Genomic DNA, 60948 nt, shown 5'->3' with positions numbered 1-60948 from the left:
TAATAATGACCTACCCATAGGAATGCTCTACCCAGCCTGTTCATGTAGGGCAGTGGTTCCCAAACTTTTCCGCATCATGTCCCCCCCTTGATTTTTGAGAAACCCTCATGCCCCCCATGTCTTCTTCACCATCATCCAACCCCCGTTTAACAAAAAATTCAATTTGTAATTTAAAATAAACACAAAACCATGATATAAAAATGTTTTTTAAAATTAAAAATAAGCACAAGCAGTTTGTCTTGCACCCTTGAGTTCCTGGTGCAGCCCCAGCTGGCCAGCCACCTGAGCCCTGTGCTAGCTGCCACAGCTGCCTGCAAGCCTCAGACCCACGCTACCAGAGCTGCCCGCCTAAGCCCTGCACTGCCAGTGCCAGCCACCTGCCTGCCAGCCAGCTGCAGGGGCAAGCTGCCTGAGCCTCCCGTCCAAGCCCTACACCACCTTGGCCAGCTGCCAGCCCGAGCCACCCAAGCCCCAAGCTGCTGGGGCCAGCTGCCCACCTGCCAGCCTAAGCCATGTGAGCTTTCAGTGCCAGGGCCAGCCACGTGAGTCCTGCAAACTGGCTGATCCCGAGCCCTGCAAGCCAACTGCCTGAGCTCCTCCCCTCCCACAAAGCCAGGCACCACCAGCCCCCTGCTCTTACCCTATCCCTCTTATCTGAGCCAGGCCCCCACAGCCTCCATCTAACCCCATCCTCCTCCTCCTCCCTCCCCAAATGCACACTCATTCACCTTTGCAGTAGGTCTTCGCCAGCTGCCTGCTATTTATATTGGCTATGCCGGGTCACCCACATAAAATGGCAGAGGCTAAGAGCCAGAAACAAAGGGGTGAGGGCATGATGGGGTGAGTGCTGCATTGCCTCACAGCTCCCTGGAATTTCTTCATACCCCCCTCCCCCCAGGATGGCACACCCCCTCAATTTGGGAAACCATGATATAGGACCAAAAATGTTAACTTTTATAAATGTTCACATCTATATTTCTTTATATATATCCCTTGCAAAAGTTAGGTCGTGCAACACATCATACATGTGTATATACAAATTCATATATCTGCATCTATGGCTCTGGTACATGGAAAGGGCTGCAGAAATTTGTGAGTTGTTTCGGGGACATTGTTCAGGTCTGTCGAGTCTGTTCACTGGGCTGTGGAAGAAGACTGGAGGAGACCACTGACCAATGAAGTAGTAGGGTCAGGGACGAAAAGAAACATTGTGTGTCAAAAGAAGACCTAAATAGATTTGGAGGAGATTGTGCATGGAAGCTGGTGCTTATCTAGGCAATTCTCACACAGAGTGTAGTTGGCCCCTACAAATGCTGAGACTGGCTGTTATTCACCTAAGAAACAAGATGGGGGTAGTTTGCTAGAATGGTTCCTGTCCTCATGCATCTGTTACCTTTGACATGTGACAGAAAACTCATTTAGGCATCTGACATTTCACAACCCTACTTAGTCTTAAAATTAATTTGGAGGACTGAAGTAGTTCTCCTCTGGTTCTTACTAGTATCATTTAAGCACAAAATGCATTTCAGAACAAAAAAACAATTCACACAAGACTTCTTGGAGAGTGACTCAGCTGCTGAAAACAGAATTTCAGTTTACATCAAAAATAATACACATAAGGCTGCCATTTTCACAGAAGTCACAGATTCTGTGACTTTCCATAACCTCTGTGACTTCTTAAGCAACTAGTGCAGCTGACTTCAGGGCTGAAGTAGCTACTTCTGGAGCCATCGGCGGCCAGCTGCTTCATCAGTCTCCAGGGCTACCCAGTGCTTGGGCAGCTGGCTCCACGAACCATGTGAACGGCAGCTGATGCAAGGAACAATGTTCCCTCCCATTTTTTCCATCCAGGTGCAGAATAATTTTACTGTGTGCACTGAGGCATGTGCAGCTGTACACCACCAGTAGAAACATATGCTGCTGGTTATGGGTGCTCTGCCAATCAGCTGGGTGGCATGTGAATCTCTCCTGGGTAGCTGCTCAAGCACACAACTTACAGGGACCACTGGCAGGGAATTGCCCAAGCAGTGGCCTAGTGGTAGCCCTAGGGAACATGTTAGTAGTCCTGGTGCCAGTCCCAGGGCCACTTGCACTACCCGCTCTTCACGCAGCCGGTTCCAGGGACTGCAGAAGAGAGGTCTGTACGGCTGGCCCCAGGGAGCACATGAGCAGTAGTCCTATGGGTGCACTGGTGACAGCAACAGCGGCAGCAGCAGTCCCAGGGTGGCTAGAGCAATGGCTCCAAGGGTGCCCAGAGCCATTAGGAAAGTGATCCCTAAGATCAGCAACTGGAGATGGTCTCTCCCCACAACAAGGGGGCTCTCAGATCAGCAGGGCCCCAAACCTAGAGATTTAGTCACAGGTATTTTTGGTCAAAGTCACAGGCAAGTTATGGGCAGTAAAAATTTATGGCCTGTGACCTATTCATGACCTTCACCACAAATATCCTCGGCTAAGTCTTAACTTTGTGTCTGGAGTGGTGGCAGAAGACAAGATAACGAAGAGCGTGCTGTCCTGCTAATACAGAGCTGCCTCCAAACCAGTTTACACCTAGACTCTGGCCTCAGGGCTGGCAAGTTATTAACAAATCAGACTTCAGACAGGTTACTTGTATTACCTGAATTTCCTAACTTCCAAATGTCTGGGTTAAAGTTTAACCCGAAGACACCATTCAATTAAACTGTTATAAGTTAATTAATTCTGACAGTTTTTGATTCAACACTTTTTATAACCAGATTTTAAAAAATATTTTAAAAGTACATAAAAGTTTTTCTGTTCCCTTGTTAATGTGTAGAGGTGGGTTTGTTGCTTGGTTGCATTTCTTTTCCCTCTCTTGTGAGGCCCTGGAGTACCATCACCAAATATGCTTACTTCCCTTTCTCTATTTGTGTGCACACCCTTTTCTGCTGCTGCTTCAGGTGTAGGGCATGTCTTCACTACAGAATCAACTTAGCCTATTACTCTAGTGTTGCCATAGCCACTTATCCATCTACATACAGAACCTTCTCACCCGAGTTTGGTTGTGCTTTAAATCCAGGGTAGCAAGGGCTTGGTTAAGACATTTTATGCTATTTTATATAAGAAATAACCTGAGCGCTCTTGTGTAAAAACCCTGTCACAGCGCATCATAAATTAGCTGGCTGTCAACCAATTTTGACACTATGCAAATTAAAGTATTTTTGACTATAAGTACCATAACACTTGTCTAATCTGGGCCCAAGATAGTACAAAACGATTGAAATATAAGCCATATTGAAATAATTAATGAAAGCACCATATAAAACATATACATTTAAATGAAAATATATTGAAAATGTTCAAAAAAAACTCCCTCTGTTTTATCTTTGAATTATGCATGGAATTGTTCATAAAAACAGACCTCTGAGCCACATAGTACATATTACACATCAAAATTGTCCTCAGTAATCATGCAGATAGTGTGCAATAATCAGATATAATGCCATTTTGTTACAATTGCTGGTGCAAATATTACTGCACCCTCTAATTTATCAGCAGCGAAACTCACGTCTCAGTACAGTTATTAACATTTTCCATTTTAACTTCAGGCAAAGTATTTGGATGATAAATGCATGACATTTCAAATCAATTTCTTCCTAAATGTTCATAGTCATGTGTTTTCTTGGCGGCAGCATTGCAGAACAGTAGCAAATTTTTAAACAAAACAAAAAAGACAGGGTAGGAACACAGAGCAGCTTATACCTAACGACCACATTTTTCTAACACCAACAGTTATTATAGGCTATTGAGAGTACAGCAATGACCATTTTTCAGCACACAAGTATTGGCAAGTTAACCCAGTATTGAGCCTGGCACTTGCATCACATAAAAAGAGCAAATAATAAACTTGCAGATGTTGGGTATGACTAGTTTACACGTGTATTCAAGTAAAATCAACATGACCACACTCAAGAATGGTGATTAAGACCAGGAAATCTCTTGTCAATCATCCAAGATTTGCAAGACATCCAGTTTTATAACTGAGTTGCATTATTATATACAGCTAACCCCAACCAAGGAGTTCACTCAACCATTTACGTGTCAGGATGGATAAATATCGTGAATGTGCTCAAACATGGTTGGACTTGCATGGCGATAGTGTTTTGCTGACGCATTTCAAGAGCTGCTCTCAAAAGGATCTGATGGCAACCCCAGTGACTCAGGATTCCATCCCACCTGCAATAGGCATTTTATACACAAAAAGTGCACAATGTGCAAGAAAATGCAGTGTTCAGCAGTCAGTATTTCAGAGAAACAGGATGATGGGCAGTACCTCTTACAGTGCCAATTCCACATCTTTGCCCAACACCTGGAAGTACTTTGGTCAAAATTGGCTTCCCTGTTTGTGCCTCTGGAACAATCCTTCCTGCTAATTGCATCATATGCCCCCCCAAATAAATAAATAAATAGATAAATAAATAAATAAATGGTGGGGAGTGATACATGAATGTAAGAAAGATTAACTGGACCAGGTAAAATCCATAGCTGAAGGAAAAGCTGGAGAATCACAACACTGTCTTCTCATACAAGCACAGTATGGCAGTTGAAGTCTGGTACCATAAAATGTCTTAGAGACTATACAAGATTTGTGACAAAATCTTTAGATAAAGCAATTTGTGCTGATCAAATATACAGCAAAGCCCATAAGATTTTATATACCACTGTCATCCACCAGGAGGTACTTTGAATAACAAAACTTACCCAGATTTTCACTGAGCTTATAAAAAAGCATCAAGGTCTTGATGTCTCAAATTACAAATAAATAATACATTGTACAGTCAAATATTTTCATAATCATTTAGGCACAATCATGGCAGAAACAAATGGAAATTAGACATCAGGTTTTTTTTAACCTTAAATTTGCAGTACATATTGAATACTGTTGTAAAACAGAGTGATAGAATCATAACTTACAGCTACAATAAATGTTCCCATAGAGAAAGCCATTTTTAGAAACCATACATATTCTTGTATTGCAAAGTTGACAGACTGAAATATTGTCTAAATCCAACTTCCCTCAATTCACCCTTCATATACCACACCACAAGAATTTTAGGGAGATGAAATACATTGACACACTTCCAACAAAGTACATCAATGAGAGACAGAAACACATATAGCAATAGCTGTGAGCAAAAGAGGAACAAATTCATTCTCAACCACAAGCTGATTTCATCAACTGGAAGTACGTAAGTTCCTGCTATGCAGTCAACTAAGACTCTGCACAGTGGTACACTGATAAACAAGAACACATTGGATGATCCTTCTGGAACAAAGTTATCCTCTCCCACTAACAATCAGTTTAAGTGTTGAATCTGAAATGTCTGTTGTGCCAGTTGAACTTTACAATTTGATGCCCTAGATTAGTGGCAAATCAGAGATACCAACACTGGCTGGCTATGTTTATTTTCCAGATGAAACGGACCTTTAGCTAATATTACTTTGGCAAGACTCTACCTTGAATGCAAATGTTGAAAATAGTCCCCTAAATCTCTGCACCTTGGATCGACAGACACTTGACAGGATCATCTCAACCAATTGCCACACTAAACAAACTAGGACATTGTGCACCTGGAAATAACAGTAATTAGCCATGACACAAGCCTTTCTCAGCTACAGCATGGTAAGAGAGTCTGCAAAGCCGTGTCACTCTCATTGAAGGCTCCAAAATGTTCTGTTCTTGGACAATATTGATTTTGGAGGAAAAAAACCTGTCTGGATACTGTGAAGCCATCACTGAATCAACCCCAACAACAAGCAGAGCACCACAACCAAGGGGTTTTCTAAAGCCATCCCTACATTTTGTGATAAAATAGTGCCAACAGAGAGTCAGTGCCCACATGATGCGCATTCCCCATTAAAAGATCAAACCTGAAACTGGCACTGAGATATGAAGTGGCATATATTTGTTTCTGTCTTTTGAAGACTCTCAACGCTGACTCATGTGTACTTCCTGGAGAAACATTTTCATACTGCTCTTCTGCATGAATGTGTTCTTAAGAAATCAGCTATCCCTTTCCTTTGAGTTATTCAGGCATCACCAAACAGATGTCTACCATCTACACATTTCTGAAATCAAGTATTAATACAGCTGATCAGCTTGAAATGAATCATGTAGTGCTGTGCTTTTGTATATACTGCTTGTTTAAAGACCAAGTACAATGCAAAGATGACTACAGATGACAGTTTGATTGTGTATTTAGGCAAACTGTATAGCTGTATGTCATTTCTAGGTATCCTTGGCAAAAGATTTGTGGATGCAGGACTTTGTGACAACTTGATAGAGTCAGAATTTGCTGGTGATATGCTGAACTTATCAAGGAGAATATTTGATAGGAGCCTGTAAAGAAGTCCAAATTGTTATATATTTGAGCACCCACTGTAGCTGAACTGTTTTTAAGTAGCATAAGAAATTGAAGACATGTATCATCTTTGGCTGTGAAGTTGACTATCTTCATTCTTGCACATTTCCCAAGTGTTTAGTTAAAAAAAAAGTTATAAATCATAGCATTTGCAATCATGTATTTGTAATAAATGGTAGGAGTTACATTTATCAATTGGCTACATGCCTAGACAACTATTTTAGAAACTGCTGGCTAACACATAGGTTCTCTAAAAGTAAGAGTTGTGCGGAGATCCAAAGCAAAATGTTTTTTGGATGAGCGTTACAGTAGTAAGATGCCAATTATACACAGAAACTGCCATATGGAATCAGACCAGTGATGCATCTAGTTCAGTAGCCTGTCTCCAGCAATGTCTAATATCAGTTACAAGATAATTACTTAATAATTGGCTCACATCTAGAAGCATAATTTACTGTTATGTAAATTTACTGTAACTATTTACTATAACTATGCCTGCTGATAATGTTTAGGTCTCTTCCTTTTCTGAAACTTAGTAAGCACGTGGTCTGCATGACTCAATTTTAAATATAGCTTTAAGATTTTATAGTTTTACTACATATTACAAAGGTTTATCTATATTATAGATGTAGTCTGACCTCCACACATCATAGGCCATAGACCCTCACCCATGCACTCCAGTGGAAGGCCCCTGACTTTTGGCTGAAGTCACTGAGATCCTCAAATCTTGATTTAAGGATTAAGTTACTGAGAATCCACAATTTATTCTAATCAGTTAGACCCTAAGCATGTGGACAAGACCTTCAAATCTGAAAACTTAGATTAAATTCAGTGTAGTAATTCAGCCCTCCCCCAAAGAGTCCTAGGTCTAGCTATCAGAGTAGCATATTTATCCCATTTTTAGTCATCTGTTATTTTTTTTTATATGCGGCTACACACTGTTTCAGTGAATCTGCTCAACCAAGCTGACTCCCATTAAAGATCCAGTCTTTAAATTTTCTTTCCAGGTCGAAAATCAACCAATTATTCCCACTGTTTTCAGTATTTTACTTTGTGGCCATAATTCTATATAGGATTTGGATTCTAAATTGTTATACAAAGTAAGAATTTCTACCTTTCAGTTTGTATAAGCAAAGCACCTTGTTGGGCTATCTTTAGTGCCCACTCCTTAATCACTATTGCCTCCTCTTCAAATCTATATCCTCCGATTAAGACCTCTATGAAGGCTGTCAGACTACAATCCTTTGAGTTCAAAAGTAACACACTGGTTTAAAATAATATTTGTTAAAAGAATGTGCTGTTGCCTTTTCATAAAAAGTACCACCATGTAGCGTGCAGCTTTTGTTTAGTTAACTATTTCTTAATTACACTTCATTGTCTTGCTGGCTTCTAAAAGTCACATTTCTGACCAGCAATAGTCAAGAATCAGTAACACTGTACTCTGTGACTGACACACAAATTATCAGCCAGTTTTATTGTTCACAATAATACTTAACTTTAGAGTAAGAGGACTGGAGCAAATTAATTTCTGCTGCACTTCCCAGCCTCTGGAAGCAGCAAAAATAAGAGTCTGATATCAATTTCCATTGACGACTGTGAAGAGCTCATCTGTAATAAGACATTATTTTACTTAGAGTGTAAACTATCTGGCTACAAGCACCGTTTGGCACTGCCCAATATTTTGTGTCTAGCTTAACACGGGTTGGCAACCCGCAGCTCTTTAAGGAGTTGCAGCTCCAAACAGTTGTGGCTCTGGAGGCTATAGCCGCTTAGTTTTGTTTAAGGGGCGGCACCCTCCAGGGCCACCGAGTAGTCAGGTGCAGCCGGGTGGGAGTGGGGGGAGTCAGCAGCGCTAGGAGCTCTGGAAGCAGCAGCTAGCAGGGCTCCATGTCAGTCTGCAGGAGAGCTGGAGGGAGGGATGGCCAAGCCTGCCCTGCCAGAGCTGAGCAGCTGTGCGGAGGATGCAGTGGCAGAGGGGGAGCAGTGGCAGCACGTGGAGCCTGTTGGCTCAGGCAGGTAAATCCTGGGGGTGGGGGAGTGGTTTGGGGCTGAAGGGGTTAAACCTGGGGTTAGGGGGCAGGGCTGTGGGACAGAAGTAAAGCGAGGGTATAGGGGGCAGATTTGGGGGTTGAGGCAGATAAAGCCTGGAGATGGAGATATCAACTTTCTAACTGGTACAAATCATTGTGTGTGGACTGTTCTTAAAATAGGGGTTACAAAAAGTATGGTTTGACTGTCTCATATTCACATGCATTGTAACTCCTGAAGTATTGATTTTGTAACTGAATTTGAAAAAAAAAAAAAAGTCTCCTCTCACTACTTTGCTAGGACTATATTCCAACACAAGGAAAAAATGTTAGGCTGAGGTGTGCAAGCAATTACTTGTATATGGAGTAGGATCAGTAGTATTTACTTCACAGTTCCCTTTTTTCCATTTCACCATTTGTTTACAACAGAACCATTGCAGTACAGGAATCTCACTTTAAAATGGAGTTATATTTCCCTTCTAAGATTCAGTTCAGGTTTACGCTATGCCATATACATTTTAGCACAGTAAAACAGGTACAAGAATGCTGAGTTACAGACTAACACTGGAGGAATGTTGTACAATCTCCATTAATACAGTATTTACAAACAAACAAACAATCTATATGGTTCTAATTCAGTGTTGTGGAACCTGCAGCTTGCTGGCTGCACGTGGTTCATTAGGGTTAGCCAGTGGGGTGGGGTTCTGTGATGGCTGGTTTACTTGAGCATCTGCAAGCATGGTTACTCGCCATTCCTGGTAGCTTTGATTCACTCTTCTTAGTTAATGGCAGCTGAAGAAAGTGGTGACCCAGCCCATGTTGCTTCACACAGCTCCCATTGGCTGGAAACCATGAACTATGGCCACTGGAAGCTGAGGGGCTCCATGCCTGTGGATGCTCAGGTAAACAAACCATTTTAGGGCTCACCAGCAGCTAACCCTGACAAACTACACACACTCTGCACACCAAAGATTCCCCATCCCTGTTCTAACTAGATAGTTTTCCTCTGTGAAGTACCTTCATAATGCTGGACTGCACTATGTCCTCTCAGGGTTTTTAAAAGAGAGTTCATTGCATTTCATCTTCAGAAAATAGCTTTCCCATCACCCCTGAAGTTATCTACATGGAATATCTGTCAGGATGTTTCACTTTGTGAAGCCTCATTGAAGCCAACAGCAAACACCTCCCACCATTTATCACTAGTAGTATTTATAGACCCAAATCAAAGAGCAGGGCTGCAATATATGAGGCACTATACAAATATGTAATAAGGAAGACGGATTTTTCCCCCAAATGGTATTAAATGTCTTTAGAGAAAGATATAGGGCTCACACACAATTCCAACCCAGGATGCTGCATTTTGCCTTCCCCTGCCTTCAAAGTGATGGCCACTGTGCACTCTGGCTCTTCTATACTAATTTATCAACTAGCATATTGGCAGTAACACACATTACCGGCTCCACATATAAGTAGGCACTGAGTACTAACAACATTAAGCGCAAACTACAATAGTGATGTAGCCTAAAATTAGTATACACTGTGATGCCTTATCTCCTTTCATTTGTGGATGTAAACAGTTGGTATAAGCAGACAAGAAACGTGACAAAAAATCAAGATACATTTATTCCCATGTCTTTGTAAAAGGTAGGGGAGGCGCTTTCATGGAACAGGACCGAGAATGTTAGATATATAAATCAAATATGAAGAACTAAACAAGTGAGGGAGATTTTAGTGACATGTGAAGAGCTACGCAACTTGTATTATGTATAAATAGTACAAGCTGAAATATGTAACTTGGGGAGCACACCATCTGTGTAAGGTGCATGAGATGGTTTCCCAGAGACTGGAATCGTACATACCCTTACTTCTATATTATTGGCTTAGAGTAGTAAAATATGTTCACGTTGTTCATTATGAAATAAAGCGTGATGATCATACAGCTGACTATACCATTTATCAATACCTACAAATTCACCATCATCTCAGCAAAATCCTGCCAATTTGGCTAAAAATTACTTTTGGAAACCTGTTCTAGGGATATCTACCCTGACTTTACCAAGATTCACTGCGGATTTCCAGTGTCCCCTTAATTACACAGCCTACCTTGCAAAGATAAACCTAAACATATTGATGCAATGCTATCCAGCTCTCTGTCGCCAAAAACTTGGTACAGGTTGAACCTCTCTAATCTGGAATGCTTTTATCTGGCAAACTCTGTAATCCAGCCTGATTTTAGTTAGCTGGACAACCACTTACCATGGTTCTAGGCTGTTATTTAGCTATAATTTGTCCCTAAATGTCTTCTATGAGCCCAATAAGCAGTGGAAGTGTTCATAATCTGCTAGAAAATATTGACCTCCTGAGGTTTGGCAAATTCTCTCATCCAGCACTGGTCAGGTCCCAAGAGTGCTGGACAAGAGAGGTTCAGCCTGTAGTTACAGTCTTATCAAATTTGACTACATAACTAAAAAGCAGACTGCATTTATAGGACTTTAAGGCAAAGCAAATGTTCAATAAAATATTTTATTGAACAAGACTTGATAATTGAAACATAGTTGCATTGTATTGCACAATTTTTGATAGCCAAGTTTTCATAAGGAATGTTTAGCGATACCCACATTAGAAGAAAACAGAGCAAAGAAAAGGTGGAACACATCTTTGTAAGAATACATATTTTTACCTTTTTTGTTTGTTTGGTCCTTCAAAATACCAGCTTTTTAAATAGCATAGAGTTTTGCGCACTACACGCTGAACACAGTGCAATTAAGGAAACCGTCTTAAGTTATTTTACTCTGCCTTGGGCTGCAGTTTATTTTTTTGTGGCTGAAAGAAATACTCTTCGATAGCACTGGCCAGCTCATCTAGTTCCTTCTTCAGTTGGTCAGGGTCACTAAGAAACAAAAAAAAAGAAAGCCAAATAACAAAAGCCAAAAATGCTATAGTAGGGCAGCAAAAAAGATTAGAAGGAAAAAGGGGTATATTCTAAGTGCTTTTTAAGACAGTGCATGACAATCAGGATTGTAAGTTACAGCATGCTGTGCACTAGATTCCATGCGGACCTGCTACTGTGTGATAAAAGTTCCCCATTGTGCCCTGATTTATGCCCCAATTTGCCATGCAGTAACTGTCTTGAAAAGGCCTGAGGCTGCATCTACACTATGAGATAAAAATCAATTTTATTAAAATAGATCTCTTAACTCTGGGGTTTATCCATCCAATTTTGAGCATCTTCACCTTCCCAGCTGCTCCTCACATAATCAACTTACTGCTGCTACATACAAGCCGCTTAAATCAAGCTTGAATCAAGTGCTGCAGCAGTGTATTGTGGGAACCTACCCCAAAGTTCCCAGAGTCCCGTAGCATTCTGGCGCCACAAGTAGATGTGGGTATATGACAACGTCTTCCCACATTTCATTCCCCTCTTTCCCTTGCCATGTTAAGTATGTTTAAGTAGACAGGTGCTGCACTGAAATGCGAATGAGAAGACCCCAGCCTATAGCCAGGTTTGGACCTTCCAAAAAAAGACCTTCACAACAAGAATATTCCCTACTACAAGCCTTACAAGCCGAAATCTGTGGTAATTATATAGCTATTACATTGCCTTAATTAAAACACGTACAGCTCAGCATGGCTAAAAGACCCCCAGCTACAGCCAGCACCTGAAAGTCGTGACACTTGACATCCCCAAAAACCATGACTGCTAGGAAGACCCACTGCCTGCCCCTGTAAGCAGTGTGCCTAGGCTTTATTTTGAGCTTGCATATGGATTTAGGCCTCCTGGAAAAGAGGATGCTATGTACACATGGGTGCTACACTGAAACTCAAATGAATCATCAGTAACGGCTCAACGGAGCTAAGAGACAGCAGATGTTTGACAGCCCTGAAAATTGTGACTGCCCATGGAGACCCTCCGATTATGTTTGGACCTTAATCTGGATTTAGGCCTCCTGCCAAAGAAGATCCTTAGAAGACTATGTTTAAGTACACACTGTTGCTACACTTTAACTTGGATGAATCATTGAAACAGTTACGGTTCAGGGAGGCTGAAAGACCCTCTGAATAAAGCCAGCCCCTTTGGCCTTTGATAAGGCCCATATAAAAAAAAATTTGGTTCCAGAGGACAGCCACTCTGGTGATAAGATTTTTTTTCCACTGACCAAAAAAATCATGTCCGCCAAGGGAGTTATCCCCCAGGCAGATAAAAGAGGCCTGACTATAGCCAGCCCTGAAAATCATGACTGCATGGGGAGACCTCCCACAACTGCCTAAAATAACCCAGACTACAAGCCTACCACCAAAAACTGTGACCGCCAAGAAAGGTGTCCCCAGGCAGCTAAACGACCCCCAGCTACAGCTAACCCCATAAAATTGTGACCCTCACCATGCACAAACTGCCTGGCACCTTGCACAGCAAGTCTTTTATCGGTACATGGTCAACATGACGTGGCTGGGCACAGGAATGTTCCAGACTGTGTGGCGCCTACAGGGGGAGGGAATGGAGGAGATGTGGGAGTCAGGACAAAATGTAAGTGGCTGAAATAAAGTTTCTCATCCAAGCACAGCCCCCACCCACAGATTAGCTACCACATGATATGGGCGAGGAAAAGTTCCAGAATGCATGGCACCTCTCGGGGAGGAAAGGGGGGTGGGGGGGAGAGGGGCAGACCAACCTGTAAAATGACTGAAAAGAAGTTTCTTGTCCTACCAGACAAGCACAACCCCCACCCACAGCCAAGCCGACACATGGTATGGGGGGCCAGCAGCTGGGGCCAGGCAGTGCAGGAAAAAAAAAGGCAGCTAACAGGGGTATAGACAGAACCACAGACCCCACAGCTGCACTACTAGCAAAGAAAAAGAAAGAAGATTCTAGTATGCATTAACAGGTGTGTTGTGAACAAGACACAAGAAGTCATTCTCCCGCTCTACTCTGCGCTGGTTAGGCCTCAGCTGGAGTATTGTGTCCAGTTCTGGGCACCGCAGTTCAGGAAGGATGTGGAAAAATTGGAGAGGGTCCAGAGGAGAGCAACGAGAATGATCAAAGGTCTAGAGAACATGACCTATGAAGAAAGGCTGAAAGAATTGGGCTTGTTTAGTTTGGAAAAGAGAAGATTGAGGGGAGACATGATAGCAGTTTTCAGGTATCTAAAAGGGTGTCATAAGGCAGAGGGAGGGAACTTGTTCTTCCTTGCCTCTGAGGATAGAGCAAGAGGCAGTGGACTTAAATTGCAGCAGGGGAGGTTCAGGTTGGACATTAGTAAAAAGTTCCTAACTGTCAGGGTGATCAAACACTGGAACGAATTGCCAAGGGAGGTGGTAGAATCTCCATCACTGGAGCTATTTAAGAAGAGGTTAGATAGATGGCTTTCAGGGATGGTCTAGAAAGTGCTTGGTCCTGCCATGAGGGCAGGGGGCTGGACTCGATGGCCTCTCGAGGTCCCTTCCAGTCCTACTATTCTATGATTCTAAGATTTTGCAGCCTCTCATGACCCTACAGCCGCAGACTTCAAGGTGCTTATTTGTCTTCCTGTTGCCTAGTTCCTCCACACCTGAGGACATGGAGATGGAAAAGGCCAGAGTGGAGAACTGTGAGACACATACGGGACATGTCTGAAGGCTAATTAATTTGATTTAAAGACATGGCATGCCCTCACTACCCTTCATTCAGAATTTTAAATTCAAACTAAATGCTACACCCGCCAGGTTACTACAATTTTAGGATTTCAATATTATGTCAATTTTAGTGCTCCATAAACCAAGCTAATGACTTTACAGTGAGGACAGGCACTAGGGAGGAAAAAAAAAACAACTCAGGCTAACTGACTTAAAATCCATTTTATCTTGTAGTGTAAATGCAGCCTCGATCTAGACTAGCTCAGGCTCATATGTGACAGTTTAGCCACACATTTTCTACTGATGCTAACAGTAACTTTGTGTCTGATTTCTGAGAAGCACGTGTGGGAACTATGTCAGAGCTTTCACTCTATTCACTGTGTTATGAAGAAGCAGAATTTACAAGTTTGTCCATTTTTTTCAAATTATAATTTGATATATGACAACAGCTGATTTCAGCATCAAATCCTTCCCAATATATCCATAGTTTATATTCAGCAACATTTAGACCTTGCACCACATTTTTAAAGCATTGATAAACCACAAATACCATTAGCTTTAAACAGAAGTTAGAATATTTTTAAAATATTTTAGAAATATATATTAAATGTTTTTTATTCCTGTGTACCTCTCATTTTAGATTGCAAGCTCAAGGGCTGTCTTTTTCAACTATTGTTATATAGAGTATCATAACTGAACTGGAACCTGTAGGGAAATACTATCATAATATTCAAGAGCTAATATTTAAGGACTAATTGAGCAATCAGACAGTGTTTTGGTTGGTTTTTTTTTTTTTGTATTTGAGTGGTTAGTGCCCAAAATCTTCAATTATAGCTTAGCAGTCAAAAAGTTATGAACAAACACAGAAAAAGGAAGAAATCCACATTTCTCCACAATACTATACGACTGTGCTTCAGCAACAACAGAGCACAGGCATGGCAGTCTCCATTCGCATTCAATCCCTGGCTTCTACTGAAACGTCTCAAGTGTTGTCTTTTTGTTTTATGGAGACCAATTGAGCTACCAATTATCTCCACACAGAGCCTGGTTCAGACACTACCAAGTTGGGTTAGATCTGAACTAAGTAAAATACTAGATATGCTAATTGTCAGAGTTATAAGGCACATTTTCCCTTTCTCCTTTTAAAACAGAAATTATAGTTGGAGGATGCTTTATGATTTGAAGATGCCTGCTTTGAAAATGGTTGATTATACCAATTACACTGTTGTACTTGGACTTTACCTGTGATGCAGTCTTATCTCAAGAAAGCCTAAAGTATAAGGCTAACTGACCCATCTGTATGTCTATATAAAAACATATTTTTGGTTGAAAAATGAGAGGAAAGATAACAGCGCCTCTGAAAAAGGGTCCAGAAGACCCATCATATAATTAAGAATAATATATCCTTCGGGGGGGGGGGGGGGGACCACTCTCCAAGTTTTACAGCTTTATGAAAGTTGACCATATTCATCCTGCTCTCAGAACAAATAAGCTAAATATCAAGTGGATATTTAGTTATGAGCAAGTTAATTTCCAACGCTACTTGAGTCAAAGAAATAAGTATGATACTTCTGTAACATTATCAGGGAATTCAAATTACTAAATTTAAAGCAGAAACAGAAGATTTTTTTAAACTAATCAGCCATTTCAAGTTCTCAGAATATTTTAAAATAGAAACTTAAAATGTATCAAGCAGAAGGCTCATTCCTGCTTCTAGTAAAGTCAAGCTAGTGTTCAGTGAAATTTCTGCAACAGCAAGAATAGGCTATTAATTATGGAGAATTAAAATGGGGATTTCTTTTTTGGCTGAAGACTGAAATTTAAATGGTCCTTTTAAACAACCTGAAATTAATCCTAAAAAGCAAACACAATACCTGTTTCCAGGAGGCGCACACAGTTCAGCATAGTATTTGATTTTTGGTTCTGTCCCACTGGTCCTCATAGTAGCCACTCCTCCATTAGCAAAAGTAAAGGTTATCATTTGACTACTTTTACTGGTAGGAAGCACCTAGAAATACAATCAGAGAATAGCTTCCTTAACATGTTGTTACTTGAATTTATACCACGAGTTTTTGACGCAAGAACACCCAACAATTTGTGTTCAATACCAAACAGACAAACTGAACTATTTTATTTTGGCATGTCGTCTTCAACAGCCACGCTCGAGTTACCCACAATCTTATGCTCAACCTTGGATTTGAGAAGTGAAGCAGTGACATGGTTTGTGGGTCACTACTAGATAACACATTGAAATCTTGTCAAGATTTTGGTAGCGTATGGGAAGAGCTACAAATAGCACATGCTTGGTGACAATCAAGGAAGAGCAGTACAAAGTACTCCCTTGTGAAACCAAGGATTATAAAAGAAGGCTAAAGAACTTAACTTCACATCTGAATAGATATTCTACATTTCCTGTATTAAATGTTGAGGGGAAGGAAAAACCCCTCCCAGCAGTCTATAAAAAACAGAGTAAATTGCACTGTCCTCTGAGGTTCTTCTGCTGACTATTATTTTATACACCTTAGATAGAAAAATATGGCAACAAGAATGTGCACAGCTTTTATCTGATATTTCCACTTTTCTCTCACTGTTAAGTATACTGCTAGATTTTGTTTCATAGTCATATGGATTAGACTTTATATACTTACAGCCTTTTGATCAGGCTGGCTGTTATCATACCCAGTAGTCAGATCCCTTACTCCAGAAACTTTAAATTTGCCACATGATTTTGGGTAACTGTTCTTTCCATCATAATTTCTAAGATTCTCAAATAGCTCTTTAATAGTCTTAGGCTCATAGCAGATAAAATATGAAGCTTTGGTAATGTGGTAGCCATACCTGTCAAGAGAAAACATAATGGTCTAAGAAAATAGTCTCCTTAAGCACACACTGTGTATACCTACTCATTGTGCTACATAACATACCATTATACATTCATGTCTATAATGCACCTAGGTAATACAAAAATAACTGAACCTCAATCATCTAGACTGTAAAATATGTATTTTTCAGCCCCTTTTAATTTTTTACTGCAGACCAAAACTGCTGGCATTTAGTTGAATCTTGAACTTTCCCCTCTAGTTTAACTGTTGTGAAAATACCATTTTTTTTTATAACTGGGAATGAAAGAGAATACAATTATAAAATGACAAAAGAACAGTTACTCTGTTGTAATGGTTGCTCTTCAACAGGTGTTGCTCACAACACACATCAAAACCGAAACAAAATTCAGTTATTCTATAGCAGGTAATTGTCCACATGGTTTCTACTTTGGAGACCAAAACAGTTAGTGTGCTTGGAAGTTCATGCTGCAAGTCCTACACAGACAATGACTTCAAAACAGCTGTACCAACACAGGCTTCCAACATGGAAGCTTCTACTAAAAATAATGCTCTGTGAACGTGTAGACTCTACAAAGTTACGCTGCAAATTTCAGAAACAGGGACATTAACCTCCCTGTCCTGATCTTGCAATATAAGATGATCAATAACTGTTGTCCTATGAAAACAAAAGCAGTCAAGTAGCACTTTAAAGACAAGCAAAATAATTTATTAGGTGAGCTTTCGTGGGACAGACCCACTTCTTTAGCTCTATAATCACATAACATTTATCTGCAAAACTCTCAGTAACAAGTCTTCTAGTTAGAAACAACAGATTTATATAAAAGACAGGTTCCAGTCCTGTGTGTAACATGAGCTCTAGTCTCCCAGCAAACACATCTTTTTGGCATTAATGGGCACTGCACATGTACAACAAAGCAAATGGACGTATTTAGGTGCACAGAGCTGTCACTGTGTTAGTCGCAGGATACGACACACAAGGTGGATGAGATAGTATCATTTACTGGACTAACTTCTGTTTGTGAAAGTAACACGCTTTCAAGCTACTAAAAAGCTTCCTAGTTTACACATCTTGCAAAGCATGTAGAATAATGATGGGCAAGTGGTCTCTCTGAACACTGAGGCACCCCACACTTCCTACTCCTCCCTCTTGCTCCTAGAACTTTCAGAATGCTACAAATTGCCTAGTTCACACTTGGTCCCCATTCCTCCCAGAGCCTGAGACTGCTGAAAGCAGCTGATTCACAGTGATCCATGGTGCTCCAAAAAAGTACAAAGGGAATGAGTAGGAAGTACAGGACTCTAGTGTCCCACTGTGCAAGAGGTGAATGAAGATGGGACAGACAGGGGATCCACAGGCGGCAGGTGGAATTCCAGTGGGCCATATGTGGCCTGCAGGTTGCCCACTGCTGATGTAGAAGATTTTATATAGATTCATGAGGTATGAGCTGTACATTTCCCAAAATACACAGATCTGATATGAGCTGGACACCTAAATTCACAACTCTGCTAGATGCTTAAAAAAAGAGGCCTTATTGCATGGATTTATGGCTCATTACAGCGAACTCTCTCACTAACACTTTTTTGTCCTATGACTGCAAGGGTGTTAACAAGTCACTTCACCTTGAAAGTGCCCTTAGAGTATGTGTTAATTTCACATGCTAAACAATCTTTTCGTATTTATATTTACTGGTGACACTGAGTACTGCTGTCAGACCTGAAGAGATCTGTGTAGTTCTAAAGCTTCTCTCTTCACCAACAGAAAGTTGGTCCCATAAATAATATTGTTTTACTCACCTTGTCTCTCTCTGAGACTAACACAGCTGAGACACTGTAAAGTTCAGAGGAGCCATTCCACTCTTGGAATATTTGTAAGTCCTGTTAATGTCAAAGAAATATTCCTGATGGAAGGACAGATCTCATGTTACACACAGAATGGACACGGTCTTACAGAAACTTTTTTTCTCTTACTTACGAAGTCTAAGTGGTACCGAAAAAATTGTTGAAACAGTTTTATAGCTTGTTACATGAATAAAAGCGCATAAGAATCAAACTGAACAATTAGTTGAGGCAAGTGTGCAAATTTACGCTTAAAAGAGAGACAGTGAATTTGTTAAACCTCTGTTCTCATGAGATAAGGCAACTAGTAAATGGATAATTAGTGTTGCAAACGTACTTTGCCTCTATATTGTATTATATAATATTAATACATAGCAAGTAAACTGAAGCACTGAAGATTAAGAATATCTGATAACTAGACAATGAAATTAAACTCACTCCTCATAGACAGATTTCAGCTGTTGAGACAAAGACAAATTCTTGGTTGCTAGCCAACTAGACATCTCTGCAGTTATAACAGCAGCACTGACTCCATCTTTGTCCAGGACAACCGGGCTGCACATGTATCCTAAGCAAAATAAGGCATATAAAAACCTGTAATAAAAGGATCTAGAGCACACAGAAAAAAAACCCAATGATGAAGAAATACTGACAAACTGCAAAAGCTGAAAGTTTAAGTAATAATTGAGTATCTTCATTGTATTCTGGTATTAGAAAGAGTGTCAATAAAAGTTATATGACAAAATTTCAACATTTCTGTAAGCAACATTTCAAGGGGTTTTAATGCTCCAGAAGATGAAATTATACATTTCAGAAGTGTACATATATGTATCAATTTAACATTTGCCAACCACTTGTACACCCTTACATAAGAGATACTTTTACAAGGGGAAAAAAAAGTCTGGGAAAGCTTAACCATAGGAGTTTAAATCCAAATTGGATTCTTTCCACAGGACAGCATGTGGTAGTGCCAACATGTCCAAAAAAAATCACACTTGCACTTGTGTTGGAGCGTTAGCCTACTAAAAAAGTAGCTTCTTAGAAGGGGCACAAGTTTACCACATTTGAGGAATCTCCACTACATTGCATCTGATGAAGTGGGTCTTTGCCCACGAAAGCTTATGCTCCAAAATATCAGTTCATCTATACGGTGCCGCAGGAGGTCTCGCTGTTTTTGCAGACACAGACTAACATGGCTACCCCCGATACTGTCACCATGTTTGTGTGTTGATTATTCATAAAAAAATAATTCTAACTGTTACTTTAAAACTGCCACCCATGGAAACTTGAATCTCAGATTTCAGGCAAATTTGGCTTCTTCATGGGCCGTGCACACTATACCACTGGAACTGCATTAACAATTCTGATAATGTACAGACCGCCTCACTACCATGTGTGTGCACGTCTGAAGTGTTACAATAAGTAATAAAAGCTTAGCCAGGTATATAGGATACTGAACGCTCATTTGAGTGTTGAACTTATGACATTTTATCTAGCCACTTTTTGCAGCAGAACTGATCTTTACTGTTCTACAGTGCACCAAAGCTGTCCGTACCATTCATTTCTTACCTATAGCTTCTTCAAATGCAAACAAAACAGTTTTCCCCTGGTCCATGAGCTGCTTGGCTCGATTTCCCATCCACTTGAAACCTGTCAATGTCTCCTGAAGTGAGGGTTAGGAAGAGCAAGGAAGGAAAAGTAAGATACATCACAGAGGAAAAAAAAACTAAAACTAAAACATGAATATAGATTTTTACACAAACGTTTACCTCAAAATGAAAGCCTTCCTTTAGTGCAATTGCTCTCAAGATTTTGGAAGAGACTGTGCTGGATAACATGTACACATCTTTGATGGCACTAGGATCTTGATTCTGATTTTTCCAGCAAGTGAAGATCCACCAGCCTAAAAGAGCACCCAGCTCATTGCCAGAAAACACTTTCCACTCACCACTGAAAACAGAACATGATGCAAGCATTATAAAACAATTTAAAATATCATACTGGAGAATATTTAACACTTGTTGTATACAAGAAAACTGGCAAAACAAGTGAAGTCATCTAGCCCACTGTGGGCGTGAATTTGATTAGGCATCCAACTTCCACTGGGGGGGGGGGGGCGGCAAAATCAATGAGAACTAGGTGTCCATCTTCCATTTGAAAATATTTTTTACTTTATCCAACTAGAATAAGACATTCTTCGCTTTATTCCCAATGGCTTATGTGACTGTCAAAATATTCAACAAATCACTATCCCCATTTGACAATACAACTGTTAAAACCGAAAAGAGTTAAAAATAGGTATTATTTAATTTTAAATTATGGTTCCTTGCTTTTGGAGCATCTGTATCACAGTTTCATAAATGAGGCCTCTTATCCACAACCTGTAACACCAACATGACTTGGGGAAACACACAACTTGGTACTAAAATGACCATCATTTGAGTGGGTTCATTGATAATCTGGGCATTTAAATCAAGTACAGCAATCAAGACACTAGGTCATTCAGGAAGCACGGAAAAACCTCAAACGTATGCAAAAATCTCAAAAGGGTTAATGCTGACTCCCAATTATTGGAAGAGTAAGGAAAACGATGAAGGGAAAAACAGAAAAGGAGAGAAGACAAAACTGTTAAAAAATCCAGTTGTGAAGTGGAACAATGACATCACTAAAGCTGACATAAATCAAGACCTACAAAAACAGTACCTGTTGTGAAAGGGAAGCAGCCTCAGTCTCTTGCATCTATTGATGCCAACAGGCACAAATTAATGCACAGCAACAGTTTAGTGTAATAGCAGATGACAAACTACTTGCACGCTAACAGGAGTTTCTGTCAAGGAAGAAGTACAGATACTGTAGGAGTCTATTAACATACTAATTAACGTACAAATATCTGCAGCAAGAGTTAAAAGGAGAGGACAGGACTGGACTAAAATGCAAGGGGTATGGCTGGCCAAGAGATTACAAAACAGCAAGATACAGAGAAGCAAGCCCACACATTGTGTGCTTAATTCTAGCTTTCACTAGTACTGGTGTACGAAACTACAAGCAGAGTTTCTAATATAGAATAATTAAAGTCATTTTTTAAAAACAAAGATGCATTTGGCACTCCTTCTTAGGTAAATATCCCCTGCAGAAACATGTTCTTTTTCCTCAATGACAAGGAGGCCTTTTTGGCATGTTTTACACATGCAATGTTTTGTTGGCTGCTTGACTTTGCACTTTTCCTCCAGTTAACACATTTCCTTTTTACTGGCATGCTAGCGCACTTGGAAATTCTGCTCCTGACTGAAATGTACTTCTTAAACCCTCAGTGCATGCATCAGTGTTAAAAGAGTTAAAAATAACTAACTATGTATGCTGGTTAAACATTAAAAAGTTTTATGCTGTTTAGGTGTAGCCACATCAGTTCCAGGATATTAAAGGATGACAGGTTTCATCTACATGTCCTTAATGAACACTGGAGTTGCTGTAGGAAGGAAGAGGATCAGAGTTGTTCTGGTGAGGAGAAAGTACTTTGTACTCTCCTTAGTAGGAGCCCAAGAACCCGTGTGTTCATTGGAGTGGTATAAACTCAAACGTCTCTTCCTTTGGCTGTTGAAATTAGAGACATGGGAAATTGCCTTCTCTCCGCAGTTCACCAGTGTCAGGGATGAGCCTGGATTTCACACCACTCTGTGAATTCAGTAAAATATGTCATGCACGCTGCTCCCAACATTAGCAGCTACAGAATGCTAACCTGTACTGCAAGGAAATTAAAATCTGAATTTCCAGACAGATCTGTAGTTTACAGATGTACAGATTAATTTTGTCTCTACCAGATTAGGTGAAACGAGAAACAGTTTATTTCTGGGAGATAGTATTTGGTGGTACAGTCCAACTGAATGCCTATCACCAGGTACAGCTTTTCAGCACCAGCTTGTTTGATATAGGTCACTCAAGGGTACTACAGGATGGTGAGCCAGAATTACAAATCACTTGGGCTACATGCATATTTGACAGATTCAGCAGGTCCCTACGCTAAGGAGCTTACTTTTTCTGAGCCCAGCAACAGAATCTTAGACACAAATGTTATATATGGTTTGCAATGAAATGGAGAACTAGTAACTAGATCATAAGTTACTGAGCACCTACAAATTTCACAAGATTCAAAGAGAACTGCAGATACAAAGCATCTTTGAAAAGTGAGGCGCTAGGTGTCTAATAAATATTTTAGTATATTTAGTCAATCGCTACCCCCTATTCTTGCACTAGGGCAGTGGTGTCCAAAATGGATGTAAGAGATTGCTACAGCTCAGCTCCCTCCCCACGCCCAATTACTCATGGAAGTCACACCTGAATGCAGCTGCAGCTGCCACCTTGAGAGCCACCCCAGAACATGGCTAGAGCCCACTAAGGCTAGATGAACTGCCTCCGCTGCCATGCACTTATCCTAACATGTAGTGGGCACCACGTGGGGAGCAGCCGGAGGGGTGCCTCATGTGCACAGCTCTCCACAGCCGCACTTCACCACACTGTGCTGCCCTGTTTGCCATGTGGTGAAAGGGGAGCATATTGGACAACACTGCATTAGAGAAAAGATATGGCTCCCTCATTCTGGAATGAAATGAAAGAGTAACATGGAATTAAACATGATAGTTACTACTTACTATCTCACTCATTTCATTTAGTATGTTTTGCAGCCTACGACAGTAGATTTCTATTTTAAAACCTTGATGTACTATAAAATAGCTCTTGGAGGAAAAGGCTGTCTCTCCACATTTGTCTTCATTTTGTACATTACCTAAAACTATGGACTTTAAGTCATCCCTGCAGCCTCTGGGTGCAATTACAATAGTTATTTCCCCCCTGCCCACATTTTCAAGCTATCAGTTTTTCTCAACAAAAATCTATGACTTCATGAAAAGATGGTAAGGCCAAAGTGAACCACTGTGATCCTCCTGTTTGACCTCCTGTATAATGTAGGCCCCAAGACTTCCCAGAATTAATTCCGGTTGCCTGTTAAATAGCTGTGGTTAAACTACAACTTTATGACTGTACCTTTCTTGCTTCTCTGCAACAAGGAGTCGATCAGCATCTGGATCATTTGCTAAAATAATTCCAGCCCCTTCTTTCTCAGCCAAGGCAAAAGATAACGTCTAGAAAACAATAATATAATGTAACAACAGAGAAGGGTTAATACTTCTAGATAATACTTTCCACTTTCCTATAAGTCTGTAGCACTCCCACTTTATTATCACCTGAACCCACAAAACTACACTTCCAGTCATGCCAGGGTATCTTCTGTGTTACTGGGATATCATTGGGCAGCAACACGGAAATAAGATACAGAACTGAAGAGTAATTCACACCTATTTCTACACTTGGGGGCTGATTCAAAGCCCATTGAAGGCATTGAGACTGCACTGAAGTTAATGGACAACTCACTTAAGGTGAAGTTCTCCTTAGAATGTTTTCAGATGAGGTCTTTGAACTCTACATTTGGTACCATCTTACTCTACAATTTAAACATTAACAGTTGCTGGATTTAGGTTATTAAAAATTTCATTGTAATTGGTCATCCTTTAAAGATTGAGGAACATTCTCATTTTTAAGGGCATAAGATACCATTTAATTCCCCATGCTGCACTGTATATTCTGCTGCAGAGTTAAAGAAAAAAACATCAGTTAATAGTTTCTCTTATTATTTAGAGAACTGGTTCATTAAAAAAGTTAAAAAGGAAAAACGAAAGGACACTTGTCAGCTTTTCAAGACTCTAGTAGGGAAAATAAAAATTTAATACCTAGTTTATAAAAAGTTTTATCCACAAGTTTATGGTGAAAATGTCTGGCTGGTTTAGAAAACACATTTACTATAGATTGCAAATATTTTAAAGAAAGATATTTACCAGCACTCCTTTACCCTCTTCTGGATTTGGGTACTTTACTGTTGGAAATTCTGGATCAGGATCCTTCTGTTCAATAACAGCAAATGGAGGTTTAAAGTCAAATGCCTTAAAAGCTGACTGTACAAATTCATGGCCTACACCATGCACAGAAGTGTGGATGAATTTCAGCTTGGTTTCCTTATTTATATTCCTGAAATCAAATGAATTAATGATGATGTTAAATTAATATAGCACTATGTTCTGTTGGTCACTTAATGGGGTTCAGAAACAAACATCACTCAATACTCCTCAAGAATTTTAAACTATAAAACCAAAGGAAGCCAGTTTATATTAAAAAGTAGGTTTTTTACCCCTTTTCTACCTCCATATTTGACTATACCAAAACATTGGAGAACCCTAAACACGTAGAAGGAGGGGGATTAGGGAAGAACATGTATGAATGGCTGACAAGATTCAGAACCCTAAGTTGAATAATGGCATTTAAACACTTCTACATAGGACCAGAAGCTAAAATAAATGACAGCACTGTCTGTTGCTGTGTTATTCTTCTTCCACTCCCACCATATGCTTTTGTTGTAATTTTTAACTACTTTAGAGGCATAGCTAGCTATTTAATCGCCTAAATCAACAGGAAGACAATAATTGTTTGCAATTCACAGCACCATTTTTATACATTCCTGGCTTTGCAATATATTAAACTAGCACAACTGCCTAGTCAAGGGTAAAATTAAATGTCAGAAGTTTTGGTATCTAGCTCCCTACATCCAGTTTTAGTTTCTATCTTCCTTGTTTTAAATCAAGTTAAAATACAGGGTGTCATCAAAAGAACGACCATTGCCACTAGACCAGCTTACCTGTGAAAGCAGTGTTTTTGTATGTCTTTAAAGTAGGCCTTCGTGATAGTGACATGAGGATCATGAAGCAGCAAGCTGCTGTCAACCAGACTGTCATCCCAAGCCTGAGGCCACGGCTCTTGGTTCTCCTCAATAGCTTGAGAGATTCCTTTGTCATGAGGTGAGATTATCTGTGCACCATTTTCCCAATAAACCTATATGGGTTCACAGAACACACAGGGGTTACTTTAAATGTATATCTTTCTATTAGTTGTTTTAGTTGGTTGAATTCTGGCACTATTTGTGGCCAATTCCAGTAAACACAGCTAAAACAATGCAGTATAGCAGTCTGAATTTAGATTTCACTGTCCTTTATTTTTTTGAGAGAATCCAGTACCCTCTGTTTAAATCTCCCATGAAAAACAAGTAAAACACCATCAGGCTCATTTCATTTAGAGATTAAACCAAATTTCAGCCCATTTCTAGCCAGGCAGTTAATACTTTTCCATTACACATTGTATCAATCTAAGGCCATGTCTACACTTGGGCAAAACTTAAAAATGGCCATGCTAATGGCCAAATTGGAGAATATTAATGAGGCACTGAAATGAACATTCAAGTGCCTCATTAGCATGCCGCTGGCTGTGGCACTTTGAGAGTGCTGCATTTCACTCACGTGCAGCTCGTCTCGGGCAGGTCCTTTTCTAAAGGACCCTGCAAACGTCAAAATCCCCTTATTCTTAACAGCTGATTTCAATGTTTGCAGGGTCCTTTCAACAAGGACCCCCCCGTGTAGACGAGCCATATGCAAGCAAAACGTGTTACTTCGGCATGCTAATGAAGCACTGAATATTCATTTTATAACCTCATTAGTATTCTGATTTGGCCATTAGCATGGCCATTTCGAAGTTTTGCCCAAGTGTAGACATAGCCTAACAGGTTCCTCCTCTATGCCCGATACAAGAAAAAAATATTTTTAGTAAGAAAGAAATTTTAACTGCAAAACCAGTGAAAAAAAACTTTTAGTTCCCTACAATACCAACTGCTCATGGTCTTCAAACTAACTTCTACCCATGAAACACATCATTAATTGAAGTCAAGTTACTTTAAAATACTTTCAAAAGGTCTGAACATGTTTGAAAAAGCAGCAAGATTACTGAAAATTGAATATATAAAATGGGGATGATAGTTTATCTTCCTCTTTCCAAGGACTACTTTGAAGATTAAGGACTGCATAGCATTTATAATAGCATGTATGTTCAAAAAGCTCTTAAAGAGTTATATCTGAAGATAGTGAAAGTTATATAGGACTACCTTATAACCATTATCTTGTTTTGGGTTATGGGAAGCAGTAATCATAATTCCAGCAGACAGTTTCAGGTGAGTTATTGTGTAGGGCTGTAAAAGAACATGAGAGAGTTATCCTGTAGTCTGCATCCTGAGGAATTCTGGGTTTCAAACCACCACGGCACCACACAATCATGAGTTCAAATCTAGAAAACATCTATTCTCCTTACTAATTGTGAGCCATGCCATCTAGTGTCCTGACTGCTTCATTGCTGGTGTCTTCAGTACCACACATCCAATAAAAGTGTAAGGTCAAATAATATTAAGTTTTCCTAAGACTAAATCTCAACTGAATATGCCAAAATAAAGATATAACATAAGTGGAAAATGTCAACCTTGTTCATTTTACTACAGTGAAAATTTAAGTGTAACTAATTCCCTTCACAATGTGTTTCAATTTAAGTTTATTTAAAACTAGCTCTACACATCAATATTTAAATCAAAACAGAATTCAGAATAAAGTAGATTCTTCCAATTTGTGACACCAGACAGAATGACTTTTTGTTACCATCAAATGGAGCTCCTAGTTCACAGAGAACATTTTAAAAATAATGCTGGTCTCCTGAGATCAGTGGTCAGTTTACTGGGTTACCAGACAAGACCACAAAAGTTGGTAGGTATTTTGTGCACTGGATTAGGGACTGAATCTTGCTAGGTGCATGGCAGCCCAGCATGGCCAAAAGGAGCAAACTAAAAGTCAAGAACAGGCAGTAGTAAAAAATTCACATACTAAAGGAGGAAATGAAAGCTCTTATATGACCACATATATAGAAAAAGTATGAACACACGAGACATGACCGACCTAAATATTACAAAAACATATCCTCATTAAAGTGCAGTCACTACAATCACGACTTAAAATAATTCTCAAAGACAGCTCTCTGGGTCATGTCCTGACTGAAGAGTACTGTGTAGGAAAACCAGTATTTCTCTTCTGTGTTGAAGTTACAATCGTCTATGAGTACATTACAGTAACTCAGGTATGATGAGAGATGTACGACTCCACTGTTCCAACCTACTACATGTTTAACACTTTTGCTAACAGACAGATATACTTCACTAACACCAGTTAACACCTGACCGAAGATATTGGAATATGATATTTCAGATATATTATGCATCACAGAAGGTTTTAAAATGCCCAGCGACATCGGCAGCTACCAACTATTTAGTGGCTGATCTAGTTTAATATTATTTTCCAGAAATATTGTCTGGGTTCTTAGAATTCAAGATCACCTATCCACATATACATCTTTTGGAAAAGATCAGTTATTGCTCATAAGCAGAATTATAGCAACTAAACTCCCAAAATTTAATAGGTAACACTTGCCACATCAGGTAGGTGAGAAGGAACACACATCCTTCAAAAAGTCTGGTGGCCCTCATATCCCCAGCTTGCAGAAGAGCTGCTATCTGGGCAGCAACAAAATATGATTGAATGGAATCAGAGTACCTGTTTCTTCAGGAAAAGCCCAGGGTAAATATCAACTGTACATCATAATCAGTTTCTCTATGGCTTACTGTACCTGAAGCAGCTAGGATCTTAAAGAAGCCTTAGAGTAGTAAACCAATAAGCAATTGATTAACCAGTTTTTTTCCTTAAGAAGATTTCTAGCTTTTTTTTTTTTTTTAAATACACTTGACAATACCCTATTATGCTGTATGAAAAATAAATTATAGATAGACATACCACAAAAGGTGTAGGTGTAATACTGGAGAAGAGGTACACTGGAATGCCTTGACTGATAAAAGCTGTTGCAGCAAGTCTTGCAAACCTAAATGACAAAAGTCTATTGAGAAATACATTAAAGAGCTTCTCTCACTAAACAGTTGCAAAAAACTCACGAGCATGTAGATTTCATTCTGATATAATTAGTTTGTCCCTTATTCTGGTTACAAACATAATCCAAATTTGTACCGCAGGCTAGATGGTATCTGTGTTTCATTACCAAAATACAAAAGGAGAGCAAAAACTATATTTCTTACCTTCATATATACACAACGTACAAATTTTCACATTCAAACTACTCCAAAGAAAATGCTACTGAAGCAGTGACCAAACTACAATAAATTCCACATAACATGCAAAACATCATATTTTCCATAGACAATAAAGAGTACCTCTTGCTGCTACTTCCACTTGCAGGATGGGCACGAGCATCAAAACCAATTACTATGCCTCTTTTCTTTAGGTCACTGAAGTTCTTTTCAAGGTACCTGCAAAATCCCTAAAAACAAAAACCTTAGAACTCAATCTTAGTATTTCAAACATAGTTGTAATAAATTTTAAAATCTGAAAACAAAAACAAAACAATTCTAAATTAGTTTAGGGTAAAAGTTTCTGGGAGCAAGAAATGTTGACTGGAAATCGATAAAATGGCTATTTTCCAAACAAAAATACTCAATTATAACTGTTGAGTTGTATGCAGTGAATACTTCCCAATGCAAAATTTAAAACCCAGGTAGAATAGGCAAAAACAAAACAACTTACTTTGGAGTACAGAAGTTTACAAGCGATTGATTCAGTTGCCCTTTCATGGATTAAAAAAAATAAAAGAAACTGCTAATCAATACATTCCTTTTTTTAATCTCACACCCCCAAATAAAGTCTATTTAGGACAAAGTAAATCAGAGACACAGAATACACCCTTACTTTTATTCAGCTTCATGTACAGGAAATCTACTCTAAAATGCATGAGGAATTAAAACATTCATGAAAATGGAGGCTTGCACAGATGCACAAAGTTGACTTAAATTGAGATTTCCTAGATTTTTAATGATTGACACAGTAGGAAAAGCCATTGAACCACTCTGACTAAGTTAACAACTTTGAATATAAATTAGGACTATCATGTAATCAAAATTAACTGCAATTAATCACATTGTAAAACAATGAAAGAACACTTTAGTTAAATATTCTTGGATATTTTCTACATTTTCAAATATATTTATTTCAATTACAAAGATTACAAAGCACACAGTGATCAGTTACAAACATTTGCATTGTAAGAAAGGAAAAAAGTATTCCAATTTATATACAGTAGACCCCTTGAGATACACACAACTTGAGTGCACATATCTCAGGTTAACACTCAGAGGATCGTGGAACGTGACCAGCTCCGAGATGGCACCATTGACAGGAGCGGCTGACATCCTGACAGCAGCAGGGAAACTGCTTATCAGGGGCATCTGCTTGACTCTTGCCACCCCCGACAGGCGCGGTTTCCCAGCTCTTGTCAGGGGCAGCAGCCTGTCTCTTGGCTGCTGCCACTCACAAGGAGCAGAGAAACTGACCAGTGCTGCTATGCTGGTCAACTTCCTGGCTCCAGCAAGCAACAGGGAGCCAGGAACCTGTCAAGGGTGGCAGCCTCTCAGCTTTGGTCAGGGGCAGCAGCAGCAAAAAGTCAGCCTGTCATCCCTGAGAGGAGCAGAGAAACCTCTCCTGTCAGGTGCGGCAGCCTGATTCTCAGCTACCACCCCTGAGAGGAGAGGGGCAGCAGAGCCAAGAGTCAGGCTGCTGCCCCTGAGAGGAGTGGAGAAACTGACCAGGAAAGTCAGTGCTGGTCAGTTTCCCCTGTCCTGTGAGTGATGGGCAGCCCAGAGCCAGGCTCACCAGAGACAGAGAACCCATCCCCCAAATTGCACAAAATTTGACTTACACGGGGTTACACCAGAATGCAACCCCGAGTAAGTTGGGGGTCTGCTGTAAAACAAATACTGTAATTCAATCTCTATCTTTATTGTAAATTGAACTTACAATTGCAGAATTATGCATAAAAAATAAACTGTACTAAAAATGTAACAATTTCAACTTAGCTTCCATTTAAAATTTTAAAGCCTACAAGTCCTCTCAGTCTTACTTCTCATGCACTTAATTGCTAAGAGAAAGAAATGTGTTTATATTTACAGGAGATTATGCTATCTGGTTCTTGTTTACAATGTCACCAGAAAGTGAAAATAATTCAGGTGCCACTGTTGTAGCTAGCACTGAAAGGTATTTACCTGCCAGATCTTCTAATAATTCATATGTATCTTCATGTTTCAATCAGAGTACAAGCATTCATGCTGATGACAGGGTCTGTTCAATAACTATCCAAAAGCAGTGCAAACTAATGCTTGCCGATTTTTTACCAGAGTAAGATGTCACCGGCAAAAAAAAAAAAAAAAAAAAATATTTTTGTGCACTTCAAGTTCTGTAGTTTCCACACAGAAGTGTTGCTATTTTAAGACTTCCAAAAGCATACTCCACACCTAATCGCTCTCAGATTTCAAAAGGCACTTCAGATCTTAAAAGCTTGGGTTGAGTGCTGTAGCTATCTTCAGAAACCTCTTATTGCTACTGTAGTGAGTCAGTATGGTCTCCGGCAGACCCGGAGGCCGGGGAGACTATGCAGAGGCCCTGGTGGGCAGGGCCGGAGACAGGAGACCAGAGGCCCGCCCCTCAGAGGGCGAGGCCAAGGGCTAGAAGAGCCAAAGGCAGGACTCAGGACCCATTTGGGCCTGGGCCTCTGGGCAGGAAGGACGTGCCTGCACAAGCTCCTTGGCACCAAAGGGAGAGGGCCTGCGGCTGCTCAGCCAGACCAGAGGAGCAGGCCCCCAGAGGCTCCAAGCAATCCTGGGTCCATATGCCCCAAGGAGACTACCCGGACTTCCCAGACTTACCAGGACCTTCATGCCGGCGGAGACCCCCCGCCTTGGAAGAGGCCCCTGGAACGGGCTGCCCCAGAGTCCCGGCGGTTCCTTACAGCACTCAGACCCAGGATCGCCTTGCGTCTCCTGTATTGCCGCCGCCTGACTACCCTAACGACATTGTTATGGACGATTGGCCGGAGCCCCCGAAGGTGGATGACCCGGAGGAGACCGACCTAGGGGGACCCCTCGACCAGATGGACTGGGACCTTCCGCCAGCAGAGGGTGAGGTAGGAAGTGGCCCGGGGAACGACGCTCACGAACCAATGGCAGTGTGTTGCGGTCTGGATCCCCACTGCCGGGGTGGCGTGTGAGCGACCCCCAGGGCCCCGGGCCGGGTCGCAGTGGAGTGGGAGGGCCTGCGACCCCCTACCCCCCTCCCTGACAGGGCCAGCCTGTGCTGGGCCTGTGCTTAAACCCCTTGTGTTGCTGCCCCGCCCCAAACTGAGGGCTGGGCCTGTGGTTACACCTTGTGTTGCTGCCCCGCCCCAAACTGAGGGCTGGGCCTGTGGTTGTACCTTGTGTTACTGCCCCGCCCCAAACTGAGGGCTGGGCCCAGAACTGTGCTAGTACTTGGGGACTGCTGCCCTGCCCTGGACTGAGGGCTGGGCCTAGGACGGTACTATTACCTGTGAACTGCTGCCCTGCCCTGGACTGAGGGCTGGGCCCAGAACTATACTACTCTTGTAAACTGTGGCCTCGCCCTAGGTTGAGGGCTGGGACCTGTATGGTGTTGTAGCGGTGAGCCGCTGACCACCCGAACTGAGTACGGGCTGGTACTCTAACCCCTTTTTGCTGCTGCCCGCCCTAGGCCAAGGGGCTGGGCGTCTCTGGACGTGTTACAGCTACCTTCATGTTTTATCAAATTTGCAGTATACGTGTTCTTAAAACAAATGCCAAGTCATTATTTGAGACTGCTGTAGCATCAAATACATGGCAGAATGCAAGCAAAACAGTGCAGGGCACATACAAACATTCTGTTGGGAATGGTGGCTGAAGCATGAAGGGGCACATAAACATGTAACTTATCTGGCATGAAAATACCTTGCAATACTGGCTACAAAACTGCTATGTGAACTCCGTTCTCATTTTCAGGTGGCATTGTAACTAAGATGCAAGTATCATCTCCCAAAACTGTGTGTTAGCTACTGGTTGAATAAGAAGTAGAATGGAGCCAACCTGTATAGGCTCTGAAGTTTTGCATTGTTTTGTTTTTGAGTGTAGTCAACAAACAAAAATGAAACTACATTTGTAAATTGCACTTTCACAACAAAGAAACTGCTCTACAGTACATGTATTGGGTAAGTTGAAAACTATTATTTCTTTTACCATTTATACAGTACATATATTTATAAAGAGAAGCTAAAGTGAGCACTGTACGCATCGTAATCAATATATTTGAAAATGTGGAAAAACATCCAAAGTATTTAATAAATTTAACCTGGTGTTCTATTACTCATTAACTGTAGAATTAAGAATGCAATTAATGGACATTAATCATGATTAAAAATTATTTGTATTTAATCTCACAAATCAACTGTGATTAGCTGATATAGTTCAATAAGATAGCTATTTTAAGGTAAAGGCTTAAAAACTAGAATTTCAACATATGTTGCTGGGTTTTCTGAAGTCATCAACATTGGCCTAACTCTGCTTCCACTGAAAACTACCTTTTGAGCTTCTAGAGTGTTAAAGATAAACTTATGTCATCTGGTTATTTTTTCCATTAAAAATACTAATTTCTACTGAAAGCAGAAGAAAAGTCTGCAGTTTAGTAATAACAGAAAAACAAAGTGAACCTGTACCTGAGTTGTCTGGATAATAGTCAAGTCATTCATCTGAGCAATTCCCGCCCCCATGGCTGCTCTGAGCCCTGCTGTCCCAAACTCCATCCGTGAACCAAAACATTTCTGTAATTTTCCAATGTCTTTTTCAGCAACCAGTTTCTTTACTATTTCTGAGGTTTTAGTATTCTGTAGAAAAATAAATTACGATATATTATTATTCAGAGAAAGCTGGCACTAGCTTTAGTCTCAAACTATTGACATTCTTCACCATTTCTTCCACTGAATTGATTTTCAGATGAGACTGGCACACATCTAAAAACTCCAAAGTATTTGTCAGAACACCTTCACAATTTTAATCAGTATTTTATAATGGATTCTCATTCCAATTCTACACCCATAGCCCAGCACACTAATTGCAATTTGCATACTCATTTGAGAACTTGATGCTGAAATCGTAGAAATCCCCACTACTTTGAAAGTCTATCAGATACAAAATTATTAGAATACAAGATTACTTCCTCTTCTGTGCCTCAGTTCCCTGTCTGCAAAACAAACTCTTTCTTCTCTGCCTCACAGGGATGTTGTAAAATAAACACATTACAAATTATGAGGCTTTCAGAGTCTACAGTGATGGGTGCCAAAAAGAGTGCCTCAGATAGACTGGGCAACAATGTTATTGATACCTGGCATCTTGCACAAGGAATTATAGATCCTGTGACTGCACATGGTTTCTACTGATGTGCAATAAACATTAGATTTTCAAGTGGCTATATCAATCTTCTGCTCAATCAAGTGACTTTCTGAAAATCATAGAAATTACTTACTTAATACCATCAGTATGCTTGATATTGTATGACAGAAAAAGATAAAATTCCAGTAAACATTTAAACAGTGGTATAACTGCATTCATGTGAATGAAGTTACACACATCCTTAAGTGATCTGCATGCCTAAATTAGACATCAGAATGTTAGAAGGAGGAGGGACAAATTGTTCTCCTTGACCTCTGATGGATGATAGGACAAGAAATAATGAGCTTAAATTGCAGCAAGAGAGGTTTAAGATGGGCATTAGGGAAAAAAAACTTTCTGTCACGCTGGTTAAACAGTGGAATAAACTACCTAGTGAGGTTGCAGAATCACCATAATTTGAGATATTTAAGAGCAGGTTAGGTAAACATCTGTCAGAGATGATCTAGATCAGTCATTTTCAACCAGTACACTGCAGCACACTAGTGTGCCTTGAGAACCGTCCAAGCGTGCTGTGAAATTTCATCAGTTCCAGCCCTGCCCAATGGTGACTCTTTGCAGTCACTATCAGGAGAAAGGACAACCCCACAGGACCCCATTCACACCAAGAGGCAGCTGAAATGCTGCTTCCCAGCCCCAACCAGCTGGTGGGGAGTCGAGCCCCGCTTCCTGCTGTGGCAGGAAGGAGGGCGGATGGCAGGGGATTGGAGGTGGAATGCACTTTAAATACTGCCTCCTGGCTGGCAGACAGGGGAGCCTGCTTTCAGCGGTTACTTGTTTACTCAGCAGCCCTACCTGGGCATTGAACAGGTTTTGAAAATGTGTCTGTGTTCACTGCCCTAGGGACCCATGACAATGGTCCTTTGTCGCGGGCGGTGAGATCTATGGCAGGCACCCGAGAGCACTACTGCCATCAGTAAGCCTAGCCTAAAACTGGAGACTCCCTGGAGCTAGTGCCTCCAAGTGCCCAGCCGGATGCGAGTCCTTCCCCTAAGGAGCCTTTCTAGCGCAGCCCGCCCGCAGCAGCCCAGCCGGACGGGACGGGGACTCTTGTCCCTGCCACCGCTCCCCGCGCAAGAGGCCCGCTTGGCGATCCCAATCCTGCGGCAGATCCCCGCCGCTGCGGTCAGGGCGCACAGACAGCCCCGGGGCCGCGCCGGGCACTCGCCTGTCACCGCAACTGCGCAAGAACAGCACAGGGTGACACTGGGTCGGGGCTGTCACAGAGACTATATCGCGACAGGGGGCGACAGCGCGCCCAAGGCAGGGAGAACGGGCCTGGCTCCCCACCTTACCTTATCCCAGCGCAGCCACTGCTCTGCCGCCTCGGCCAGGCGGGCCGCCTCGCTGGGACTCGGCGTCGCCATTTGCCCCGTCCGTTCAGCCAAACTGCCAGTCGTTACGGCCCTTCCGGAGTCGCGCGCTCACAACAGCAAGGCGGGGCTGAATGCGGAGACTGCGCGCGCAGAAGGCGCAGACTAGACCGAAGTGAGGAAGTAGTAACGAGCGACCGTTAAAATCCCTCCCCGCTTCCTCGTTGGGTGGGATTATTAGCAACGCTGCGAAGCAGACGGGTGGGGAGGATCTGGGCTTGTTCCACCCGTCCGCGCACGTTCGTTAACGTCCCCTAACGTTGCCTACGCTCTGCTAGGGAGTGGAACGTTCCATTTGGGTAAGGCCCAAATTGTAAGAGGGGGGCGGTACTTGCACAGTTTGGCGGGAACAACTTTAGACCTTGGAACGCCCCCCATCAATACCAACCCCTGAATGACATACTTGGAGTCCATATGAAGTACATGTTCTAACTCCTGACCTAAATTGTAATTGCAATAGAGCTAGTGCTGCTTCTAGCTTTGCCTTTGGATCAGGAAGTTTGTTTACAAACAGAGGGAGATAGAGGAAGTAAGGTGGTAAAAGGCTTGTCAGTCAAATAATTGAAAGGCTGTGAAATGATCCTGAAAACATTGCCTGGTGTTACTCCACTTAAAAGATAGGAAACAAAGGGTGTGCTCCAGGAGTCCCTAGTGGGATCAGCGCTTTTCCATTTATTCATAAATGAATTTGAAATGGCAGTAAATAGTTGAGGTGCCAAAATTTGCAGATGATATACAATTACTCAAAAGAGTTAAGTCCAAAGGTGACTGCAAAGAGAGGACATAAAACTTGGGGACTAGGCAACACAATGGCAGGTGGAATTCACTGTTGATAATACAAACTAATGAATGTTGAAAAATAGAATCCCAACTGTACAGATAAAATGGGGTCTAGGTTAGGTCTTACTGCTAATGGAAGTTCTTGGAAACATTGTGGATAGTTCTCTGGCTGAAAACATCTGCTTAATGTACTGTGGCAGTCTGAAAAGCAAACAATACAGGGAATTATTAGAAAAGGAGTGAATAAAAAACAGACTATATTAGACTTATCCCTCACTATACGAGCACACTTTGTTCCCAACTTTCTTCTTGTAGGCAAAAACTCAGAAGAGAGACACTAAATTCTCATTAAAATACATGTAAAAGTCTCTGACTTGTTCCAAGTGCTTGTAACTCAGGGAAGGAGTGGCAGCAGGTGGCATTGCTTTTAGAAGGTGTGTGAACCTTGAGTTTGGGGAGCAGGGGATTGGGGAGGGTTAAAAGTTGGGGGCAGTTTGGGGCCATGAGCAGGAGGGAGGATTAAAACCTGGTGGCAGGTTGGGTCCGTGGGGCAGGCAGGGTGTTAAAGCTGTGGTGGGTTGGGTCTATGGGTGGGGTTCAGGCTGCTGCAGGTTGGGTCTGTGGGGCAGGCCGGAGGGGGCAGTTAAGGCTGCAGTGGCTGGGGTCTGCGGGGAGGGTGGGGGGTTAAGGCTGTGGCAGTTTGGGTGTGTGGGGCTGGCGGGGTTTCAGGTTGCAGTGAGTTGGGGCAGGTGGGGGGAGGGTATAGGCTGTAGCAGGTTGGGGCTATGGAGCAGGTGAGGGGGGTTCAGCCTGTGGTGGGTTGGGGCTGTGGGGCAGGTGGGGTTTCAGGCTGCAGTGGGTTGGGTCTGCAGGGAGCGGGGTAAGGCTCATATTAGCAGGGGGTGTTCACTCATCTGGTAAAAAAAGGTACGTATAGGTGTTCTTCATTTTAGCAAGTATTCATAAGTAAAATACTCGTTTAATGAGGAATGAGTGTATATTGTCTCTATGTAAAGCCATGGTATGCCCATCTAGATTTCATCACTCCATCTAAATATATATATGAAGGGGGAATTTGGAAAATGGTACAGAGAAGGGCAATGGAAATGATTAGAAATAAGGAACAGCTTCAATATGAGTAGAGATTTGGAAAAGAAAAAAGGGGTGGGAGATATATTAGAGGTCTACAAAATTATGAATGATGTGGAAAAATTGTGTAAGGAAATGTTATTTACCCCCTCACTAACATAACACAAAGTCACCCAATGACATTTGTAGGCAGCAGATATAGAAACAAACAAAATAAATTATTTCTTCACAGTCAGCCTAGAGAACTCATTGTCACAGATGGTGGAGAGGGCCAAGTTATAACAGGGTTCCAATAACTACTGTATAAATTCAGGGAGAATAGGTCCATTAATGGCCACAAACTAGAATGGGCAGAGATGGCATCTCTAGCCTCCGCTTGCCACAAGCTGGGAATGGATTATGATGGCCTCCTCTAAGCAGTCCTTCTGAAGCACCAGGCATTGGTCATTGTTGGAAGACAGGACACTGGGCTAGATGGGCCATTGTTTTGACCCACTATGACCATTCTGATTTTCTTATAGGGAACCCAGAGGTATCTACCTCCCTGCTTGTAAACCACTAGACCCCATGCCCCTCCCAGAACAGAGATTGTCAGGATGCTTGGGCTCTGCGTCTCTCTCTTCTAATTTAGTAATGAAGTTAAGATGTACGTTAAAATTTTAAGCCTAACCAATACGCCTTAAGTGGCTTGCCACAAGATGCCAGAGTTATGTTAGTATTAGAACTGACTTGATCTATTTTTTCTTTTATATAAGAAGTAGATACAGTACTCTTGTCAGCTAATAGCTAAATTATCTCTTTAAAAAAGAAAAGAATTTTAAAGTACCTTAGCAGTCCTTAGAAAGATGTATGTGTGTGGGGCCAGGGAGGAAAACACACATGGAAAGTCCCCTCACATACACACTAATTTACTGTTTGGCTTGTACTGAGCACATTCAGTAACACTGCTGAAGCCACTGTATTCACTCTGCCACCCCTCCTCCCAAAATCTGAAATGCCACCCTTGCTTGACTACAGTGGAAAGTTTTACAATTTGTAGAGGAGATGTACTGGAACCTATCCTATAGGCAATGCAGGGGGGATGCATACATATGCATCCCACAGTTGCCCCACCCACCGCTGCACTCACAGTCAGAGCTGTGCCACTTCCAGTGAGTGTGGGTGCAGTCCTTCCCCCCCCCCCCCCCCCCGGAGTGGCACATCCCCAGAGCAGTGCAAACTTGCTAGCTTGTGCTACTCTTGAGTCATGCTGCTCCAGGAGGCGGGGAAGGACTGCCCTGCACTCACCAGAAGTGGTGCTTCCACAGAAGATGCATGCAGGGAAGGGGTAGGGTATGGGCAGGGAAGGCACATGAAGAGGGAAAGGGCAGGGGAACATGGACAGGGTCCCTCTTGCAATCCCCACACTGGTCACCTCTGACCTGTCCTGTAGTACAAAATAATTCACTGTTGTGGCAGAATGGCTACTTACTGAGCAACCTCTCATAGCTAGGGATTACTTAATATGAGACCTTCCCCCACTCCCAGCCCCTTTAAGAATTCTACCTGGTGCAATTTTAATAACAGAAAACATTCAATGTGTTCACTATTTGGCAAAATCTCTAAATAGTGAATACACAGAGATGAGAATCGGTTCACAAGTGAATTATGAACAAAAATGGAGCTGTATATGAATAATCACAATAGTTTTATCACTGCTTGACCTGAAAATGATTATTTTTCTGTCATAATTATGGTAAGTGTTGATGAACAGATTTCTTTTTGTGCTCAAGATGTTTATTTGTTGCATATTGTTTTAAATTAGAAAGTAAACTCCTTGGTACCTGGATTATCATTATATTTGGGCACAAACCTCCCAGCGTGGCCTCTGGGAATTGCTGTATTAGAAATAAATTATTAATTAATACTAAATAACAAATAGTAATATGAAGTGTTCTAATTCATAAAGATACTTAAAATAACTCACTCTGGGGCTTAATTTCCATGTTCCCCTTCATGCAGAACCTTAAAACATCGTAAAATCATTTGTTATTAGCTGCTGATGACAGAAACTATCCCTAACTGGGGATCACTTACACTTACATGTGTATTAGAGATACCAGTTATCAAAGGTTATTAGTTTCTTCCATGTACTTTTTATGTTGAGTATGAATGTCCAATCTGAGCAGTCATGACCATGTCTACAAATATATTTACTAGTTGTGTGATTGCACATATTGCATTCATTTCTCTCACTGGTTCTGCCTGAGGTCTCAGTTCAATGACGTGCTGAGGACCCTCAGTTTCCAGTAAGTTCCATGTGAGTTGAACCTCACAGGACTGATTATATCACTGCTGTGATACAAGATCCACAGCACAGCCCCAGCTGTGCAGGGTCAGCTACTACAGACTCATAAGGCTCAGGCTGTGGGACTACAAAATTGTAACATAGATGTTTGGACTCTGGATAGAGCTTGGACTCTGGGCTCGCTCAACTCAGAGTCTGAAACGTCTGTGCTTCAGTATTATAGCTCTTCTGCACCCTTAGCCCCACAGGAGTTAGTCAGCTGACCTGGGTCAGTCCTGGATCATTTATTGCAGTGTAGATTTTGATTTCTGTAAGGTGCTGTATCCTGTCAACTGGACCCTATGATGAACTGGTAGTGAAGGGTGTTGAAAACTTGTGATAATAAGAACATCTGGCTTCTATTTACTGCTCACCTGAGATTGTCACCTCTACGAGTAACACCACTTGCATGTCATGTTTGTGACTCAAATAATTTATAGGTATCCTATACTGTTGGCCTGATGCTTTCTCAGTGACCTATCCCAGAAAAGGGAGATTAGAAAACAAGCAACATTTTATAATAATGCTGGTGTGTCCAATTGGATTTTTGAAGAGGAGCAATATCCTAAGTTATTTGAGCGTTTCTTGCATTTGACTTTTTGAGATGCATTAAGGACTTCCTCCAGACTTGGGCCCAGGCATTCCCCTCTAGTTTTCAGAAACCAAAGTAATCATTGTTTAAGTTTCAGTTTACATTTGAGTATCCTGTTGTTATGTGGGACTGATCCAACTTCCATGGAAATCAGTCAACTGGAAAAGTCCTAAATCTCATCTGCCCTGGCAATTATTTCTTTACCTTTCAGAGAAAAGCACTTTACAACAATGCAGTGGATAATAAAAATATATTTAAAGTGGGCAGTAAGTAAACAAGAAAACAGAACACTTGGATTACAGAAACATATTAATTTGACCAGAAAACACACTCTACTGTATTTAACTTGGAGTCCATTTAGGCTCAAAGCAGAATACCGATAGCACTAATGATGCAGGCTATTTTTGAGGGTCAAATACAATTTTGCCGGCGTAACTCAAGCCTGATCTGCAGTGGTACTGCTATTGCCGTCATTAACAGTATCTGCCAAATGTGCCAAAGTTTGTCTATTTGTGTGGTAGTTGGTCAGACTTGAGAAACTGCTGTAGAAGAACATGACGTGCCCTGAAAGTCAGAATGACAGTAAAGCTCCAAAAATACCCATGACCCAGAGACAAGCTGACAGGACATCCTTGGCTAATGTTACGCAGTATATACATCATGATCTCATGTGGTACATACACCTGCTTTTCATAAACATGTCTTTTTTCAAAACTAAAGAAGATGCAGAATGACAGAATGATCTATGAGACAGAATAATCCAGTGCACTGACCGCAGGAGTAAGGACAGAAATCACATCTGTTCTGTCATGTGCCTATCCGTCTTCTGGCTTCTAGGAGATTTCCTAGGTTCTCAAGGCTTTTGCTGGTGGGGCAGCCATTGCTACTATAAATTCCACTATTCCCGTTGTTAGCATGATGTTAAAGACAACAAAAGAGGAATTTATTAAAGAGCTTTAAAGAGGATCTGTATTTGGTCCCAGTGCAAATAGGCTGTGAACAAGATGGTCTGAATTCACTTACTGTAAAATCATATATATAATTTTGATTAACCAAATTTATATTTGACATGATTCTGCTTTCAATTGACACACAAAACAGAAAAAAAATGTTAACCTCAACCACTCACCCAAGTTTAGCCAAGAACTACATCTCAGGCTTTTCATTTTCCTATTGAAAGCAAGAATGCCCTGATGATGACTTGCAATATAACTTTGGGCAAGTTACTTATTGCCTCTGTCTAAGCAGCTGCAACTGTAACCAATCCTGTACTCATTGTGTGGGCAGATCCCTTTGCCTGTACAGAGCACACCTGACTTTGGCTAGAAGGAGACTGTAATTTAAAAATAATTGGTTTGTTTTTAGTTTGGGCGTGTGTGTGTGTTTTAAAATCAGAGGAGGCCTCTTCCATGTCTGTTATGATTATATAAAGCAATGACCACTCAGACTTCAGCAGTCATTTTGTCCTTTCCTGAAGTCTCCAAATTACAAAAGAACTGAACTTATTTAGACTACAAACAGTTGTGTAGTAATTATATACAAAGTAGTAGGTCTGATGGTGATGAGAACAGATAAATGAAGGTTGCAATCTGGTTTATTTTGGTTAATTGGACATGATGGTACATAATCTCTGACAGCAGTAGTGATAATAATTATTGAGTCTCTCCTAAATGCTTTTTTTTCTCTAGGTGTGGTACTAGTTTGAGAATATGAATCTGCCACTCACATAGTTACGTGAGTTTTTGCATTCTGAAGGTATTGTGCAACACAGAACACTCCTAAAGATGCAGTTTACACACTTTCCCTTTATAGTAACATTTTTTATCTTCTTTACTTTTTCCAAGGCAATGCTTTTAAAACCATATCTAGATCTGGGTTTCCAGCTCCTAATCATTAGAGCAATTCATCAAGAGGCATGAGGGATTTAGACAATTTCTATGGCCTGTGTTAAAGAGGAGGTCATACTGGATGCTCACAATAGTCCCTCTTCTGGCCTTAGCATTTATCAATCTGTCTGCAGCCACTGGAAGATAATGCTGTACTACTAAACCCAAGTCACCTATGGAAGTTTAGAGGTTTGCAACCATGACCTCTCGGCACATTCACTAACAAACATGCAATCTTAATTCCAAGCACAACTATTATCCACTAATCAAAGTTTTCTACCATATAACCTTTAAATACAGAAATGCAAATATTTCAGACACATTTTGCCTCTAAATAATGAAAAAGTTTACATCTTACAAAGTGTAACATTAACCCCCAGCATTATACCCTATTCACCCTAGTCTCCTAGAGTAACACACAGCTATCAGAGGAACATTAAGTAATCTTCATAGGTCTTCTTGCTGAAGCCCTAAGCATATGCAACAGTAAGAACCAAAGACTGTGAAGCAGGGTAGGCCTAGTTTGGGCAAAATAACAGTGAACCATGTACCATCTCACCAAGTAAGCACCTTCCAGACTGAAGATGCTAGAAAAACATACTGATCTCTCAAGTAACTATGTAAATACTTTCTCAAGAGGTGGTACAAGAACATATAGATCCCTTGTAGGATAAGGAGGGAATGACAGGATAATAAAGGAGAATATCGTTTTTGAATTAGAGTGTAATAATTTTTTGGGGTGCATAAAGGGAGGAGTCATAGGGCATCTCTGTGCTTGTCTAGGGGACAGGAGCAGGTACAACTGATATAGTTGTTGCAGGCATAAGTGTGCTAGCTTACCTGTAGCTCTTTGGGACACTAGTAGTGAGCTTTATTGACAGTAAAACTGGCCTACTTCCTTCACTACTGAACCAAACCTGTTGTCTTTCTTACAAATAAGACCAAGATCTGCTAGATTAACATGCTGCTCACTTTGCCAGAGCAACTGGTATCAGAGCTCCGAGAACAGCAACTCTAGTAGCATTAATACCACTCCAGTATCAGTAACACTATGTAGCATTAACATGCTCCATAATATACTACATTTGTATTACTGTTAACACGGCTTGCACTTTTGAAAGAGTATTATGACACTTAACAGTCTGCGTAGTTACAGTTGGATAAAAAATGTGATGGGAATGGAGAAAGTGTGTGTTTTGTGAGACGGTGAATAGAGACCCTAGAGTATTGTAGTTGAATGATGTGTAGTATTGTCAATGGTGGTGTGAGGAGATGAACATAAAGTTTTAGTAGCTTAATGTGTTGGTAAACTCAGTGTTGTCAGCTTTGGTGGATGTTGCAATCTTGACAGTTACTGACTTTTTGTGGGAGGACAGCTAATGAGATGGTTACAAAATTTTATTGCTAAATAAATATATAACAGAAGAGACCATATTATGATGGAAATCTGTGTCTACATAACATACACACATAAGCAGGAAGCCTGGAAGAGCCAGTGGTTAAGGCATGATTTTGTTTTTGTTTGCACATTAGAAAGTTATAGTGCAGCATGCAGTTTGCAAAGAAGGCGCTCTGCTATATATGTTCTTTGGTGACAGAGAGATAGCCGTGTTAGTCTGTATTCTATCAGAACAAGAAAGCAGTCAAGTAGCACTTTAAAGACTAACAAAATGATTTATTAGGTGATGAGCTTTCGTGGGACAGATCCACTTCTTCAGATCAAAACAGACATCGAAAAACTCCTAACTCACAAGCTTCTCAGCCAGCACTTTAATGGAGTGGGCCACTCTCTTAATGACCTGAAAGTCTGTTTTACTTAAAAGGAACTTTAATGATCGTTTACAGAGAGAGTACTCAGAATTCACATTTATATTCAAATTTGACACATTAACACGTGGTTTGAATTGGGACAGCAACTACCTGGCCCACTATAAGGACTCTTTTACATATTGGCTACGTCTACACTATCCCAAAACTTTGAAATGGCCATGCAAATGGCCATTTCAAAAGTTTACTAATGAAGCACTGAAATACATATTCAGCGCCTCATTAGAATGCTGGCGGCTGCGGCACTTCGAAATTGCTGCAGCTCGCCGCCGCGCGGCTCATCCAGATGGGGCTCCTTTTCAAAAGGACCCCGGCAACTTCGAAATCTCCTTATTCCTAACAGCAGATAGGAATAAGGGGATTTCGAAGTTGCTGGGGTCCTTTTGAAAAGGACCCCTGTCTGGACAAGCCGCACGGCGGCGAGCTGCAGCCATTTCAAAGTGCCGTGGCCGCCGGCATTCTAATGAGGCGCTGAGTATGCATTTCAGCGCTTCATTAGTAAACTTCAAAATGGCCATTTGCATGGCCATTTCGAAGTTTTGGGATAGTGTAGACACGGCCACTTTGTTTTATCTAACTCTTGACTTCCCCACCCTACACCCCACTCCTGCCGCCCCTCTGCTCTTCTCATTTGCCAACCTTGGTAACCATTTTTGGACCTCTGTGCTTTATATATCGAGTCTGTTCTGGTATGGCTAAGATCTGAAGAAGTAGGTTTGTACCATGAAAGCTCATCACTTAAATAATGTTGTTAGTCTTTAAAGTGCTACTTGACTGTTTTTTTGTTTTGATATGTTCTTTGGGTTTCAGTATCCAAATCATGATTCTTTTTAGGAAAGGGTGCCCTCTGCAGGATTTAGGAGAAATAACTTTCTAGAACAATAGGTTGAATCCCTTAAATCCAGAACTCCCTCATATGGCAAGATCTGTAATCCAGCATGATTTTAGTTACCTGGATGACCAGTTATCATGGGTGTGGCCAAATTTCTCTTGGTCCCATAAAGTTTGTTTCCAGCAACCAGTCCTGGATCTCAGGCTACATCAACACTGCCCCTCCCATTCGGACAGGGCATGTAAATGCAGAGGATCAAAAATACTAATAAGGCAATTTCATGAATATTCAGTACCTCATTTGCATAACAACAGTCACTTGCCAAATCTAAAGTGCTGCTTTCAAAATGCAAAACATCCTTGTAGATGGGGTTCTTTCAAAAGGAAGCCCTGGTTTCGAAAGCATCCTTCTTCCTGAAAAAAATTAGGATGAAGGGTGCTTTTGAAAGTAGGTCTTCTTTTCAAAGCAACCCTGTCTACATGGCTATTTTGCATTTAGAAAACAGCACTTTCGACACAACATGTGGCTGCTATTATGCAAATGAGCCACTGAATATTCATATCAATGCCTCATTAGCATTTTCGAGCCACTGCATTACATGCCCCTTTCAAAAGGGAGGGGCAGTGTAGACATAGACTCAGTGTTCCATGCTGTTATTTAGCTGTAATTTATCCCAAATGTCATCTAAGAGTGCATTACATTGAAAGTCACATTTACCACACAACTTTGTTCAGTAGGTAACTGAAAAAGATAGCACTTTAATTCTATTATGTTTTCATTAATAGGCCCTCACTCCACCCTCACTTTTCTTCATTTCCTTTTCTGTACATTTTAAATTGGTAGAGCAGCATTTGAGGGGAATTCTTTCCTGGCAAATCACAGAATCATAGGGCTGGAAGGGACCTCAGGAGGTCATCTAGTCCAGCCCCCTGCTTCAAGCAGGATCAACCTCTACTAAGTCATCCCAGCCAGGACCTTGTCCAGCCGGGACTTAAAAACCTCAAGGGATGGAGAATCCACCACCTCGCTAGGCAACGCATTCCAATGCTTCACCACCTGCCTGGTGAAGTAGTTTTTCCTAATAGCTAACCTACACCTTTCCCTCTTCAACTTCAGACCATTACTCCTTGTTCTGCCATCTGACAGCACTGAGAACAGTTACTCACCCTCCTTTTTAGAGACCCCCTTTAGGAAGTTGAAGGCTGCTATTAAATCACTCCTCAGTCTTCTCTTCTATAAACTAAACAAGCCCAAATCCCTCAGCCTATCCTCATAGGTCTTGTGCTCCAGACCCTTAATCATTTTTGTTGCCCTTCGCTGAACCTGCTGTAGCAAATCCACATCCTTTTTATACCGGGGGGCCCAAAACTGGACACAATATTCCAGATGTGGCCTCACCAGTGCCGAATAAAGAGGAATAACTCCTTCTCCAAATCTGCTCGAAATGCTCCTCCTAATGCACCCCAGTATGCTGTTAGCTTTTTTGGCTACAAGGGCACGCTGTTTACTCATATCCAGCCTTTCATCCACCATAACCCCTAGGTCCCTTTCCATCATACTGCTGCTGAGCCAGTCGGTCCCCAGCCTGTAACAATGTTTGGGATTCTTCCGCCCCAGATGCAGGACTCTACACTTCTTCTTATTGAACCGCACCAGATTTCTTTTAACCCAGTCCTCCAATTTATCCAGGTCCCTCTGGATTCTCTCTCTACCCTCCAACATACCTATCTCTCCCCCTAGTTTTGTGTCATCCACAAAGTTGCTGAGGGTAAAACCCAGTCCCTCATCCAGGTCATTAATAAAGGTGTTGAATGACACCGGCCCCAGAACCGAGCCTTGCGGCACTCTGCTTGAAACAGACCGCCATCCAGATATTGAGCCATTGACCACTACCCGTTGGGCACGACCATCAAGCCAGCTTTCTATCCATCTTATAGTCCAAGGATCCAATCCATATTTCCTTAACTTATGGACAAGAATGTTGTGCGAGACCATATCAAAAGCCTTGCTGAAGTCAAGGTATATCACATCCACTGACTTCCCCATGTCCACAGAGCGTGTTACCTCGTCATAGAAGCTAATCAGATTGGTCAGGCAGGACTTGCCCCTGGTGAATCCATGTTGGCTACTTTTGATCACTTTCTCCTCTTCCAAGTGCTTCAAAATGGATTTCTTGAGGATTCCCTCCATTATTTTCCCAGGGATTGAGGTAAGGCTGACGGGTCTATAGTTCTCTGGATTGTCCTTCTTTCCTTTTTTAAAGATGGGCACTACATTTGCCTTCTTCCAGTCATCCGGTATCTCCCCCGATCTCCAAGAGTCTTCAAGGATTATGGCCAAAGGTTCAGCAATGACCTCTGCCAGTTCCCTCAGTACCCTGGGGTGCATTAAATCCAGACCCATGGACTTGTGCACATCGAGTTTTTCTAGATAGCTCAGAATTTGTTCTTTCCCCACAGATGGCTGCCCTCCACCTTCCCATACTGCATCATCTAGGACTGTCATGGGGAAGTTGACTTTGTCCGTGAAGACTGAGGCAAAAAAAGCATTGAGTACTTCAGCTTTTCCTGCATCATCTGTCACTAGGTTACCTCCCTCATCCAGTAATGGCCCCACACCTTCTCTGATAACCTGTTTATTGTTCACATGCCTGTAGAAATCCTTCTTGTTACTCTTCACATCCCTTGCCAGCTGCAGTTCCAACTGTGCTTCCGCTTTCCTGATTACTGCCCGGCATTCTCCAGCCGTATGTTTATACTCCTCCTTAGTCAACTGTCCACGTTTCCATTTCTTGTATGCATCCTTTTTGAATTTAAGCTGACTAAGGATTTCCCTGTTAAGCCAAGCTGGTTGCCTACCATGTTTGCATTTCTTACTACGCAGTGAGATTGTTTGTTCCTGTGCCTTCAGTAAGAGTTCTTGAAAATACTTCCAGTTCTCTTCAACTCTTTCCCCCTTCATCTTTGTTTCCCAAGGGATCCGGCTCATCTGGTCTCTTAGGGAGTCAAAGTCTGCTCTTCTGAAATGGGCTCCCTTCCCACAGACATGTAGTCACTGGTGAAAGAATAGGTAAGGATGATATTCTAGAGAAGGCCTCTTCTTGGTGGATAATTTTCCCCACATCTGTCTCTACCCCAGCTCCAGGAATGGGCTCCTTGGGACAAACTATGAGAAAGGGGGTCAGGCCTGCCAACGGAGGTGGGAGGGAAAAGGGGGTTGAAGGGGCCAATTGCCCCAGGGCCCAGAGATTTAAAAGGGCTTGAGCTCCTGGTCGCCACCACTCCTGAGATTGCAGTAGTGGCAGCCAAGAGCCCAGGCTCTTTAAATTGCTGCCTGAGCACCGCACAGTATGGTCCAAGTGGCACTGAGGGCTGCCTGTCCCAGCCCCATACCTTCCACCCAAGGCCCTGCCCTTTCCAGGTGTGCAGAACAACCCTGCCATCTTACCCAAGGGCCCCACAAGTCTTACAGCCCCCCGAAGGGGACTTATCTGTATGTTCCAAATGGGTACCTCACATTATCTATCTCAAGAAGCCAAATGATATACAGAAACCAAGTTCTACACAGTTTGCCAAGGCCAGGTCTACACTACAGTGAAAAATTGATTTAAGATACACAATTCCATCTACGTGAATCTTGTAGTTGGATTCAGCGTATCCTAAATTGATTTTTCCTGCCATCTGCACAGTGAGAGGTCAGTGGGAGAGACTCTCCCATCTACTTCCCTTACTCCTCAAAACAGTGAAAAGTACCAGGTTCAATGGTGGAACCCAGATGATTCGATTGAATGCGGCCCCACTAGGTGTGCTAAATCTAACCATGGAAGATGGACCGCCACTGCATTGATCTTCCAGTAGGTGTACATGTACCAAAAGTGTTCTTGGTACTCTACAGGTAAATGAAAGACAGTGGTCCAGATCTGAACTTTGCACCACCCTGTTACCAAAACCTGACAGCAATGGTGGTTTCACTGGCCACAGGAAGGTTACCTTAATGTTGGTGGTAGTAATAAACAACTAGCATAGAAGCTCCTGTACCTGCTTAACCCTAAGCCTTAGGCTACAGCTACATGACTACAGAAGATTGACCCGCTCAGAGTTGATCTTCTCGGGTTTCATTTTGCACATGCATGAAATGACACTTCCAGGGATCAATGTTGATCTCTGTATTCTTCACGAGATGTGAGGAGTAAGGAAGGTCAAAGGGAGGAATGCTCCTGTTAACCTTCTGCCACATGGACAGACATGGAAGTCGACCACAGACAAACAGATCTTAGCTACGCCATTGGCATAGCTAACATTGTGACTCGGCAGTCAACTTCTATGTCTAGTATTGACGTTGCCTCAAACTCCATAGGAATCTGTGGGCATTGCTCTGATTCTTGTAGTCTATGGGCCTCCAAATGCTTCAACTGCAACCAACAGTGCGGTAACAAGGGCATGGCAAGTGAGGCACTTGCCTCAGGTACATAGCTGAGGGGGTGCAGAAAAATAATATAGAAAATTATTTTAAGACAGCTACTAAGCTATGTGTGCTCATGCCACATCAGCACCCCTGCCCATACTGAGGATCGTCAACCGCTCCTAAGGGGTGCCATTTCCTTAGAAGTGCATCTTTTTCAAACTGGTATAGTAAAATAATATGCTTTGCAACAAAGATTTTGTCCAATTTCTAAAAAGATGTTTCCTTTATGAGGTCCATGGTAAAGTCTATGTGACGATCTCTTAAACATATATTTCCAATTTTCAAGGTAACTATTTTAACTGGGGTTGGAAGCCATTAAAAGCTATTGTATTTAAGTTTAAGAATTGAAGCGGGAGAAAGTTGTTCTTACCAGTTGTGTATTGTGTTCGACACTAGGTAGACTTCTTTTGTTAAATTGGATACTGCTAATCAAAAAGCAGCAGTAGATTTAAGTTTTAAATATGACAGCAATTTGAATGCCTCAGAAATTTTGTCAGAAATTCAGAGTTTTAAACATCAGGCATTAGCACTGTTGCCAAATGTTTCATCTGTGACTAGTTTGGACCTTCTGCAGTTAATTCATTAATATAATCTGGCCAAATCTTATCCAAATTTGGAAATCAACCTGCAAATATTTCTCTGCTTGCCAGTGACTGTGGCTTCTTGCAAAAGAAGTTTTAGTAAACTAAGATTAATTAAGAATTATCTTCGAGCATCCACAGGTCAGGAGAGATTATCAAATATGTCCATCTTATCAATAGAACACAAAGTAGTGAATAATATTAATTTCAACACAATTATTGATGTTTGCCTCATTAAAAACATGCGAAGTAGAATTATAAACAAATTCCTAATAGTACCTGTATTAATATAGGTTATATGTATTAATTATTTATGCACATCTCATATTTATGATAAATAAACATTGTATTATTATTATTTAATTATAATGTATTTCCGTTTTTCTACAAAATAACTACTATGAATATAGAAACATGAGGGGACACAATTTCATATTTTTGCCTCAGGTGCAAAATTAGCTAGTTACAGCACAGGCGACAAAAGAGCATGGGGAACATAGGACAGAACACAGCCTACTCGAGTCAGAAAGAATAGGGGGAGTACCTCTGGTCATTAAAGAGGCTTGAGAGAAAGACCAGAGGCAGCAACTGGAAAAAGAAAAGGAAACTGCCTGCCTAGCTGCTATACAGGAGCAGTGGTGGGCACAGAAGAGATGCTAGCGAGGCAGAAACTGCCTGCCTAGCTGCTATACAGGAGCAGTGGTGGGCACAGAAGAGGCGCTAGTGAGGCAGAAACGTCTAATACGCCTGGAAAATGAGTCACACAAACCTGTATAGCCTACATATGACTGGACTAGCACCACACTTTTGCACCCAGCCCAGAAAAACAGTATATATGGGAATTTGGGTCACCTAGTATTGTTCTTTTCCCCTGAAACAGGGAATACCCACATTCTCTGCTACCATTAAAGTCAATGGGCATTCCACCTCAGTCCGTCTCTAATCCACATGTATTCTCTTTAATATTCTCTTACTTTGTCCCCTGGTTTCTCCCTCCTTCGTCTTCTCTCTTTATCTCTTTCTTTTTAATGATGTGCTACAAAAGGCAGACACTGTATTGCTCTCTCTGGGAAATATGTTTTTGCCTCACACAGGAGAGACCTGAGGTGCTAGTTGCTGGGTCTGATGAGTGCTATTTATATCTTCACATAACACCCCATCACCCTACTGCTAGGATTCCACAGCAACACTTCTCTCTTTAGAGGACCCACATCCAAAGAAATTTACATTTGCCATTGGTAATCTAGTACTCTGACCAGCAGGGATTTTCATTGGAAATCTTATTTCCAAACATTCAAAATGTACTACTTGGGCTGGGCCGGTGGCTGAGGGACAGTATTCACCATTGCTATTTAGAAAAAAAAATTTCCCAGTGTTTTGTGGCCCATCTGTCTCACTAAATTTAGCATCAGAGAGGTAGCCATGTTAGTCTGTATCTTCAAGAACAACAAGAAGTCCTGTGGCACCTTATAGACTAACAGATATTTTGGAGCATAAGCTTTCCTGGGCAAAGGCCTGCTTCATCAGATGCATGAGTGTGGGGGGGGCGGTTCCAGAGGAGTATTTAAAGAGTGGTGTCCCAGTAAAAGGAAAGGGCCAGAGCTGACAAGGTCTATTCAGCAAGGTGGAAATGGCCCATTATTAGTAGTATGTATCAAAGAAGTAAAAACAAGTCAGATCAGACAGGGGGATGTGGGACCATTGTCAGAGTCTAATGGGGAGATATTAACACCCAGGGCAGAGAAGCTGCTTTTGTAAGGGGCCAGCCACTCCCAGTCTCTGTTTCATCCTTGGTTGATGGAGTTTAATTTGCAAATGAATTGCAGCTCAGAGATTTCTGTCTCCATTTGATTTTTGAAGTTTCTTTATTTTAGGACTGCTCCTTTAAATCTGTTACTGAGTGTCCAGGGAGGTTGAAGTGCTCTCCCACAGGTTTCTGTACATTACTGTTCCTGATGTCTGATTTATGTCCTTTTGTTCTTTTTCATAGAGACTGTCCAGTTTGGCCAATGTAAGTTGTAGTGACACATCAGTACCACCCTGTACCGTAAACCCACTGACCGCTACGCCTACCTTCATGCCTCCAGCTTCCATCCCAGACACACCACACGATCCATCGTTTACAGCCAAGCACTTAGATATAACCGCATTTGTTCCAACCCCTCCGACAGAGACAAACACCTACAGGATCTGCACCAAGCATTCTTGAGACTGCAATACCCACCTGAGGAAGTGAGAAAACAAATCAACAGAGCCAGACGTGTGCCACGTAGCTCCTACTACAGGACAAGCCCAAGAGAGAAACCAACAGAACACCACTAGCCATCACCTACAGTCCTCAGCTAAAACCTCTACAGCGCATCATCAGGGATCTACAACCCATCCTGGACAATGATCCCACCCTTTCACAGGCCTTGGGAGGCAGACCTATCATTGCTCACAGACAACCTGCCAACCTAAAACAAATCCTAACAACCAACTATACACCGCACCACAGTCACTCTATCTCAGGGACCCATCCATGCAACAAACCTCGTTGCCAGCTCTGCCCACATATACACACCAGCAACATCATTACAGGACCTAACCGGATCAGCCACACCATCGTGGGCTCATTCAGCTGCACATCTACCAATGTAATTTATGCCATCGTGTGCCAGCAATGCCCCTCTGCCATATACGTCGGACAAACTGGACAGTCTCTACGTAAAAGAATAAATGCACACAAATCAGACATCAGAAATGGCAATATACAAAAACCCATAGGAGAGCACTTCAATCTCCCAGGACACACAGTAGCAGATTTAAAAGTAGCTATCCTGCAGGAAAGAAATTGCAAGAACAGACTCCAAAGAGAAATTGCTGAGCTACAATTCATCTGCAAATTCAATACCCTCAGCTCAGGATTAAACAAAGACTGTGAATGGCTGGCTAAATACAAAAGCAGCTTCCCCTCTCTTGGAGTTCACACCTCCAGATCTACTGATGACAATACAACTCAGCCTGCCTGACTGAGCTAACCTCGTTATCCCCAGCCTTGCTCTGGCCTATTTATACCTGGCCTTGCAGATTTCCACGACCAGCATCTGAAGAAGTGAGTTAACTCACGAAAGCTCATCCTCTAAACTTTTCTGTTAGTCTATAGGGTGCCACAGGACCCTTCGTTGCTGAAACATTTTTCTGTGATTATAAAAATGTTTGCTAAGGTTTAAACCCCCAGAGTCATGGGAGATGCATTATAAAATGTGAAATACCAGTTTACCATGAGGTGTTATCACCACCCCAATAAAATAAGGTTTGCAGACAATACACAAGCCACTGTGATCTAAAGACCACTTGATTGCTTACCCCCACAGCTTTGAAGAGAGTACATACACAAACCCTTATCCCACCACAGCTTGACTGCTGGGGAAAGGGAATAAAAATCTCTGCTAAAGAGAAATTGTTATCCCTATGCTGCTTGGGCTCTGAAGGTCAAAGATTTTAAAGCATCAGCAAAGGATTCTCAGCTCTTTAGCTGGGTTGTCCCCAAAGGACATATAAATCTTACATATGATAGTAGCTATCATCATCCTTTGGCACCTAAAAATGTGTCTCATTTGTGTTTATTTGCTTTGACCTTGTAAATCATTCGCTATTCTTTTATTAGTTAATAATGCTTTAGTTTTCATATAGGGTTGACTACAAGCATGGTCTTTGAAAGATCTGTGGTGCACTTGACCTAGAGTAAGTGGCTGATCCTTTGGGACTAGGAGTAACATGATTATTGTTTCAGACGTATTGCTGATTTAGTCTGTATCTGTAAAAACAACAAGGAAACCAGTATCACCTTGGAGACTAATAGATATATTAGGGCATAAGCTTTCGTGGATAAAACCCACTTGTTCAAATGAACTCCAGGCTCCCATCTTGGTGGCAGCTTCTAGGAGCTACCTTTCTACAAATATTAAATGTCTGACCTGCGTGTGTTGATGGGAAGTGGTGTGTGTGTGTGGTGAGGAGGCACAGTGGAAGGTTGCTGAAGGTTTTTTTTTGTGGGGAAGTGAGCACAGGAAGGAGATCTCCAAGATAAAATTGTCCCCTGCCCCCAAAGCCCAAAACTAACTCAGTAGGACTTAAGTTTTGCTTCAGTTTGCATATTTTTTTCAAATGTAAACTTAATTAACTGTAGCCTAAATCTGTGATATCTCCAATTGACAGAAGCTCAGAAAATGAGTCCCTCAGCCGGGAACCATGACTTAGTTCCACAAAGTCAATGTTTTCCTTCTTGGCTACACACAATCCTTCTCAATTGTTATGATGGCATAGAGGATGCTCACAAGTTGGCCAGAGGTAAGTTACAAAATACAGGCTTAAGTGGGCACAATGGCTAACACTATGTATATCTTTCTTATGCTAGAAAATGTTTGGATCAATTGTGAAGCATAATTACCATAATTGGATCCTTAAGTATGAAGGAAAGGAAAATGTAGATGCATGGGCATTTTTTGCAAACGATTTACTATTACTTGGAGAGTTAAGATGTAAATATCTGCCCTTGGACACTACATATAAGTAAGGCCATGGGCAGCATGTGTCAGAGGCAAGGTCCCTGCCCATACTGTATCCCCAAGCTCCTTTTGCATCTGAGCATCTGCCTTCAGTTTCTCAGGGCTGTCCAGACTTCAGCTGTGTTGAGAGGCTGGGACTGTCTGCCCTCCCCATGCTCAGGTGGCAGAGAGGTGCAGGCTTATTTCTCCATGGGAGCAGTGCTTCAAGCATAGGGGCAGGGCCTTGAGCAGAATGGGCAGGGCTAGGGCTTGCTCTCCCAGCCTTAGGATCACCCACCACCCTACCAAATTCATAGTTCATTATGGTCAACTTCATGGCCATAGGATTTGAAAATTTCATGTTTTCAGAGGCTTAAATCTGAGATTTCATGTTATTGTTAACAGTGGAATGCCCAACTCAAAAGAGGAATGTGGGAATCAGGGGATTGCCACTCTCATTTCAGTGCTACTTTCAGAGCTGAATTCTGAAGGCAGCAACTATAGAGCTTTCTGCAGCTGCAGGAGGTTCCCAGCGCTGGAGATGGCTCTGACCACCCTGACTTGCCGCCGCAAGCAGCTGTGCAGGGGATGGACAAGTCTGATCCCTATGCTGGGGTGCTCCTCAGAATAATGGGACCTCAGATTTCATGGGAAAGGCTTGTTTCATGGTGTATGGTGTATTTTTCATGGCTTTAAAACTGGGAGGGCCCTAAATATAAGCATTCCAATAAAAGGTAATCAGAAAAAGTCAAACTGCACCAGGAAGGATTGAATTGGACAAAATTCCAAGCACAAGTTGGACAACACTACCTATTACTTGTTATCAGATATACTTCCTATTAGTCACCCAATGTGTATGCTGTGACCTTTTATATACAAAGGCCAACCACAAAACTGTCAGCAAAATAAGCTTTGCTTGTCTGGGCAATAATGAAGTGAATATGCATAATGGACAGAAGATAATCCAGTTCCTAGCTACATTCAGTTCTGTTCAATAGTATAACAAGCTGTGACCATTATCGTTCAAAGTCCAGAAATGATTGTCAGCAGATCCCTATGTGCTATAAACAAGGATTAAATGCATTTTCCTGCCAACACTTGCACAGCTAATTGACTGCAGGCTTAGCACAAGAGGTTATTAGACAAGATAGCCTTTTTTCTGCTCCTAAAATAAATTCATGCTAACATTTAAACTACTTTCCATTCAATGATCAGCTGAATCAGCCTTCGTATCTGGTTTAACTTGTATGTAATCTCAGAGAAGACACAACAGTTGTGTTTTGTGGCTGTAAGGTGGTGTAGCCAAAGCCAAATGTTTACATTCTGTAAGAGCAGGGAAGAGACATTATTCAATGTTTAATGAAAATTTGGTCCTGATGAGACTCCTCAGCCCAAATGTCTTAAAGTAATTTGTGAATGCAGTGAGCCCTTATCTGTATAACAGTTTTTTTCTCCCCTTCAGCAGTTTGGATCAGAATGGGTATCCTGGGCCAGATCCATCTAGCCCAGCATCCTATTTTCTGATAGTGACCACTGTCAGGTGCCCCAGGGGGAATCAGCAGAACAAGTAATCACCAAGTAATCCATCCCTTGTCATCCATTCACAGCCCTGATAAACAGAGGCTAGGGGCACCATCCCCACACATCCTGGCTGATAGCCATTGATGGAGCTATTCTCCATGAATTTATCTAGTGTTTTTAGCCACTGTTATAGTCTTAGCCTTCACAACATCTCCTGGCAGGGAGTTCCAAGTTGACTATGCTTTGTGCGAAGAAATACTTCCTTGTCCTTGTTTTACATCTGTGTAAAGAGGAGTAAATATTTTTTTCTTCATTTACCTTCTCCACACCAATCATGATTTTATAGACTACCATCATATCCTCTCTTTTCAAAGCTGAAAAGTACCAATCTTATTAATTTCTCCTTAGAGGGCACATGTTCTATGCTCAGTCACTTTTGTTGTCCTTTTCTGAATCTTTTCCAGTTCCACTGTCTTTTTTGGAGATGAGGAAATCTCATCAGCACACCGTATTGAAGATGTGGGAGTATCATGGATTTAAAAAGAGGCAAGAAGATAACCTTTTCTTAATGATTCCCAACTTTCTGTTTGCTTTTTTGACTGCTGCTCCACATTAGTAGACATTTTGTGTTATGAGTGTCGAAGCCTGGATCTGTATGCACTCTTTTGCATAGATTCTCTCAACCACTGCAGTGACAAGCCTTTCAGCAATTCTAAAGGTTATTATGTAGTTGATATTTTCCTATTTATGTAATTATTTTTTTAAAATATAGCTGAACTGTTTGCCTCATATCCTCTGGCAGGGTAAGTTACAAAGCAGAGCGAACAGGACAGTAAATATGTCTGTGTACTCCACATCAGAGTATAGAAGACAAATTGCGGTTGATAAACAACTGTTTGAGAACACATCCTGGTTAAGTCTTTTAAATAAGCTCACTGTATTCTTATAGATGAATTATTACTTATTTAAAGAGGCACTTGTATCAAAATTAGTTTTGTTTTTCCAGAGCTGTCATTTAATTTATGCATATTTATCAGCATTCCTAGCTTGCTCAGGAGAGGTCTGGATTTGTAACACCCGTTCAAGTAAAGTAGCATAAATGCCTGTGTGCCACGCATGTTCACAGATGTACATACTACCTCCTGCTCCTCAAGAAAATTACCACTCAAGCTACTCTACTCCCTGACAGCTGTCCTTTCCAGTAAAGAACTTAGCAGCATCCCTGCTGAGCTTTTGGCACTAGCTTTCCTTTTAGGAAAGAAGCTGCTACTAGAAAGAAGTTTGTATAAAAGGTTTAGAAAATATGATGGTATATAAAAAGACATAAGAAAAGCAAGAGACTGAAAGCAGACCAGATAACAATCTTTAAATACATGAATGATTGTAATAAAGAGGATGGTGATCAACTGTTCTCCAGGACCACTGGAGATAGGACAAGAAATGGACTTAATCTGCAATGAGAGAGAGATTAGATACTACGACAATCTTTCCAACTATAACGATAGTTAAGCACTAGACTTGTGGAACACCTGTCAAAGGTTTATCAGGCTCTGCTTCAGTGAAGTAAGCTGGAACAAATGGATCACTTGAAATCCCATCTAGCCCTAAATTTCTACGATGTTGAGCTTCTACTCCAGCCTCCACCTAATACCTTACATAGCATGAGAATGAGATCTTCTCTGATGTCTTTTTCCCACTCCAGTGACACGCATTCTCTGCCTCTAGCCCCATTAATAGACAAACCCTGTCGCACTTCTCCAGATCTGGATCTTTTGCAAAATTGGCAGCTGTGTATATGCATAAGACTCCAGCTAAGATATCAGTGGATGTCCTCATTTCCAGACAGTAACACTAAGACTACTTTCATTTGCCTCTTCAAAAGCAGCAGCTGTATTTATTTCTGAGTTTAAAACAAGTGTGAATGTGTTCGACTTGGGGGAACAAGATACTACAACTCATTTTTACAGTGTTATCAGGGTGATCATGGCTGACCAGGTAAGCGGCCACAGGCCATTTTTCATCCTTCTGGAGCTATATAATTCTCATCAGAATACTTCTTAAAATAATGTTGTATTTTATTTCTCATCTCATTTCCTTTTCCCTGATGAAATCTCTTCTCTTCGCTTTGTCCAAAACTACATCTTTCAGCTGTCAAACAATTTTTATTCCTTAATTTTCATTGCAGTTAGCAAAGCCATAGGTACTGACTGCATGGGTTCTCTGGGGTCAGAGCACCTACTGAAAAAAATAGCGGGTACTCAGCACCTACTGGCAGCCCCACCAGTCAGTGCCTCTACTTCTTGACAGGTGGTGGGGCCCAACAATCAGCTCCTCTCCCTCCCTCCCAGCACCTTCCACCCACTGCGATCAACTGTTCAGTAGTGGGAAGCGCTGTAGGGGAAGTGGAGGAACATGTATGGGCACACTCAGGGATGGGGCAGAAAGAGGCAGGATGGTGTGGGGGAAGAGGTTGAATGGAGGCAGAACCTAGGAAGTCGGTGCCTGTGCACAAAGCAATTTAAGCACAACTGTAAGAAGCTGACTTGATACGAAGACCTAATTTGGTAATGTTCTGCAATAATTGTACCTACAGAAAACAAAGTGAAGAACTGTAGAAAGTTTCCAGCATTCAGGATAGTCAACTGTTAATTTCAAGTGACACCAGCCAAATAGAAGTGCATGCTGGGAGAAAGGAGCTATGACCAAATAACATGAGAGGAAGTGATAAAAACACTCACTGCGCAATCTCCAATGCATCTCTTCTTCTGTTTTTAGAAATATAGAATTCTTTATGAGAGTTCCCTGGCTCCAAACGTTTGCCTTTCTGGAGAACACATTTTAACTTCCACTCCATATGTTATCTGATTTTCATTACCACTCACTGCATTTGTTATGATGCTCTTTATGTTGGTTTGTGGCTTTGAGACCAACTGGTGTGATCGCCCCCCTCAAAGAGTTTCATACACAAAGTAATGCTCATAAATAGGCCTCACAGGATTGGGTTTTCATCTCCACAACTCTGCCCCCAATAGAGTTTAGAAATAGAGTAGCTTGTGTTCTATTAACCTTGAAGAAACTAAGCTTTACAAACTATGCATGCATGAACACTATCATTCCTTTGTAAGAGATTCATTGTAATAGGATTTTTCTTCAAGTGGGTTGGCAGACTTCAATTGTATGTAAACAAAATGGGAAATGACTGCTTAAGAAGGAGTACTGCAGAAAGAAATTCTGGGAGTTACAGCGGGACACAGACTTAATGAGTCAACCATATTACATTGTCATAAAGCAAGCAGACAATTTTGGGATGCATTATCAGGAGTTTTGTAAGTAAGATATGAGAAGTAATTACTGTATTTCTTTCTACTCTGGACTCATTAGATTCACATGGAGTATTGTGTTCAGTTTTGGGTGTCATATTTAAAGATGCAAAGAAACTGGAAAAAGTCCAGAGGAGAACAACAAAAATGGTTAATGGTCCAAAACAATTACCTAGGGGGAGAGACTGAAATATTTGTTAGTCTCTAAGGTGGCACAGGACTCCTTGTTGTTTTAGAAGTTGCAGACTAACACGGCTACCCCTCAGAGTGAAAAACTTGGGTTTGTTTACTCTGGAGGCATATGTCTAATTTAGAGTGATTTGTCAACAGAAGTTTTTGTCAGAAAACATTTTGCAACAAAACTTCGGTTTACAGATTGCATCCAGACAGCAAAGCAGATCGAAAGAGCAATCTGCTCTATCGACAGAGGGGCCAGACTGCCCGGCTGCTCTATCAGCAAAACAGCCAACCAGAAGCATAGCAGAGAGGGTTGCCCAGTGTCCTGGAAGCCCTTTCTGTTGACAGAAGGGCCCCTGGAACATCCAGACCTGCCTTTTGTTGACAGATCTCTGCTGACAGAAGTGTTCTTCCTTGTGGCAAGTAGCGTACAGCTGTTGAAAAAAGTGCTCACTGTTGACAGAATGCCCTTGGGAATCTGGACACTCCACAGGTTTTGTTGACAAAACAGCCATTTTATTGACAAAACCTCCTAGTATAGACATAGCCAAGAAGACAGAGCAAAGAAGTATCAGTTTTCAAGGAATCATCTGATTATTTACACAGTCCACCCAGACCTCATCCTCATCCTGTTTCTGCAACCTCCCTCCCACCCAGACCCCAAATACCTACCTCCAGCCTGCTCCTGCACCTTTCCTGCCACAGAGACCCCACATCCTCAGCCTGCTCCTGCACTCTGCCTCCCCCCCCCACCCCACACCTGCTTCCCAGCAGCTGCCTCTTTCACACTGAACCCTTAACTACCCATTTTTTATCCCACCCTGAACCCCCTGATGAGTTAATCTGTCTTGGGGGAAACCCTTAACCTCAGATCCCTTTTCTCCACCCCCCTACCTGTGGTGCTGAAGCATGAGGGGAGTAAGTGGTCTTAGCCCAGGGTACATCAGTGAGGCGTTTGTGCTTTTCTTTTTGTTTGCTTCTCACCTTTATGTGGCCCCTCACTGATTGTTCTGTGGGTCAGTGGCCCCTGCCACAAAAAGTTTCCCTGCCTCTAACTTAATTGCTAACATCTCATTGGGAATAAATAGGACTTCACCTACTAAGTGCTTAACTCACTTCCGACAATAGGACTCAGCCATCTGAATCAGTCAGAGACTGCACTGCTCAACATTACAAAGCTTATCTACCTTTCAAAATATATATTTGTGTATTCTGAAGTCAAGTGTAACTAATTCAAAGCACCAGTTCAGTGGGTAAATTAATTTTTTTTTACTGTTAGTGTGACTTCTTAATGCTATGGTTATCACCAGCTTCTCCAGAGCAGTGTCAAAAAGTGCAAAAGCAATCAGCATCAATGTTTGCTTTACTCATATGGAAATTAAATTACAAAAGAGGGTGTAAAAAGGGATTAGGTAATACACAATCCTCTGTTTTAGCAGAGGCCAAGGCTAACATAACCACTCTTATTAGTACTCCAGATCCACAAACCAGTTAGTCAACATTTTAATGGAATGTGGCATTCTATTAATGACCTAAAGGTATATAGTAACCGAGAGGAAGCCGTGCTAGTCTATACACTATCAAAACAAAAAGCAGTCAGGCAGCACTTTAAAGACTAGCAAAATAGTTTATTGGGTGAGCTACCCAATAAACTATTTTGTTAGTC

General features: G+C 41.5%; 1 protein-coding gene across 1 annotated transcript; it reads right to left on the bottom strand.

The window, feature by feature from the left end:
* Positions 1-923: 923 nt before the first annotated feature.
* PGM2 (phosphoglucomutase 2) lies at positions 924-35503 on the bottom strand. The gene is made up of 14 exons (XM_074992590.1): positions 35281-35503; positions 33256-33423; positions 28883-28989; positions 28452-28536; positions 26729-26812; positions 25436-25629; positions 24582-24771; positions 23734-23831; positions 20466-20646; positions 20266-20359; positions 19135-19264; positions 16666-16855; positions 15892-16025; positions 924-11297 (listed from the first exon to the last, which is right to left on the bottom strand). The coding sequence occupies exons 1-14, from the start codon at positions 35350-35352 to the stop codon at positions 11195-11197; spliced, it is 1830 nt and encodes a 609-aa protein (XP_074848691.1). The 5' UTR covers positions 35353-35503; the 3' UTR covers positions 924-11194.
* Between the last annotated feature and the right edge of the window lie 25445 nt (positions 35504-60948).

Source organism: Carettochelys insculpta, chromosome 4, assembly GCF_033958435.1.
Source record: "Carettochelys insculpta isolate YL-2023 chromosome 4, ASM3395843v1, whole genome shotgun sequence".
Classification (NCBI taxonomy): Eukaryota; Metazoa; Chordata; order Testudines; family Carettochelyidae; genus Carettochelys; species Carettochelys insculpta.
This window is presented reverse-complemented; position numbering and strand designations above follow the sequence as displayed.

What these genes read in the sequence shown, in the direction of transcription:
- PGM2 (XM_074992590.1), bottom strand. Translation starts at nt 35,352, where the DNA reads ATGGCGACGCCGAGTCCCAGCGAGGCGGCCCGCCTGGCCGAGGCGGCA. An exon ending in TTACACCTACACCTTTTGTG is followed by an intron (nt 26,813 to 28,451) that starts GTATGTCTATCT and finishes GTTCTTTTACAG; the next exon opens with CCCTACACAATAACTCACCT. An exon ending in AAGAGGGTAAAGGAGTGCTG is followed by an intron (nt 23,832 to 24,581) that starts GTAAATATCTTT and finishes ATTGTTTTCTAG; the next exon opens with ACGTTATCTTTTGCCTTGGC.